The 64734-nt window shown below is 45.7% G+C and overlaps 1 protein-coding gene across 1 annotated transcript; it reads right to left on the bottom strand.

Moving 5' to 3' along the window:
• Positions 1 to 37117: 37117 nt before the first annotated feature.
• On the bottom strand, positions 37118 to 54347 carry LOC141922155 (E3 ubiquitin-protein ligase RBBP6-like). Its single transcript, XM_074821289.1, has 7 exons — positions 54182 to 54347; positions 51122 to 51221; positions 50419 to 50495; positions 43032 to 43070; positions 39028 to 39138; positions 37496 to 37537; positions 37118 to 37146 (listed from the first exon to the last, which is right to left on the bottom strand). The coding sequence occupies exons 1-7, from the start codon at positions 54345 to 54347 to the stop codon at positions 37118 to 37120; spliced, it is 564 nt and encodes a 187-aa protein (XP_074677390.1).
• Positions 54348 to 64734: the final 10387 nt, after the last annotated feature.

Raw genomic sequence — 64734 nt, 5'->3', positions numbered from 1 at the left:
TAAAGGCCACCTTAGGGATGGAGATGCAAGCATCGAGGACAAGCTGTTGGTATCTCAGTTAAACACACTTGCCACGTAGCATAAAACGACCACAGCCAGCTCATGTGTCTCGGTGCTGATAGCAGTCAGGAGGGCTGTCCCTCCCTGGGGCCAGGGGAAATGGTGCCCAGTAGCATGAACTCTCTGTTGTACAGGCTCAGCTCTAATGACTGAGGACCACTAGAGCTTAGTAGAAAGATTCAGCACAGTTGATAGCAAACATGAAGCAACCATACATACATGCAATTTTTCTAAATCTTGATCAAATTCTGTATATTGTCCTTAATGGCTCAGTGACATGAGTGGACTCAACTGTCTGGACAGAATAAAACAAGTATATACTCTAAAAAGATGTTTAAATACGTACTTGACATCTCTCAAAACTTCTTTATCGGCTGTTTTTTGACAACACAAGAATCCAGTCTTCATCTTCACATGGTAGCAGATGTTGTGGAAAGTTAGTACGCTTCCTCCCCTGCCAGCTAAGTCTGGTGAGGACTGCTTCCTGCTGGGAATGCCATTTGTATTCGAGTCTGACATCTGAATACTTAGGTGTGGCTGGCCTTCTGCCATTTTTCCTCTATAAATGAAAAAAAACCAGGAAGGGGCAGATTGATTAGGTATGGAGACGAAAGACATGTCTCTCGGGTCCAGTGTTCAGCACTGGACCTACTGCGGACCTTGAAGATGTTCACCTAGGTCTGTCTCTCTCAGGTTGGGTCTTGTGGGCTCAGGCTTTGAGATGACACAGAGCTGATGGGGAACTGGGTCTGCCGTGTTGTTTCCCACCACATCCGGTGTTAGGGAGATAGAAGAGTCTCCCTCCACCCTGATGGTCTGTGGTGGTGGGTTGACCTTGGCTGTCCACCAGATGCTCACCCTCCGAGGTGAGTCTCTGCTCCTGTGCGTGAAGCACCTCCTCCCCCTCCTTCCTTGCTGGCCTTCGTATCTGCACCAACATTTGTCCCACATTTTCTCACTCCTCTCTCACAGCTGCTGCACATCTTTTACCCTTTCTTAAATAGGTTTTCAGAGAGGTGCCACCAGCATTGCTGACACAGAATCATCTTGGCTGGAAAAGCCCTTGAAACTCCTCCAGTCCAACCATTAACCTCACACTGACCATTCCCAACTCCACCAGATCCCTCAGCGCTGGGTCAACCCGACTCTTCAACCCCTCCAGGGATGGGGACTCCACCCCTGCCCTGGGCAGCCCATTCCAATGCCCAACAACCCCTTCTGCAAAGAAATACTCCCTAAGAGTCAGTCTAACCCTGCCCTGGTGCAGCTTGAGGCCATTCCCTCTTGTCCTGGCACTTGTTCCTTGGGTCAAGAGACTCATCCCCCCTCTCTGCACCCTCCTTTCAGGGAGTTGTAGAGGGCGATGAGGTCTCCCCTCAGCCTCCTCTTCTCCAGACTAAACCCCCCGGTTCCCTCAGTCGCTCCCCATCAGACCTGTGCTCCAGACCCTGCACCAGTTCCGTTGCCCTTCTCTGGACACCCTCGAGTCATTCAATGGCCTTTTTGTAGTCAGGGGCCCAAAACTGAACACAGTAATTGAGGTGCGGCATGCTCAGCTTTGGCCAGCGGCAGGTCCGCTGGTGCCAGCTGGAGGCGGCTGTGTTCATCACAGGGCAGCCCCAGGTCTGTTCTCACAGAGGACCCCCCAGCAGACCCCCCCTGAGCAGCACCAGGCCACAGACACAACTGCATCTGTTCTCCCAGTACAAGGAATTAGGTACCTCTCACAGTGGGCACTAGCATGACATTATGCTCTTTCTGGAGGGCTGCCCCTGTTTTGTTTATGTCTGTACATAAACTGCACGCTTGTTGGAAACCACAGGTCCAACTGGTGACTCACCAAAAGAGCGGCTCAAAATTATTGAGGTCCAAAAGGACCTCACCTTCTGACTGTTCAGTTCATCAGACCTCTTTCTAGTTTTGAATGTGCTTACAGTTTGCCCTTTTAAAGGGGTGGTTCGAAAGTAAAGATACTCCTCCTACCTCTAGTGCTCCTGCACAATCGTAACAAAGTCTAAAAACTGTTGGTTGATTTTTTTTAGTCAAAATGATTTTGTCAAGGGTATAAGAACATGGAAACTGACACCACTGCCAAGTAATGCTCTTCCTTGGATTTGCTTTGCATGTAAAAACTAGAAGGTAGTTGTGGAATAATTAAAGTTATCTCACCTCCCTTTTCAGCCAGGCTCCTGCCACCTGCACCATGGGGGCAACCCCAGCTGTCCCTTGTGCATGCAGACCTTTGTCCCCTTTTGTGCTTCCTAAGTGGCACAAGGTTGTTTAGGTGGGAGGCAGGACTGCCCCCTCTTTATATATCATGTTGACTCATCAGAGTCTAATTACTTTAATTGTCACTAGGGGAAATGCTAGTAATGCAGTAGTTCATGGGCACTGAGGGGGGAGATGAGCAGCTAGGAGCTCTGGGATGATCAGTCCTGTACCTTAGCATAGTTATACTGGTTGCAGCAAAAAGGTGGCAAATTATGAGACCGTTTCAGGCACGCTGAATGAATTTGAGAGCAGTTAATAAAATGAGCCTTGCAAAAAAACCCCATTTAATTTAATGCAGTCATACGGTCACATAAAAAACCCAAGCCCTTATCTTGTCAGTTTGCTAAGGTTGCTTGACAGACAGCTGAACTCTCCTTTGTGTCTATGAGCGCAGTGAAACCGCTGGAAGACCTACTTTCAACAACAGGCCTATCTGCCTGTAAAGGCTGGGCCATCTGTGCTATCCCAAATCTAGCCCAAGGTTGCCTCTTCTGATAAAACTGCAGTCTTCTGTGCTGGTGAAAACATAAGATCTTAATGTTTTAGTAAGCAGTAATCTTGGCCCAGTTTTCCTACAATGAAAATAGACTCTGTTCCAAATATAACTATAATGGAACTATCTTTAATTTAAGATAAAATGGATTTTGAGTAAGCTGAACATCAATTATATGAGCAACATTTAAAGTCTGAAGGCCTTTTATTGATAAACTGCCTACACTTGTCTCTACTTGTGCCGGAGAAGACTTATCTTACCTGCAGGAGAGCAGCTAATTTTATAAGTCTATTTGTATAGTAGTTTCTGGGCTAATCTGTCTGGACATCAATCATTGCCGTTTGAAAGGATGCTTTGGTAAGGTAGAGGTGGGCATTCAGAACTGCAATGGGAACTTTTCACTTGAAGTGTCACCATACGCTGAGCAGATGTTTGCTAGCATGCTGAGCAGGGTACCAAATACCCAACCGCAGAGTCAACACCACAGAGAGACATTACAAAATCCCTTGAATAACCAGCAGCATGACATGAGTGCAGAATTCTTCAGAGGACAACATGACTCTGACCTTGATATATCACTGCATCTATAAGGTATCTAGATCAGTATTTTGCTTGATCAGATTTTTTTTCTCAGCTCAATGTTGCAGTGTTACTGATGTAATGTTATGAGCAACTGGGAAGAGTGAGGTGGAGTCTGACCTCAGGCATTATCAGCAGAATAGTTAAATTCTTCTTAGTTTCATTTGGGTTTGTTGGGGTTTTTTTTGCAAAAAACAGCATAAAAACCTAACTGTGAACTTGCACTGAAATTTCAGAAACGGTCTTCAGAAAACAAACTTTCCATTTAGGAATGCAAGAGATTCAATCTTTCAGACTGAATTTGACTGGCAGACAATAAGCACAGGATCAGAAACTATTTTCATAAATACAGGATCACACTACTTTCATAGAGTTGTTCTTAAGAACAGACAGTACACTGAAGTTACATTTACTTTACCAACTGAGTTTTGATTAGATTGTACACATCTTTGCAAAGAAGCCAGATAAATAAATCAGCTACAAGAAGAATTAGACATATCCATGGCAGACAGTCCCTCAATGGCCTCCAATTCAGGAAGGCCTGAGCCCACTGACTGCCCAAATCTGCCAGAGAAAAATAGTGGGTTTTGGTATTGTCCCTTGCAAAGGCACTGGTTACTGGCAGCTATGAGTAGAGGCTGGACCTCCAGTCTAGCGGGACCTCTGGTGTAAATCAGCATGGCCCTTCATAGCTGCAGTGTGCTTGTGCTTCTTGCAGGGACAGGCTGGGATGCTGTAAGTGTAAGACATGGATCTGTGGGTGTGCTGTTCCTCCTGATGGCTGCCCCTTCAGGAAAAGGTGTATTAGTGGGCATATGCCATTTATAAAAGTAAAAAAATTCTATTATTTCAGATATTAGGTTAATACTGAAAATAGCATTTTACACTTTCAGAGCTACTAGAATTTATTGCAAAAGAAATTGCAGAATAGGCATTCACTTAAAACTTGAACAGCTATTTATCAGTTGTTCTATGAACTCTGCGTTAGCTGTCTCTCTTCCCAAAGGAGCATAACTGTTTCAAGGACTCCATCACAGCAGCTCCCTGGGAGCACAAAATGACAAGTTCTGGACATGCTGGTGTGAAGGGGCTGTGGGAAGGCCCATAACATAGCTTCTCCCTCCAACACGAGTTTGGGGCAGCCGTGGCTCTGCCTGGGTGACTCATGGAAACCTCCGAGAGTGGTGATTTGGATCTCAGCTAACAGTCTGCTGAGAGAATATGAACTGCTAACAGTGGAAATAATACCCTGTATGCTACAGTTAGGCTTCTGATTTGCTTTTCTTTTTTGGAGGCCTTTTTTTCACTGTTTTTCATTTTTTTTACTTGCAGTGAAATAAAGAGTTTGGTATTTTACAAACCAACCTTTCAATTTCTGATCTAGCAATAAACTCTACCATAGCAATACAGGGGCATGATCCTTTACAGCTAATACAATTGTCAGCTGTTTGCAGCTGCTCCTTATCCTAAAAAAATGGATTTTTTAAAATATTGCTTTAGGCCTTGTTTAAAAAATTACTTATTTCATTCATGTGACATACAGCCATGAAACTTTTTAAGTCAGAGCATGTGCAGGACAAAGAAACAACCATGATGAATGTTAATCAAATCAATTTCTATGCAAACTACAATTATTTAAATGAAGTTTTCTGAAATTCATTGCCAATGGCTTACAAATATCTACTTGAGATCAGAAATGAGCAGGAGATTCAGTGAGAATATGTACTGACTGATGTATTCAGAAACGTTCATTAATATGATAAAGTGTCTCAAATCATCATCATATCAACTCTGGGTATAATACATTATTTTTGCCTTAGCTAAATATAAAGTTTATGAACTCTTTGGGAATTTTAGAAACGTAATTTGTTTTCCCAAATCTTTCTAAAATATTTTATTGCCACTGATTTCAGCATCAATTTCTGTTCAAGCCTAACAGAAAAACCTTTTCTTCAGAGATATTTAGTCTTAGAAAATTTTGTCAGGAGGCAAAGTACTGGATCTTGAGATTTAACCTTTTATTAAATGCAAAATGAAACTACTTTCTTAAAAGCTACCATGAAATATCTTTGCCCACCATTTTGATGCACAGAAAATGAAACTCTTGGGACGGTCACTTTCCTGTGTATTCCTCAGAGACTTGTAAAGTACAAAGTCACACTTTCCCTACATACACAGGGGCGCTAAACAAAACCACAAAACAACAAAATGTGCTACAAAGTTCCATTGATTTAAACCGACTTGAACTACAGCAACACCATACCTGGGGTCTTCAAGCAATTTCAGTAAACCTATTTGTATGTCTTAAGAGATATTGGCTCTATAAAAAGCTAAGCAACAGTCATTCCTGCCAGTCTTCCTGCAAAGCTTTTAACACCAGAGGCATTTGCAGTACAAATAGAAAAAACAATACTATAGAAGTGGTAGTAAAATTTTGAATGGCAAAATTCAGAAGTGCATTTTAATTGATTTTTTTAAAATCCAGGCAGCTATTCAAAGTATTTTATCTCTATAAAGAATAAGCATTGAAATTACTTAAGGAGGAAGAGTTAGATAGAAGCAGCTTTCAGAAGAATTTTCTAAAGGAAGTTGGCTCAAACTCTTTAAAAAAATTGCCTATTTTCTTTTTTTCTGAATACTTGAACCTGCCAGAGAAACCACAATTAACTGAGCTATTATTTCTCTTATTTTTGATGTGTACGAAGTTCAGCCTTGCGACCTGCAAGCTGAAACAGTACCGTATGTACTACAAATGTGCATATCAGACTTTGGATATAAATACATTCACAGACATAAGTAAACCTTTTTTTTTTTTTTTTTCCCCTCTTTAGTCACATGTGTTTACAGGGGTGTAGACTGGCCAGAGAAGGGATGTGGGCATGCAAAAAGGGCAGCACAGCCTAGCACTGTCAGCCCAGGGCGTGCAGCCCTCTTTCTCAGGAACATGCATAGGAAATTAAAACCATTTGAGTAAATAAGGATAATGAGATTCAGGCAATCTGTAAGTTAATTGCCAACCGCTTTACTAGGGATTTGTAACCTACCTTCTGTGAAAAGAGCCCTGTGTGTTAATTGGAGACCAAGCCAACAGCGCTCTGTGTGTGCCGGCATTTGTAGGCATGGTAGCTGCAGTGCATTAACATGCATGGGCAAACTCCAAGTACGGTAGTTTCTGCAAAATATTCTAACTTTTTGACTTTTTACTGGTTTTACTTTAAGCCTCGAAGCTTTTGTCCCCCATTTATAAAACATATTTTCATTAATTTATTTCCAAATTTCTAAATAAAGTCCCTTGAAAAGCTGGGAAAAGGTAGGCAAGCGTTTCCCTGTGTTTTCCTTGGCTGTTGGAGGAAAACAGCTGCTGAATTTAATTCCTTAGCAATGGCAGAGTAAGCAATTCATGGATGAGGAAGCAAGCCACTACACCGAATTAAATCTATCTCAATAAAAGGGCTGAGCTACTGCTACCAACTCACTTACCAGCAGCAGGTCTGGCTCGGTGCTGCAGGGCTGCTGAGGAGGTGGCAGAGAGGGTGGAAGGGAAGCAGGAGCCAGGAAAGAGAAGAGCGTGGTGTGGAGGAACACAGCCCCGACGGCTCGCTCAGCTCACCGGGCAGGGCAGTCCCACCCGTGTCATCACGTCTGCTGCAAAACAGCGGTGAGCTGGGAGCCGGGTGCCCCGCGCTCAGACACCCGGGGGAGTCTCCACCCTCTCTCTGTGCGCAGGAGAAGCCAGAGGGCTTCGTGGGGAGGGCAGGGCCAGGACAAGCCACAACTTTCTCTTTTTTTTTTTTTTGAGCTGAACAAGTCGTAAGCGAGCTGCAGCACAGCACCTCGTCGGGAGCCGCCCCAAACCAACCGCTTTGGTAGTGGTGACATCTGGGTGAAGTATAGCATCTCCACCTGCCAGAAGCTCGCAGCGATGGCCAAGTCTGGCAGAGCTGGTAGGGTGTGGTGAATGCCAGCGTGGCATGTTGGACGAGGCACAGCTGGTTGTGAAGCCTTCTGCCCCAGTGGCCTGCAGATGGGTACTACCTTGGTATGCTTTTCTTCAGTTCAAAATACCTGCAGTAACGCAAAGGCTGTACTGAGTCCATCGGAGCGGGTTTTCACAGGGCAATATGTGGGCATGTAATTGATGCTGTGGAGAGAAACAAAGCTGAGGCAGCCTTTGTTATATGTGGTGGGGGCACTGGTCCTTGGCACATGCTGTCCCCCCGGCTGGGCCCACTGGCCAGCACAGGCCACAGGTGCGGCACCGGCAACGGGCACATTGCTTTGCCCATTTTCTCCCTGGCACAGTTCTGCTTGCCAGGACAGCTGTAGCTTCTGAGTCCAGTAACCCCAAAGGTGAGGTTGGCCAGGCTCTGGGGGATGCTGAAGGAACTCCTTCAGTTCAGCTGGGCTGTCTCAGACTCGGCCAGCACTTTGACAAGACCACAAGCCCATGTGGTTGCAATCATTCTCCTTGGTAGAGGGATGTAGAAGAGCACACATTGCAGATGGTTTCCAGTTAAAAGGATGAGCTTTATGCTCTCATTTTCCTAGCAAGACTCATAACTAACTAGTAAAGACTAAGGCTGCCTATAAGAGCTGTCTAGGTTAGAACATCACAAGGCCAGCTTTTTTTAGCTGGCTGTAACCTGGGATGGGTAAGTATCTCATCGTTCAGGAATCATGCTCCTGGGATCTTGTAACTCTGTACTGTATTTATACAAGACTTACAAGCATCCTAGCAGCTAGTGAAGACCACTGCATAGTCCCAGTAGCATTTGAGAAGGTGCACATATGACCAAATAGATGCAAAAATACTGTTATCACATTCAGGGAGCCTATCTGCAGTCTGGCCCAGAAACCTCAGCAGATTGTTCATAGTATCAGATCTGGGCTATTCCCAGGGAAGTCAGGAAAAACCTGAGTGTTTGCGCAGGATGCAGTCAGAGGCGGCTATAGCTCTCAGCACGACTGGCACTCATGCTGAAACAAAACAAAACAAATAACAAAAAAAAAAAAAAGGAGGTGAAAAACTCTAGTTGTTTTGTTCTCACAGATATTTGCACTACTGTTAAAACCCAGTATGATTTTTCTTTCAGTTGTGGGCAAAGGTATCCTTGAGATCCCTTCTGAGTGGGTCAATACACAGTTGTTCCTGTCTTCGGACATGGAGTAGACTATCTAAAGAAAATCCACAGCTCATGCTTGCATTACAGTCTGAAACACTGAGTGAAAGGCATTCAGCCTCTCTTTCTGCAGTTTTGGGAGTTGGCCAGCAGTAATTTCACTTCACTGTGAAGTTTTCTATCTTAGAGCACATGTACTAGTGAGGCTGCTGGGACTGTGTTATCAACTCTGCTAGCTGCTGAGTTGCTTGATAGTCTTGTATAAAGATAGTACAGATCTATTTACATTAAAATTAGTAATAAAAGAAAGACAATGTAGGAACATGATTCCTCAGTGGTAAGACTACAGATCGCTAGAGCTGCTACAACCCCTGCCCATGAAATTACCCCTAACCACTCTATTGGTTGTGACAGCACTTGGGGAAGCTGAGTGTGTTGCAGAACTGTGTCTCCAGCAGACTGTGGTTCCCTCGTGCTCACCCAGTGGAGTGCATTCCCACCACCCCAGGAGGAAAACAGCCCTCCAGGAATTGTGCACAGCTGAGGAGAGAAAAGAGGGCCTGACACACATGTAATCCCCTTCGCTAGCCCCACTGGAAATAGTGAATAATAGGAGCACCAGGAGAAGTTACTCTATCTGTTGTTCTCTATAAAAATGCTGGTCCTTTATCAGAGCAGCCTCTCCCACAAGCTCCTTCTAACAGCCCCACTCTGAGTCTGCTTTGACTCCCAGCTGCCTGATTTCTTGGAGACAGCAAGTCCCAGGGCGGGAGTTGAAGCATCCAAGCACTGCACCGACTGTGAAATGTCACAAACACAAATGAGTAGAGGGGCAAAGACAACTTGATAGACACACTCAGAGTTTTCACATGCATTCATTGCTGTTCTAATAGGTACCAGGGACTGACATGTTTTCTTCCCACTGTTAAATTGCTGTGACCTTGTGCCTCTGCAGAAATGTCCTGTCATGGGGGAGTTGTCTGTGGGCAAACAGCAGCAGCAGCAGCAGAAGGGCATTTCTGGAGAACTCTCTCCTCCGTATTCTGGACTATTAAACAGAGAAGCAAGCGGCCTCTTCAGCATCCTTCTTCCCTGATGCCCTCTAGTGACTGACCCTCTGCTCTCCCGGCTCATTCTGCAGAGAGGATTTATAAAATAGCTGCTTAGAGGCCAAGCCCAGGGGAAGAAAATGAGTAATAATATCGAGTTTGTCCATTAGTAACAGCGTGGGATGTGAAACTGGGTGGCCTGGTTCAGTTTTCTGTACTTCATGCCGACAAACCACCGCTGCTTTGCCCCAGGTGAAAAAAAACAAAAACAGAAAGGAATGGCAAAAGTGCTGCTTGAAAGTCTAGGGAACCACTCTGGAAAAGTAGGAAGACTGTTTCCAGAGGGGCTTGCATTAGCTGCACTGTTGCCACCATCCAGCATATTAACAGTCACAGTGTCACCGAAATCAGAAATAAAACTCCTTAACTCTGGGTTTCTCATTAACAAGCAGCCATTACTTTATTCAGCCAGGGGCATGAGGGAATCATTCCACCTAACATGTCCACCAGCTTATATCACACTGTTACATACATATGCATTAAATGTCCTGGAATGATAATGCATATTCATTTTATTTCTTGGAACTAATTATCGTATTTACATAGTCATTACGCATGCAGTCTGGGTCTCTGAGGGGCTTCCATGGGCGTTTTTGGTGGTCTCTGCTGGTCCCTAGTGGCTGTTGAAGAGGTGTCTCTTAGTGTCCTTTCCATGAACTCAGTCTTTCTTCCATACATGGCTTTGCCTTGGCTGATGTCTCTGTAGAGTTTCTCAGGTTCTTTTGGTTTCAGCTGGTGTCTGCTGGTTTCTCTGCCCTCCCTGGGATGGACCCATCAGAGCAGCAAAAATTATGTCCTTGGGTGCATTCTTGTCTGAGGTCCCTTACAACAACAGTGCATAGACTGCCCCAACAGAACTGAGCCTGAGCTGCTGCTCGTCCTCTCCAACTGTTTGCAAACACCTCACAGACTTAAATTTCTGGTGTTGGGGATGGGTCACTGTCAGACCTGGGGGTGCTTCGACCTGCATGGGAACATGGCCGGGACAAGGGGGGCAGCCAGGGGAGGGGGTGTCACTGCCTGGGGGGGAGCAGACACTTATTTGTCCCTGGCTTTGGGTGGCTGCAGAGGCAGGGCAGGGCGAAGCGGGGTGTACAGTGCGGAGTAGTGGGCCCAGGCTGGGCCACTGCTAGCGGGGCGATGGCAGTGGCACGGTGGGCCGGGCTGGCGGTGGCTCCTTCTCCCAACAGCGCGGCGGTGGGCGGGGAACGGCGTCGGCACCCGGGCGGCTCCGGGGGTGAGTTCAGCCGGGGGCCGGCACCCTCTCGGCAGGGGCTCGGCGGTGGGACCCGCCGGCAGAAAGCCCCGTCCCGTGCCCCGCACTCGCCAGAGGGGCTGCGGCAGCGCCCCCGGAGCTGCCGGGGGAACGCGCGGCCGGGCGGGCCCGGGGCTGCGGGGCCGGAGCCTTTCCCCGGGGAGGGAGCGAAGGGCCGCAAGGCCGCGGTCGGGGCGGCGGGCGAACCCACCCCCAGGCCCGCCTGGCCTTGCCGGGTGCCTCTGGCCGGCCGGTGTGAGGCTCTGGGGGCGGGAGGCCCGTCAGCGGGAATGCGGGTGGCAGGTCCGTGCGCCAGAGGTGCTGCCGCGGTCGCAGAGGCCTGTGCCCACATCACAGCCACCTCCTGTGGCGTAACAAGAGGTTTAGAGCATGTCAGGAGTCGCCGTCAAAGGCCCCAAGAGGCTGTAATATGGATTTGTACTTCCCACATGGAAAAAACCTACAGAGGCAAATTGAGTTGCAGAATCAGAATCATCTAGGTTGGAAAAGACCCTGGAGATCATCCAGTCCAACCATTAACCTAGGGGTTAGAATGGAGCTGGAATGGTTTCCACGGAGACTGGGGACACAAAGGGGGAAGGGAAGGCCTCCCGCTGGGTCACGAGGTTCCGAGTGGGCCCCCTTAGAAACTTTCTAAGCTCCTGGTAGAGCTTAGGTGCAGCTAGGCCCAATCTTAGTCTCAGGCTAGGACAACGGTTTATGGCTACTGGAATTAGCAACATGGATTTCATGAGTATTGACTCAGCATGCTGTGAGTCCCTTACCAAGGCTCAGCTGTGGATAAGGGGTCTCTCTGCCTTGGTTAAGGAAGGATCTTTTAGTCTCAGGTGAGGAATCTCAAACCCTGAGGCACGCCCCTGCTCAAGGGGAGAGTCACTGGGCCAGTTGTAACTTAGAACTTGAATTGGGCTCATCCAACGATCTGTTGTTGGTAAAAGGTGTCTCTGCTGGGAAGAGCAACCTGGAGAGGTGTCCCAGCTCAAGGGGCGATCACTGCCGTGCAGCCACGCTGCCAACAGGGAGAGCTCAGAGAAGGCTTCTTTTGGCTGTTGTATTTATGGGTGAAAGTGGTTGGCTCACAGTCCAGTTGCACGCAATGGGAAAGGTGTGCACGGCAGTCCTTGCAGCCACAACTGTCTTTGTTCCTTAAGAAATGAGTCTTGGAAAAACCACCTGCTATTCGTGTGTCAATCGCGTGATTGGTGATGCGAGCTCATACGCATCGAGGCTCACTGGGTCGCTCTGTTCCTTGGTGGGTTTCTAGAGGAGTTCTTGGCCCTGCTACAGCTCAGGCCTTTACCTCCTTTGGAGCCTGTACCAAGGTATTGCTGGTTTGGTTAAGGGGTGGAGTGCATCTGTCACACTCCAGCCTGTGACTACAGTCAATCCACTTTATCAACTCGCAGGCACCGTTACCTCTTGCCTCCCTGTTGTAAACAGGTGGCATATTGCAGAGCAGTGGTAAGAGTCCAATTATTTGATAAGCTATTGAGTTTAAGTGCCAAAACTAGTGTTATTTATATATTATGTTGGCACGCTTGCTGGCCTGTGCTAAGGAAATAGCTTTTAGTATAAAATATTAATCTTAATAACATTATTGGGGGATTCCTTGCAATGAGCAGGGAGTATTAGCTTTGTTATGTACCAGACCTTTACATGCAAAATGGTTATAAGAAATAAGTTATCAAAATCCCAATCAGATGAAGTGTTAGATTCCACGTTCCTGTTGCTGTTGATGACCATCCAAATAAGGTATCCCACCAGTGATGTTCTCCATCCTTTTTTACTCTTTCTAGGATGTGGTGGTTCTTCTCTGCGTCGTGGTGGACAGTAACCAGGGTTCTTTGCTGTTCTGGATTCGTGTTAGCAGTTGACTTGAGTCATCATGTTGCAAGAGTTTTCTTACCAACATAAGGTTCATCCCAGTGGGGGTAAGTAGTACATCTTGATATGATGTGTAGTTTGATTGTAGCCACCGGTAGGTTGTGACAGGAGCTGAATAGTTAGTTGCATCCCATGATTTTGGTAATAGAACAAATAGAAACATCTGAGTGATTATTTGCCTCTACAGTGGTGTTGTCTATAAATGTAGAATTATAAAGCATTCTCACACAAATACATCCATTTCCAACATATGCCAGTACAGTCTCGGGGGTTTCATCAGGATGTATTTCCAAATGACACACATTTTGTTCAGTGTCAAGACAAATGTCTTGGGCCTTAGTGGTATTACTTTCACAAATAAATCTTTGTTGTTCCCCTAGAACACGTGCACTGACACCAGTAGTTTGCCATTTGTCCCTATTTGGTTGGGCCCACACTCTGTGTTCCGATGGACTGAGTACAGTTCCATGGTGATTTAATCCCAGCTCAATGCTCTGGTATGTGGTGCGTACCGCAGCGTTGCGTATTGTCAAAACCAAAGCTGTGGCTCTGCTGTTGGTGGGGTCATAAGTGGGATTGACTCGATGCTGCCAAGAGTGGAATTCTCTTTCAAATTCAGAGGCATTATCCCAGATCTCTTTTTGAATTCCAGTGGTAAGGTGCCCTCTTCACCTTCTCTTACAATTGCTGCCACAGTAGATTGTACCCACAGTGGAGCCTGAATGCAACTGAGAGCGAGAGCCATAAATTTGGGCATGACCTAGTGCATTCCCACTTAGGAGGATGAATTACTTACCACATGGAAGGAACCTACACAAGCAAATTGAGTTAGAATTGAGCTAGAATGATTTCCACAGAGACTGGAGATGAAAAGGGTAAGGGAAGGCCTCCCACTGAGTCACAAGGTTCTGAGTGGGTCCCTGTGATTTCTAAACTGCTGGTGGAGCCTAGGTGTGGCTGGATCCAATTGCATTCTCAGACTTAGACAACGGTTTACATCTAATGGAATTAGCTATAAAACATTTATAATAATACTGAGTAGCTCCGTGGATGAGTAGTGTTTCATTAGTATTAATTCCATGTGCTATCAGTCACTTGGTGAGGATCTCTCGGCCTCAGGTAAGGGGAGACCCCTCTGCCTAGAGAGGTGTCCCTGCTGAAGGGGAGAGTCACCTGGCGTGCAGTCCAGCTGCAGTTAGTTCCATCCTGATGGTCATATTTATAGTGTGAAGTAGCTGGCTGCTAGACAATAGTATAGACAAGGTAGATGTCTCTGGTTTAGCACTGGTATCAGTTCTGTATTTGGGTTATCTTGCATTTTGGGTTACAAAATCACCTATTGAAATATATTCCTGAGGCACCTCGATTCCACTGTATCTGAGCCAGGATCTTGGGCAGATTCCAGAGAAGAGAGCATCCTTGAAAGGAGAAAAAAACCTCTTGAGTATCTTCCTTAGAGGAGTCTGGGGCTGCTACCTGGGATCTCATGTCCCTAAATCAAAGGACAGAAGAGACCAGGAGCTGCCTGGAAGTAGCCCTGGGTGGATCCTGGAGGTGAGATCTTTCCCCAAAAGCTAAAAAATATTTCAAGTGTCTTCCTTGGAGGAGTCTAAGGCTGCTACCTGGGATCTCAGGTCCCTGAAGCAGGGCTCAAGACAGTCTGGGACATGTCTGTGAGGAATCTTGGGCAGATCCCAGAGAAGAGAGTGTTGTTTCAGGGAGAAAAAACCTCTTGGGTCTCTTCCTTGGAGGAGTCTGTGGTTGCAACCCAGGATTAGGCCTGCCTAAAGCCGAGGTCAAAGGGCTCCAGGACATGCCTGAGACGAATCTTGGGTGGATCCGGGAGCAAAAATCATCCTTTAAAGGAGAAAACACATCCTGGGTATCTTCCTTGGAGGAGTCTGGGGGCTGCTACCCAGGATTAGGCCTGCCTAAAGCCGAGGTCAAAGGGCTCCAGGACATGCCTGAGAGGAGTCTTGGGTGGATCTGGGGCAAAAATCTTGCTTTACAGGAGAAAAGACAACACAGGTATCTTCCTTGGAGGAGTCTAAGGCTGCTACCTGGGATCTCAGGTCCCTGAAGCAGGGCTCAAGACAGTCTGGGACATGTCTGTGAGGAATCTTGGGCAGATCCCAGAGAAGAGAGCATTGCTTCAGGGAGAAAAATCCTCTTGGGTCTCTTCCTTGGAGGAGTCTGTGGTTGCAACCCAGGATTAGTCCTGCCTAAAGCAGAGGTCAAAGGGCCCCAGGACATGCCTGAGAGGGATCTTGGGTGGATCCTGAAGCAAAAATCGTCATTTAAAGGAGAAAAAACATTCTGGTATAGTCCTTGGAGGAATCTGGGGCTGCTACCTGGGATCTTGTGTCCCTAAATCAAAGGACAGAAGAGACTAGGAGATGCCTGGGAGTAGCCCTGGGTGGATCCTGGAGGTGAGATCTTTCCCCAAAAGCTAAACGATATTTCAGGTGTCTTCCTTGGAGGAGTCTGGGGCTGCTACCTGGGATCTCAGGTCCCTGATTCAGGGCTCAAGACAGTCTGGGACATGTCTGGGAGGATTCTTGGCAGATCCCAGAGAAGAGAGCGTCCTTTGAGGGAGAAAAAACCTCTTGGGTCTCTTCCTTGGAGGAGTCTGGGGCTGCTACCCAGGATTAGGCTTGCCTAAAGCAGAGGTCAAAGGGCTCCAGGACATGCCTGAGAGGAGTCTTGGGTGGATCTGGGGCAAAAATCTTCCTTTACAGGAGAAAAGGCAACACAGGTATCTTCCTTGGAGGAGTCTGGGGCTGCTACCTGAGATCTCAGGTCCCTAAAGCAGAGTCAGAAGATAATGGGAGATGCCTGGGAGGAGTGTCGTGTGCATCTTTCAGGTATGAGCTTTCCCCAAAAGCTAAAAATTATTTCAGGTGTCTTTTTTGGAGGAATCTAAGGCTGCTACCTGGCATCTCAGGTCCCTGAAGCAGAGGTGAAGACAATCTGGGATGTGTGTGTGAGAAATCTCAGGCAGATCCCAGAGAAGAGAGTGTCCTCTAAGGGAGAAAAATCCTCTTGTTTATCTTTATTTCATATATTTCGTCCTGTTCTTTGTCCTCTCAGAAAAATTCTTCCCCGAGAGGAGGTTATTGCTTGTGTAATGCACTTGCTGAAGTTGCAGCATTTTTCTTCCTATCCTTTATTTTCTGTTTTTGTTTCTCCTTTTTCTCCAGTTCTTTCCTATTATTGTATACCTTACATGTGTTTTCTCACAACTGAAATACTTGACATTCCACACATGCTGTCTAGTTTTTGTAACTTTCTTCTTATATCTGGTGCTGACTGCCCCACGAACGAAGTAGTAAAAATAATTTTATTAGCCTCACCCTCAGGATCCCTATCTGTCCACTTCTGTGCTGTTTCACACAGTCTTTCATAGAAGGCAGAGGGGTCCTCACTTTTACCTTGCACCACCTGATATAGTTTTTAGGTCTGGGTACACTGTGTTTTATTCCATTTAATATCAGCTGTTGATACTGTTTATTCATCAGTCTACCTGCCTCTGTATTTAGATTCCAGTCTGGCTCTTGTGCTCACATAAAACGACCTGGAGCATCCCTTGTATTTAACCTCTTATTCTCCTCCTGAGCTTTTTCCAGCACCATTCCCTTTTCCTCCAACAGAGGATTGTTTAGCAACACCTGCACATCATTCCAATCTGGATTATAATTTTCAACTATCATACATTTTCTCCAGATTTTCTCAATATGACCCAGCAGACTCTTTCCAGTTCATTAAATCTGAGATTGAAAAGGGAACTTTCACATATACGGGTGTTCCATCTGGTCCTACTGCCTGGAGCAGCGGAGCCTGAATCTCAGGATACTGTTGTGCCTGAGTTCGGCCTGCAATGGGGCTAAATCCTTCACCTCCAATTTTCCTTACTTTCAGCACTATCCTGATCTTCACCTAGGGAAACCAACAATTGTTCATCCTCTTGTTCATCCTCCATTTTCAAACATTTTTTTCCAATATTACAAGCAGAGCAACACTGAGGCCATTCCTTTCTATCCTCCATCATCATTAATACATTCGAATCTGATATCAACAGTTTACATTTCTTCCTTGTTTCATGATCATTTATTAAAGTAAAGAACAAATCCACATATGGGATTTCATCCCATTTATCCAGCCTTCTGCAAAAGAACATGAGTTGCAAAATGGTGTTATAATTCAAAGCCCCATTTCTGGCCATTTTTCCTCATCCTCCATTTCTGGCCAGTGCATCAAGATACTATAGGGGGTGGTTGGTTTTTTTCTGCACACATTGGCTGCTGCTACTCTGACAGTGAGATGTCTTGACTGTTTGTTTTCCTTTGTTCAGCTGAAACAACTGAGTATTTCTGCAGGTCAGACTTTTTCTAATGAAGCCTTTAAAACAAAATCTGCTGCCCTTTTTGGGGAAACATTTTTTATTCAAGCTATCATCTCATTTAAAAGTGTGACAGTTTCACGCCTGGTAATTTTTCTAGGAGTAATTCCTTATCACTGAGAACCTAAATATGATCGTTCCTGAGTCTTGGATGTCTGGTTTCTTGTCATGGGGTAAGAGAATTAGAGTGAGTGACTCCAGCTGGCGAAACATCTGCTGTAGTTAGGAGCTCCTTGCTGGCTTTTGGCTAAGCTCAGCTCTAAATAGTTCTGTAGTTTGAAGAACCCATTCTGGTCATTTAGAATTGAAATAATTTTTGAAACATAAGAAATCAAAATCCAAAGAGACATAATCTGGTATACTTTTCTTTCCAATGAAGTCTATCCCTTATGTAAACAGTTTAGGTGAGAAGCATGTTCTGTTGGAGTTGGGACTTCAAAAATCACACTGAAGAAGTGGCAAATCTCAACAATATTATGTACATAGTCAGCCTCAAAAATACTGAGCTCAGGATTCTGACTCTGTGTTGCAGCTGTTAAGCATCTTTCTGAAATCAGGCCTGCAGAGCCAGCATGCCTGGAGCAGGAGAAGGAAAGGCGGCAGCACATGCAGTTGCACAGAGAATGAAACTGGTGAGTTTGGAGAAAGAATAGAGAGAAAGATGGTCAACAAGTTGAAGGGGGAGAGTAGCAAAGTGCTGATTTTGCAAACTAAGAAGGTGTGCTATTTGCCAGCCACGCATGTTATCTACAAATCTGGGAAAATATGGAAATTGAAGGGAAAATAGTAATGTTCTGTATATTAACAGGTCACAAAGAGGTAGTTGAAAGTGCTGACAGAATACCTATTTTAAAACTGTGATTTTTAAGAATATTAATATTATCGTACAGATTGGTGGAGCATGTAGCATGTTTATCTGCTTGCCACTTGCCTAAGGTAACATACTCTTCAAAACAATAACCACATATTTCTCTTGAGTTTCTGTTGTCAAAATGTGTTTGAGCATTATTACAGTTTAGAACAGAAAACCAAACAACAGCAAGATGTATTTTCTGTTCTGTTTAGGGGAAGCAGAAAGGAAAATAACCGTATCCATGTCTTCCTGCAGATGTGCCACTAGAATAGAGAATGATTTGGGGCACAAGAGATACCGATGAAAATGGTATTCTCTAGTGCCATCTATTGCTAGAAGAGCAGAACTAAAATGAGTATTTTTGTTACGTGTGTGTGTCTAAATGGAGCAGAAAACGAAGGGTACCTGTTCATCTTGTTCCAAGGTCATTTTAGCTATGTGGATTTAAGTCTGACCTTGTTTTTATGCATATGAAATGGACTACATTTTCAAAAAATGAATTTATCGCACAGTTGCATCAGAGAGGGTGTGGTAAGTTTCTGTTCCAGAAGGCTTGCAACTATTGGCGTGTGGTTAAATGTCGGTGGCTGTATTTTGGCTAAATTTATTAATCCTGATTATCACACACACACATCTTTCTATTTATGACACTAAAGTTCATGTAATGCACTAGCAGACTGATCCTAATAACCCTAAAGCTGCTTTAGATTTAGCAAAACACTGAAAACTAGCTTTATGTGGTGCTTGAGTTTTATGTCAAATGTGAAGAGAATAAAATGTTTTTTAACGTGCATCCAAAAATTGTATGAAAAGTAACTTGCTAATGATGAAAATCCTTTGAAGACAAAGACTTAATCTGGATCTGGAGCATCTTAATACTTGGTACCGTTTATCAGGTCTTTCAGTTAGCAAGCATGAAACCTGATTTCTCCACCTGCCCCTTGAAGGATGGTATTTGTTTTATTATAGAAGTCTAACTAATGCTAATGGTAAGAATAATGAAAGATTTATAGGGGCAGCCTGAGATCAGTTTTAAGTTTTAATTGTGGTTCTCAGCATTACAGATCCTTCTTATTGTTGTTCATCTCTACCAGAGAAACACCCTATCCTAAAAAAAATGCACATGTTTGGCTTGTAATATATAAGGGAAAGAAAACAGGTCTCCTCTGCATTGTTTTGCTCTCAAAGCATCTGGATGGCAAGGTAAGAGCAGGAAAAGATGGAGCAGCTTGGGAGTAATTTGTTCTTCCTCAGGTCCAGGCAGGTACCTCTCAGGAGTTTACTGCTGCTTCACAAAACTAATGTTCTTTGGCTGAAGCTGTCCTCTGTCCTCAGAGACAGACAAGTCTCCTGTTACCCCCGCTGAGCTTCTCAAGGACTAGATTGCTGCAAAGCGTCAGGGAATCAGAGGAAGCAGCTCTCGAGTCTACAGGCATCTGTAGATCGAGAGAAGGTTCAGAAGGAGAAATCAAGGATGACCTACCCATCTCCTGACCGGAGAAATGATGGGGAGAAATCTGACTTCATCATCCTAGGTAAGTTCAGGGCTGAAATCTAATTTAACCAAATGGAAAGTATTTATTGATTAAAAAAAAAAAAAAAAAAAAAAAAGAAGAAAATCCCTTCAAATGATATCTAACTTCCTTTTCTCCTAGTTGCATCTTGGACCTGAATTTGAGGTCACTTGTATTCTTTGTCCCTTTCTCCACTGGTCCAGGATATACTTTCTCTTCCAAAACCTGTTTTAACATATTTTTTTCCCCTGTATATTTGGGTTTAGCCCCTCTGTCTTTGTCCTTCTGAAGGCTGTGACAGCCAAAACCAGCATAAACCCTTTAGCAACTACCTTTTGCAATATGAGGAACAGGAAGGATGTAGCTGCCTAATGGTTTACTTCCTGGATGGATGTTGAATGCTCTCTCTTCTGCTGAAATTCTCCATTCTGAATCTCTTCTGCAGTCTCTGTTCCAGTACATTTAATCTTCTATTGTGTGTTTGTAGCTACCTGCTCTCTTGCTGTTCCTTAGCACTGGTCCACCTGTTTTGCTGTTTTCTTGTTCGTTCACCTGCCTGTCATCTGTCCACGGAATCAGAGCATCTGAGCAAAGCCAACAAAGTGTCAATTCTTGGCGCAAAGTTTAGACCCCCTTTATAATTTTCCCTGCAGATACTGTTGGTGTAAAAAGAAAAATAATTTTCAACAATTAAATTATATGTCTTTATAGGAGTCTGTGTGCCCTCTTCTAATGAAGTTTCAGGTAAAATATTCTGTACAAAATGTATGAGCAAAGGCATGTGGAATGGTGTCCAGCAGAGGGCACTTCAGCTTGAAAATGAGAATAGTGCTGAAAGCTGTAGTCTAAATACCTTTAAACTGGCTATCTTTGTTTAAAAATTGAACATTAAAAAAATATATTAATGAGGATCATTTAGGCAAGGGGTCTTTGCATTGTGATTGGTACTTTGTTGGCACTGTCTTCTACAAGCTATCTGCGGCCAAACACCACTGTACCATGTAAGAATCTGGGAACTGAAGGAGAAAAAACACTCCCCATATAGTTTCAGGTGTGACTTTACCAAAAGAAATGATACCTTTGTTGTGACCTTGTGTCATCTAAAATTGAACATAATAGCATATGTTAAAGCCATCTTTTAAAAACGTTTTTCCCCAAAATGGGTGCTTCTGAATTCTTTTTTGTTGTAATTTTTATTTATTCTTCTAATTAAAAAGGAACTGAAATTAGAGAACGCTGCAACATATAAATTGTTTTTTGAGAATGATGGTGTAAATGACTTAACACCAAATAGTAATTTATTTCCCCTTTCAATTCAGTGCCGACATTATCTTGTAATGCAATACTTACTTATGATTCTATCTGCCATTAATGCATTTAACAGTATATGATGACAAATTTTATTAAGATAAGAGGGGCCTTATGCTCTTCCATTTGCCCTGGTGTAAATCAGAAGTTACTGCCTTGAATTAAAAAGATTTATTCTTGTGTAAGAACTTAATGGTGTAAATCAGGAAAGTCAAGCCTCACATGTGGTGATGCACCAAATTCTGTTACAGGACATTTAAATTCTGTCTCCCACTGAACAGCAGGGTACTGTTTTATCCTTCCTGTTGAATGCAGAATCACTTTTCCATTTATGAATTGAGCCTGAGCAGAGCGCTCTCAGGATTGGCTGCTCCTCTCTTACTCCACACACAGAAGATATTAAGGCACCTGTTCTCACTTGTAAGGCTAACAACAAAGAAACCAAAATACTTTCCTGCAAACAAATTGGTCTGTGATTAGTGGAACTAATGAAGTTTCACTGCCTGCAGATTCCTGTCCTTCATCCTTGGTTCCCTCATGAAACCCTCCCACCAGAAGGATTACCGGTTGCTCTCTGCTGGTATTCCCTACGCTCTTCCCCTTGTCCCTTTTCCCCTACAGTCATGCCAGCTCCTCTTCTCCTCCATCCTCTGAACCTTCCTGCAATACCTTCCGCAGGTTCCTCCTGCCCCCGTAACCCCCAGCAGCACTTCTGCCTGGCCCTGGGTGACTCGGGGGCTGAGTGGCAGCTGGCCAGCTGGCCAAGGGTTATTAGCCTGAGATTTCTCTTCTCAGGGGTGATGCTAATTCCAGTCTCTTGGTTTACTATCTGACTCTGAGACTTTCTCAGCGCTCAGGGGAATTTAATACCTTCAAGACAACTGCCCCCTGTTAAATTTCATAGAAATGGATCAACAGATATTAACGTGTGTCTTTATTCTCTCCTCCTCATCCCAGTGATTGGTCTTTGTTAGACGAGTTTCTATTTGGTTTTGCTAAACTGCTGATCTTTCTCCTACCTTGCTCTCTCTTGTTTCGCAGATCCAGTGCCGTGGTTACCACTCTTGTACTGATATTATTAACTGGACAGAAGCCAGCACAGAGCAGGAAAGGAGTGCTTAGCCCCTTGGTATTCTGAAGGCCATGTATGCAGCTTCCATTAATAAACTTCTAGATCTTGCACTTGAGGACAGTATGCAGTGTTTGCCTTTAAGCATGGCAAAAAGAAAAGAGGAAGATAAATACTGAAAATCTTCAGCTTTTAATACTCAAAAATCCTATCCAAGCGTATTTATGCTCCCTTAGGTGCTGCCCTGTATTGGGTATCTGAATGCCAATACTCTCAACTGGGGCCTTCAAGCTCCTTTGTTGCATTGAGTCTTTTCTGTGTTTTGTAAAAATGAAAGCATGGACAGTCTTTGTCATCAACATATATTTAACGAAAGTGTCTGCAAGTTTTCAGATTGTCCCGTTGGCTCAGTGAAGAGCACTGGTGATAGAGACAGCTGGGAGCAGAACAATTACACTGTGCTTGGCAAGATGGCTTTTTGCTCAGCCTCACAGCACCAAATCTCCCAGTGAATATAAAGTTGTTTTCTCTACACGTTACTTTCCCAAAGGTGTGTTTAAAAAAACAAACAAAAAAAACCCAACCCCAGTCATTTTTATCTCAGTAAAGAAATTAAAAAAATATATATATATTTTTAGATTGTAATGGTTATCATATAAATATAGTGAGCAGAAATTTTTTGCAAACAAATAAAGCACAGTCAGTGAAGCCTATGCTGGCAAAGAATATACACATGGCTCTTTAGGGACTAATGAACAAATTAAATTATTTTTGTTAATGAGGGACTACTGATAAGCCATAAGCACTTACAGATACATGTTTTACTGCTGTGTTGTACCAAGGTCCTGGCTGAAGCCCTAAGCTAAGGAGCTGACCGGTATTGTAAGAGACAACGAGGAGAAATAATAAACAGAACCTCCCCAAAAGAAGCAAATCTTTCTTTAAACTGCAATTTGTAAAATTGTAAGTTGACTTCAATCTTATGATAAATAGAACCCTTACCTAAAAGGCAACTTGCAACTTGCTTCTTAATTCTCCGAATACTTGGTACTGCTTACTTTGCTTTGGAAGCAACATCCAATACGTATGCAAGATTTCTTTATCATTGTTTTGTTGTTTGGGGTTTTTGTAATGAACTGTGAAGGCTCTTGCCTTTTCCACTTTCATAGCTGAGAGACGATAGGACTGGTAAAAATGTGATATTTAAGTATTTTACGATTTAGAAATACTGCACTTTTATTTATGTACCTCATTCTGTAAAGGTAATTAGGGAAACAAACCCAAACAAGAAAAAGGTGTATGAATTTCTCTAAACTGTTTAATGAGGCCTAATATAAATCTGAATTTCAAATCACATTAGGATTGTTGTATGCCTGTTGCATTTAAGGTGACGAATTAATTTGGTAAGAGATGAATCCCCTTGCGTTCTAGTCAGTCCCCAGAGATGAGAAGGGCTGGGGGGGCTGGACTTACCTCTTCATAGGTTTGTCAGTTATTGCCATGACTGTCGGCCTGACACCAGATGCACGAACAGCCCTTGTGCTGTAGGTCCGGTGGCATTCAAGAGAAGCCGTCAGGGTCACGAATAGCACAGTTTATTCTTATCTACAGATTCTTTGAGATTGCCTACGATAAATGCACAGACTGCAGGTTGGCTGTAGAGCACTACACACAAAAACCGACTGCAATCACACACAATTCCCGGGTAATCACTCGGTGCAGCCAAGGGCCCAAACCTCACCAAAAGGTGTCCCTTCTGGGGGGGGGGGGGCGGGGGGGAGAGGAGCACAGACCCGTTGGTCTGTCCCTCCGATTTGGTGTCGGATTTTCATCCCTCCGAGTTCGATACAAACTTGGGGTGGTATTTATCTAAGTGTGTGTGTGAGTGGGTGGGACTGTGGTCAAGCCATTGTTTCTTCAGTAACAACACTGCACATTTCTTGGTGCAAGGTGTGTGCTGTTTTTGTGGGAAAAGAGGAAGAATGAGAGATAATGTCTACAGAGTTGTTCAAAACAGTCCTTGAGAGAAGAGGAAGAGCAGGAGATAAATCTGTATGGTTGTGTCAAATATTCCTCGAGAGAAGTGGAAGAACGGGACCGCGCAGCCTCCACCTCACTTCGCATTCCTCCTTGGTGCCACGGCAACACAAATCACCGGATCTTCATCCTGTCCTGTGTTTGTTCTGGGCACCATGTGTTAAGGAAATGTGCGTTTTGCAGTTTTTTCGTTGTTTTGCTTTTCCCACGCTTTCAACAATGCCCGAATTTTAAATGGCAGTTCTGGCTTGCCACTCAGTTGGCCCTTTATTTTGTGTCACAAATTAACAAACCATGTGGTTTTATATCACTGTTTCATTAGAGCAGTGCTACACTTAGAGACAGGAAAATTTCGTTACAGTAGTTTTGTTTGAAGGCAACTCCCACTTGTGGGGGGAAATAAAGACACTTTCAGGCCATATTTAGGCGTTTAAATTATGGATAAATATAAAGCAGTGAAAACTGCCTTCTGGTTTTCTATGCTTCCTAACAACACAGTTCAGAGCAAAGTGCAGTTTATGCTCATTAGCATCAATGTACCAGCGTCCAGGTGCTACATTGCTCTTCAGCAGCCGTTGTTGAGAATGCATGACTAATGCTGTATACAATAGAGAATTTATTTACAGGTGAAACAGTTCTTGAAAATGTGTGGTGTTTGTGACACTCTGTAAAACAGTGTCTGCTATCTGTACCTGAAGAAAGAGGATCTACTAAAATCATGAAAGGACAAAAAGCAGCCATGTGCTGTTTGCTGAAGGGGATTAGCATCCCATAATGCCTTTTTTTTTTTTTTTTTTTTTGTTCTGTGGCTTCTTCTGTATCTCTAAGTCATACCATCTTGTGGGTCTAAATAAATAAGGTAATACATAGAGTTTGTTGCACTGATTTAATATTTTGGGATTGGATTCATAGTCTGGGGAAAGCTGAAAATATAACTTGGCTTGGCCACAATGCCAGGATTCTGAGGACCACAACAAGAAGAATACCATGGTCTTTATATTAAATGGTCAAAATCCCAGTGTGCTTTGATCAGATCTGAAGAGAACGAGCACTACAGCAGCGGTCACCTTCCCTTCCCCTGCCCGGGCATTTTGGAGGAACACCTTCCCTCCCAAGGCCATTCCTGCCTGTGAAAGGAGATGGAACAATTCCTATGGCAGGCACCTGGCTATTTATCACTGTGTCAGAAATCAAGCTGTTTCAAGACGTTTAGATTTTGTTTCCTGTTGTCATCTCTAGTGACAAAGTACCGTATATTGTTACTATTTTTTGCACTTTTGACTAGCTTTGTCTTACTGTCCTTTACAAGTCATGTCTACTGATGACTTCTCTTTTGCTAATACGTTTATAGCGATGTTCAGTGTCTGCACAACTCATAGCTAAGCTTAACTAAGAAAAGGTCCTGGTTTTGCATAATCTCTTAGCCCTGAAATGTTTCACATTAGTGAAGTGAAACCTAATTTGTGACCCTGAGTAGATGGACTGGGCTTTGCATCCTGGGTTTAAGTTGTGAGGAAAACCGAACTTGAAGAGTTGTGTCATTCTAATCTTGGTTTTTGTGTTGGGATACAGCTGGGCAGGAGAGGTTCCAGAGCACCCATGCACCTATTACCATGAGGGTCCTGCTTGTGTCACAGTAAGGGTAGTGTCACAGCTGTGATCTGGTGGAGTTTTGACTGATAACAGTCCTGGTTGACACTTGTCCTGTATGTTACTTTTTATGATTACACTGTCTTATGTTTCTTGTCTCTTCCAGTGGTGTAAAAAACTGTCATATATTGTTCATTCTTCTCTCGCCAGATAAAACCAGTGTAGTTGGGTATGTTTAGCTATCCTCTGGGTTGTGATCTGTCTCCTGCATCCTGTGAGAGTGCATAATGCTTCCTGCTCAGCATCAGCGAGAGAACACATACCTTCAGGACCAGTCTCCCGTTATTCTCTCTCAGTACAGTGTCAGACATGGGCTTCCTTGCTGACATTCATGGTAGAAATCATTGCAGCTATGACTAGGTGTGTCCTCCTGAAGAAGGTGTCCGGGCTCCCACTGTAGTCTATCGAAGTCCATTTGGCTGAGGGGTGTGGTTTAGGGCATGATTGATCTTGCCTAATAAAAGCCTTTCCTGTAGGATGTGTCAAGCCAGCCTTGAATGCACGGATTGCACGGACTGTGCAGGAAGTCCGAGGCAAATAGACGTGGTGTTACAGCCGTATTGTAGACAGAACCTCTGTGTAGATGAATGCTGCTCTTAGTGTTCTGTGTGTGAGTGGACACTGCTCAGGAGAGTCCTCTGCCTTGCCTTCGTTTGCTGTGTTCCACCCAGACTAGGAAACGAACAGGCCCAGTCTGCAGAACAGCTTCCTGCAAAGAGGTAGGGAGCAGCTGTCTGGGCAGTGTCTGGAGTGTGAACTGCTTCAGCTGTGGCTTCTGTGGGAACAGGGGGATCATCTGGAGTCATCCTCCTGTGCCGGCATACAGGCTGGCTGGCTATCAAAACTTTGAGCTGTTACTGCTGTGTCAGCACGTCCTCCTGTAAATATGCAGCAGACTTGTTCCAAAACTGAAATAAAGCCTCTGGCCTGCTGAGCTTGGGGTAGCTGCTCCTAACTGCCTGTCAAGTAAAAATATATAACAGATGAGTCATTTGTATACTGTGAGTTTGCCCTTGATGAACAGGAATATGGCATAAGGGTGGTGGGGAATTCTGGTTAAAAAGGCCAAACTGGAGGGAAAGGCATGACTAGTACTGGCAATGGTGTCCAGGTCATGTGGACACACAGCAAAAATCATAGGCATGTGCCTGGAAAACACTCGTAGTTGCTGCACAGCAAGTGAATTGATAAGCTGCAAAGCGTTATTCATTTACAGCACATCAGAGTCCATCTATAATTTAGTCACACACCATGAGTAAACCAACAAGAACTCTTTCCTTTTTGTGTCTTCTTGTCAATGGTGTGTTGATGCTGTTGCTTTTAAAATCCTATAGCTTTTGGGGAGACTTTCCCAGCCTAGTACTACAGTGAGGAGGCTTTGACAGCTGAATTGGGCTCTGGTCTCCATCTGTTCCACCACTCCTGCATATATTGGCATTCTGCCTACAGTGATGTCTTACTGACCACTTCTTGTTTTGCACCCAGCAGATATGAAGGTGACCCAGAAAAGCTTCAATTTTGTCCATACGTTCAGTTTGTCCTTTTACTTTGTGTCTGCTGCAGATGGCACCAATGGAGTGAAGGTAAAACATAGCTATTTGGCTCAGCTTCTGTGAGACCCCTATGCAGCCAAGGACGTGGACACTGCTGTAAGCACAGAGAGCAGAAAATGGGCTAGTACATCTGTTTGCCTACTTGTGAGGTCCTGGTAGCTATAGGTAGTTGCAGAGGTTTGGGTTTTGTGGTTTTTTTTCTTGGTGTGTGGGAACAGTTTCCATACGTTACAGAAACCCAGTGCCCCTTACCTTGAGTGACAAGCATTCTCCTTCTCATCAGCTCTTCAATGATGCCATCAAATCACCAGTTGCTTACAAACAGAATTCAGGAGATGATATGGAGGTGACGCGAGAGCTGGAGGTAAGAAGGGCTCTACATACTGCAGTCCTCCCAAGTGACTAGCAGCTCTGCTATTTTTTCCCAGAGGGAAAGCAGAGCCTGTGGCAAAGGGTGAAATTGCCTTATGCTGGTGACACCAAGGAGTTTGTGTGCTGCTTGTGTCTACGTTGGAAGGGCTGAGGTGGTGACCCTCTGAAGAGCCCACACTGCCCTAGACCGAATTTGAAATAACCACAGCAGAGTGTAGCTATTGCTTTCATGCTTCTCAGCAGTTCCTTGTCCTGCTGCTTTCCAGAGATTTGTCCTGCAGAAGGAGAGTGAGAATTTGTCAGATAAAGAGGAGAGCTGCCCCGAAGAGAAGCCCCCATCTGCCTAAACCCTGGACCCTGAGTCTGTTTTGCCCTTTGGATTTCTGGGGCTTGTTAGAGCTGGCCTTCACAGACAAAAGTGAATTTTCTCATGTCCTGAGAGCTCTGGTGATGGGCAGCTGGGCCTCCCCTTCTTGTGGGAGACTGTCTGGGCGTGACCTTCCTTGACTCAGCCCTAGCCACTGCACATCACAGTCAAGGAAAGGGTGAGAGCATCCCTATGGCTGTAGCTGCTGCATGCTGCTTCAAGGCAAAGCTTACCAGAGACCTAAGCTACTCTTGGACCTGCAGGGAAGGCTCCTGCCAAGATGCTTTAATGGTACCTACTGCAGAAAATAAACACTAAATTTTTTTTTTTTATAAAGCTTTGAGCTTGCATCCTTCCTGCCCTTTGGTTAGAAGGCAGTCCAGTTACTATACAGTGCAAGTCTGTTACGAACCAGCCAGATCCAGTGGACTTCTGAACACGGGGGATTTCCCCTTTCAGGTCCACTAGAGCTGAATCCGGTGGACTCTCACACCCAGGAGGCTTCTCCTGTCCCAGCCTGATGGATGTGGCTCCTGCTGTTCCCACGTGTGTGTTCAAAAGGTTTACACTGCATTCCAAAGAGCTGGATACACAAACATACGTGCAGACTTACACAGTTGATGTAACAGCAAAACAGATTGACACAGGCAGAGCGATGCCTTTACCAGCACCCATGTATTCATAACCACCACTTACATAAACATGCCGGTCCTTTTCTGCCTTTCCAGATGATCAGGATTGGATCTTTACTAGCGAAACACAAACACACCTTCACTCCCGAGATTCACAAGCACAGCACGTGCAGATATTCCTCAACTAACGGTGTGGAAATTAAGTCCGTGTAATATCCAAGCCTGCATGTCAAGCTCCTTACCCCGTCATCAGTGCAAACCGTGGGTCTTTCCAGATCTGTGTCTCCTGTGCCATGACAGAGTCCACTTTCCAGTTCACTGGTGCATTGTGCACACACACAAGGATCCCACCAGTAGCTGGCCTAAGACACTTTGTGTTTCCAACTTCTGTGCCCGAGATCTCTAGTCCCCTATGACCAGACGTCCCTTTTTGCACTGCACCGTCCCCCTCCCCTCTGACCAGGCTCGGGTTCAGCCCTTCTGAGTGACTCTTTCCCTTTGTGCCCGACCTGGCTGCCTGCAGCCTCATTTTGCAGGTGCCGGGCATGGAATCCTTGCCTTGCACAGGAGACTGAATTGGACTGCGGTGTGGTGAGCTGTGAAAACTGGCAACTTTATTTCAAGAACTAAGTCACCTTCAGCATTTGTGTGCACTCAGAGGAGCGTGGTCAGGACCGAACAGGCCTTTGACACTGAGGCCGCCTTTGCATCAGCGGGCAGTGCCCCAGTAGATGGTCATGGTATGCTGCAGCTTGAACTTTGAGCCTTTTCCCCCCTTAGGATCTGCAGGATCTTTAATCTGCAGATTAAAGAATTCCACCAGCTTCTGGCGTGTTGGTATTGGCCTTGGCCTCTGAAAGGGGGTTGAGGTGAAGACTGGCCGTGGTGTTAGAGTAGCAGTTACTGCTGGGCACAGCCTCATCTGTACCAGGATCCAAGGACCCAAGGAAAGTGTGTCTAAATTGAGGGGGAGCAAAAGGGCGGGGGGCCTGGAGAGTGAAGAAGACGGCTACCTCCTGGAACCCTCGCTGGCAGGATCGACGCAGGAACCCAGACCGGTGATCTCTATTCCTCTATTCCCTCCACCTCCCTCCTTTCCTTTTTCCCCTTTTCCTTCACTACCATTAAGCAATGCAAGGCATACTGTATTGCTTGCCACAACTCGTTATATACTCAGCCAATTATCGCGTGTCCAATTAGCACATTGTGGGAAGTTAATAAATGTTTGAACTTTGAGACTTGTCTCATCGTTGTCCAATCTGTTGGTGATTTGCGAATCTGAGTCACTTGTCTCCCCCATCTGAGTGGGACGGGACAGTGTGACATAGTACATAGATCACTATGTGTTTCTCCTAAAGGTCATTAATTCTTAATTCAAGTCCGAAAGTGGTCAGGGCCATGGGAAAGGAGGCGGGGACGAGGGGTTGTGGAGAACACCAGAAGAAGAAGAGAGAAGGAGGCACTAAACATCTAAGTGTAACCACTCCAAACATAAATTCAAGAACAAACTTCATCTCTGTTACAGAGCGGAGATGGAGCCAAGGAGTAACATTCCCTAATATAGTGCTGCCCAGACACTCACGGGCACAGGATTTCTTAAAACAAGTGCATTTATTGGGTATTTAGGGGCAGAGACTATATGCAGATGCAGCAAGGGAAGCAGGGACCTGGCTCGTGTTCGGGTCATCATGGGGCAGAGGAGGAAGCACAGCACGTTCTCCAGCAGGTGCTCCCCGGGGATGCAGGAGTGCCTTGCCAGCAGGTCCCCCACGGTGCCCAGCTCTGGTGGAAGACGTGCCGAGGGGTGGTCTCAGGGGCACCAGCAGCAGGCGGTTGGTGATGTTGTTCTTAGTGGTGCTCAACTGTCAGTAGGCGCCGCCCCATCCGTAGGCTGGATGCATCCCTGTCAGAAAAGAGTTCTTGGGAAGGGTTTGGCAGATGCAGCGGGGGTCCCCACCTTATCTAGAGGCTTGCCTTGACCCAAGGTGTCACAGGGGTCTGCTTTGCCCTCCCAGTCATCCTCCTCTACCTGCTCCTTGGCACTGCTGGCGCTTCCCCACTGGCTGCCGCTGTCACAGTCAGCGCTCCTCTGCCTGGGCAGCCAGTAGAGACCAAAGATCACGAGCAGGGTTTCGGCACAGACCCAAAACCACCAGTGCTGACAAGCAGAGAGGAGCAAGCCTTCCGGAGCGAGGCTGTGCGGTTCCTGGCTCCTCTGCTTCATCTCCTCCATCAGCCATGTCATCTCCTGCCGCTGTTGTTCCTCATGCTGCTGCAGGAGGTCTTGTGTGGCCATGTCCATCGGCTCATCCACTCTCAGTGCGTACTGCAGGATGCTCAGCACCGTCAGGATGTGGGTGATGCCCACAGCCATGGTCTGGAGGAGGAGGGAGAGAAGGGGCTCAGTGGGGCTGGGTGGGAGCGAGATGGCGGCTGGGGCAGCAGGGGAGAACATGCAGGGCCCCGGGGGTGGGTGAGAGAGGGGGCGAGAGAATTTGGAGACACTAAGGGGGAGGGTGGTGAGCGCTGCAGGGACGGGAACATCTCCCCACAGCCCCCGGGCACTGGCCGTGGCTGGCAGCCCCAGCACCCCTGCACCCAGCCCCGAGGGCAGCACCTGCCCTGACCCAGGTGCCCCCTGCAGCGGCTGCACCCTCGCCCCGGCTGTAAAACCCCCCCTCAGAGGCCAGAGCTTCTGCCCCGGCCCTCGTCCGGCCCAGCCTTCCCCCTGCCTGCCTCACTCACCGCTGGCCCAAGCCGTACTGCAGTGGGTGCTGCTGTCTGGCACCCTTGGTGACATCCCTCGGTGACTTCTCCTCTGTGATGTCACAGGCACCAGAGCCCCACGCGGACACCCACCCCTTGGGCCACGGCCACTGCCCCTGGCTCTGCAGCCCCTGCAGTGGGCAAAGCACAACCCCCCTGGCAGGACAGAGCTCCCGGGGCCCCTAAACCTCCCCAGACAGAGCAGCGGGGCAGCACGAGGGCGTCCCTGGCTTCCACAGGGAGCTCCATGTCCACGGCTGAGCCCCGGGGTCAGGCTCCCGGCTCCCCCCATGGCACCAGCACCACCAGCAGCAGCAGGGAGGAGCCTTTGGGGAGAAGTTATTTCTCACGCTGTCCCACGTGTGCGTGTAGCACACGCACCTACACCTCTGCTACTCCAACCTGCGTTGGATTGTTATACCCCTGCATTGCACCCAGAGACTCATGACTGCCCGGCCTGTCGGGAAATCAGATACCCCCTGATGAGGAGAGTGACGGAGGCGTATCTGTCAGTGGCCGTATTGCCACTGTCTAGCAAGGAAGAAAAGTAATGTGTGTAAAAATAAAAGATCTTTTCCCCATGGCAGCAACTTCCCTTCTTTTTAACATTGTTTAGGCAGGGATAAACCAGCATGAAATGAACAAATAATTAAAGAAATGTTCAAGTCTTAGAGCAGGGGAGGGGCTTCTCAATCATTTTTTCATTTACAGAAAGATTTTCCCAATAGAACACTGGAATTTCAAAGAATTCTGCTCTTGTAAAGGCATTTCTGTCTTCTCTAGCTTAATTTTTAAGTCTTTATATGGGCAATCTCTGGGTTTGGAAAGGGATCTCTAAGTGAACTTGGGATGCTAGCGCTCATTATCTTTAATCATCATCCCGAGTGAACTTTATTACGGTGCCGGCACAGCGTTGCCTCCTGTGCGTCCCCCTCTGTGACAGGCACCTGGCAGGCAGAGATGATTCTGCCTGCGCAGGCAAGTTGCCGGCTTGGGCAGCCCTCAGAGGTCGGCGTCACTGACTGAGCCGAAGGGCTGGTGTGGACAAGGAAGGACACTTGGAAATTCATTCTGAATTAGGTATTAAAGTGATGTGGTTAATCTGGATTGAGCCCCTGATTGGACAGTCTCATAGAAAATTGTAATGACCTTAATTTGGCTTGATTTACTTTGGAAGTGATTTAGGAATTAAACCCCGTTCAATTTTCATTGTAGCTTTCACACAGGGATTTTTTCCAGTTTAACTAAAGCACTTGTTATTTACTCAGTGTGTGAACCTGAATTAAGTATCACGACTTACTCTGTACAGAGGATATGTAAGTAAAGCCAGAAGAACTGGTTAGAATTGCTTTCTTCATTGGTACTGATTTCAGTTGTCTGCAGACACAACACCCCCAAACACACACATGTACATACACGCCTAGAGATCAGTAAAGATGTCTGGTTGCTTTTGGACTGACAATTTTGCAAAAGGAATTCTCCATAATTTACAAAAAAATTCAATAAAAAGCATTTCCAAATTTGGTGAACAGTTTATGTATTGCGTGCAGACGTTCTTCCTTTCTTTTATTGTGATTAGGAATGTCATGCCCCAGGAGGGCTGACAGAACCTAGAGCAGCCTGAAGTGCTGCCACGGCCTAGTGAAGCCCAGGAGAGTTCTGAGACAGAGCAACACCAGTCCCAAAACGTGACCCTATGATGAGCTTAAATACCACATATGTTCCCAATAGTTTGTAAGGGGCTGTGATTCCCATCTGTGCTGTGAACAGCCTCGACACCCCAGGGAGGCGCTAGTCCTTGCTGAGCAGCACTTGCACAGCCCAAGGGCGTTTCTGCCTCTCGGGCGGCCCCGCCAGCGAGCAGGCTGGGTGGGGGTGCACAGCGGGGACATCCGACCCCAACCGACCAAAGGAATATCCCACACCATACGACGCTGTGCTCAGCCAGAAAACTGCGGGGTGGAGGTGTGGGAGACATCAGCCTGTCAGCCTTGCACAGCCTCTGAAAAGCAGCTAGGCTTTGATGAGAAACAGGCCTTGGGAGAAAGATAAGAAACTGGCGAGTTGTGCCAAGGTGGCAGAGGAAAACAACGGACAGCTGCAACACTGAGCTGTGGAAAAGTACTGAACTGTGAGAAGTTACCGCCACGTGAACAGTACATGAACAAGAAGTTGATTGGTCTGCACAGCGCATGTTAGAGTGGTCTTATGCTGATAGGAGAAAAGGTTGATAACTGTCTAATTGCTGATTTGCTAATTATGAAGTAAGAGCTTTGGCGAGGGCATAAGTATGTACTATTGGAAAAATAAACAGCTTTGCTTGATATAACTCTCAGAGTTGTGCAGGTCCGATATCCTCCCGCAACAGTACTGCTCCAATCAGCTTTTGAGTTCTTGCTGGGTGAAATGGGCAGTGGGGTAAGGACGGAGTTGGAAGGACATCACTTGAATAAACTTTAAATGGATCAAGTCAGTATTTTTAATTGCCAGTAAAACAAAGAAAAGAGCCTGTAAGACAGCATGCAAGTCAGTAGAGGACCCAGCTCTTCATCTGGCAAAATACAGCCCTGAAAGACTAATACTCAAGAACTCATCTGGACCTAACAGATGTATGACATTCCTTGTCAGCCAGGTCAGAATCCTGAGACATTGAAAGAAGATCTACTGGATATACTGAAAGAAGATATCACTGGAAGAGACAAGAAATATAAGGCAGCGTGATCATAAAATGTAACATACAGGACAAGTGTCAGCTGGGACTGTTATTTGTCAAACTCCACCAGATCACAGCTGTGACACTACCCTTACCGTGACACAAGCAGGACCCTCATGGTAATAGGTGCATGGGTGCTCTGGAACCTCTCCTGCCCAGCCGTGTCCCAGAAGTCTGTACACACAAAAAACAAGCTTAGAACGACACAACTTCCCAAGCCCTGTTTTGCTCACAACTTAAAGCCAGGATGCAAAGCCCAGTCCACCTACTCAGGGTCACAAATTAGGTTTCACTTCACTAATGTGAAACATTTCAGGGCTAAGAGATTATGCAAAACTAGGGCCTTTTCTTAGGTAGGCTTAGCTATGAGTTGTGCAGACACTGAACATCGCTATAAACGTATTAGCAAAAGGGAAGTCATCAGTAGACATGACTTGTAAAGGACAGTAAGACAAAGCTAGTCAAAAGTGCAAAAAATGGTAACAATATACGGTACTTTATCGCTAGAGATGACAACAGGAAACAACATCTAAACGTCTTGAAACAGCTTGATTTCTGACACAGTGATAAATAGCCAGGTGCCTGCCATGGGAAGTGTTCCATCTCCTTTCACAGGCAGGAATGGCCTTGGGAGGGAAGGTGTTCCTCCGAAATGCCCGGGCAGGGGAAGGGAAGGTGACCGCTGCTGTAGTGCTCGTTCTCTTCAGATCTGATCAAAGCACACTGGGATTTTGACCATTTAATGTAAAGAGCTGTGAATCACGGTATTCTTGTCGTTGTGGTCCTCAGAATCCTGACGTTGTAGTCAACCCAAGTTATATTTTCACCTTTCCCAGACTATTAACCCGATCCCAGAATACTGTCAGTGCAACAAACTCTGTATTACCTTATTCATTTAGACCCACAAGATGATACGGCTTAGAGACACAGAATCAATCCACAGCACAAAAAAACAGGCATGAGATGCTAATCCCCTTCAGCAAACAGCAGATTAAAAAAACCCCCACACAGTTCATGGTCGCTTTTTGTCCCTTCATGATTTTAGTAGATCCTCTTTCTTCAATTACAGCTAGCAGACACTCTGTTCTACAAAGTGTCCCAAACACCCTACATTTTGGTGGAAGGGTTGCTGAGGGGATCAGGGATGAAGGACAGAAATCTACAGGCAGTGAAGCTTCATTAGTTCCACTAATCACAGACCAATTTGTTTATAGGAAAGTATTGTGGTTGGTTTGGTTTTTGCCTTACAAGGGTGAACAGGTGTCCTAATATCTTCTGTGTGTGGAGTAACAGAGGAGCAGCCACTACTGAGAGCACTCTGCTCAGGCTCAATTCATAAATGGAAAAGTGATTCTGCATTCAACAGGAAGGATAAAACAGTACCCTGCTGTTCAGTGGGAGACAGAATTTAAGTATCCTGTAATATAGTTTGCTACATCACCACATGTGAGGCTTGACTTTCCTAATTTAAACCAGTAAGTTCTTACAGAAGAATAAATCTTTTCAACTCAAGGCTTCTGATTTACACCAGGGCAAATGGAAGTGCAGGAGGCCCTTCTTATCTTAATAAAATGTGTCAGCTACTGTTAAATGCATTAATGGCAGATACAATAATATGTTAGTATTGTATTGCAAGATAACAATACCAGCACTGGATTGAAAGGGGAAATCAATTACTGTCTGTTGTTGTCATTTACACCACCATTCTCAAAAATCAGTTAATCAGTTGCACTGTTCTCCAATTCCAGCTGCTTTTTAATTAAAAGAATTAATCAAATCACAACTAAAAAGATATCAGAAGCATCTACTTTGGGGAAAGAACTTTTCAAAGGATGGCTTTAACATACGCTATTGCATTCAATTTTAGGTGATACAAGGTCACACAGAAGGTATAATTTCTTTCAGTAAAGTCACACCTGAAACTATATGAGGTGTGTTTTTTCTCCTTCCGTTCCCAGATTCGTCCATGGTACAGTGGTGTTTGGCCGCAGATAGCTTGTAGAAGACGGTGCCAACAAAGCACCAATCACAATGCAAATGCCCCTTGCCTAAATGATTCTCATTAACATTTAAAAAAAAAATATTCTGTTTTTAAACAAAGATAGCCAGTTTAAAGGTATTTAGACTACAGCTTTCAGCACTATTCTCATTTTCAAGCTGAAGTGCCCTCTGCTGGACACCATTCCACATGCCTTTGCTCATACATTTCGTACAGAACTTTTTCTAAACGTCAAACTTCGTTAGAAGAGGGCAGACTCCTATAACAATATATCATTTAACTGTTGAAAATGATTTTCCTTTTTACATCAACAGGATCTGCATTAGGGGAAATTATAAAGGGCATTTAAACTTTGCGCCAAGAATCGAAACTTTGTTGGCTTTGCTCAGGTGCTCTGATTCTGTGGATAGATGACAGGCAGGTGAATGAAGAAGAGAACAGCAAAACAGGTGGACCAGTGCTACAAACACAAAATAGAAGATTAAATGTGTTGGAACAGAGACTGCAGAAGAGATTCAGCACGGAGATTCAAGAAGAGAGAGCATACAAAATCCATCCAGGAAGTAAACCATTAGGCAGCTACATCCTTCCTGTTCCTCATATTGCAAAATGTAGTTGCTAAAGGGTTTATGCTGGTTTTGGCTGTCACAGCCTTCAGAAGGACAAAGACAGAGGGGCTAAACCCAAATATACAGGGGAAAAAAAAAATGTTAAAACAGGTTTTGGAAGAGAAAGTATATCCTGGACCAGCGGAGAAAGGGACAAAGAATACAAGTGACCTCAAATTCAGGTCCAAGATGCAACTAGGAGAAAAGGAAGTTAGATATCATTTGAAGGGATTTTCTTCTTTTTTTTTTTTTTTTTTTTTTTTTAATCAATAAATACTTTCCATTTGGTTAAATTAGATTTCAGCCCTGAACTTACCTAGGATGATGAAGTCAGATTTCTCCCCATCATTTCTCCGGTCAGGAGATGGGTAGGTCATCCTTGATTTCTCCTTCTGAACCTTCTCTCAATCTACAGATGCCTGTAGACTCGAGAGCTGCTTCCTCTGATTCCCTGACGCTTTGCAGCAATCTAGTCCTTGAGAAGCTCAGCGGGGGTAACAGGAGACTTGTCTGTCTTTGAGGACAGAGGACAGCTTCAGCCAAAGAACATTAGTTTTGTGAAGCAGCAGTAAACTCCTGAGAGGTACCTGCCTGGACCTGAGGAAGAACAAATTACTCCCAAGCTGCTCCATCTTTTCCTGCTCTTACCTTGCCATCCAGATGCTTTGAGAGCAAAACAATGCAGAGGAGACCTGTTTTCTTTCCCTTATATATTACAAGCCAAACATGTGCATTTTTTTTTAGGATAGGGCATTTCTCTGGTAGAGATGAACAACAATAAGAAGGATCTGTAATGCTGAGAACCACAATTAAAACTTAAAACTGATCTCAGGCTGCCCCTATAAATCTTTCATTATTCTTACCATTAGCATTAGTTAGACTTCTATAATAAAACAAATACCATCCTTCAAGGGGCAGGTGGAGAAATCAGGTTTCATGCTTGCTAACTGAAAGACCTGATAAACGGTACCAAGTATTAAGATACATCCTGATCATCAAGTCTTTGTCTTCAAAGGATTTTCATCATTAGCAAGTTACTTTTCATACAATTTTTGGATACATGTTAAAAATATTTTATTCCCTTCACATTTAACATAAAGCTCAAACACTACAGAAAACTAATTTTCAGTGATTTGTTAAATCTAAAGCAGTTTTAGGATATTAGGATCAGTCTTCTAGTGCACTACATGAACTTTAATGTCATCAGTGAGAGGGGGGAGGGATAGTCAGACTTAATAGGCTTAGCCAAAATACAGCCACTGGCATTCAACCACATGCCGATAGTTGCAAGCTTTCTGGATCTCTGATGCTACTGCACCATCTCCAATGCTACTGTACGATAAATCAATTTTATAAAAATGTAGCCATAAAACCAAGGTCAAACAGATATGATACAAGTGACTGTTCTTCTAAAATTGAAAGAAACACTTAAGTGATATTTCTCATTAGCTACATCATTTAAGGTTCATCTTAATTTAGTACATGGACTGCAAGATTAGAGGATCAATCTTGTCTCTGTTGGTGTAAATGGCCGTGTTTGCTGTGGCTTTAGTCAGCCAGGGTTATTTCTGACTTCAATGATTTACATAACATCAGACAGATTTTTTTTCCTTTGTTGCCACAGCAATTCACCTTGAATACTTCAACCATATTGAGTAATTAGGCAATCAGATTATTCCTTACATTTCCTTGGCCCAGTGCAGGTATCTCTTGGAATGCCTCTAGAATGATCCAAAAGGGTAGTATCCCAGAAGAACAAACACAGGACAATCCTCATGAATTTTTTTCTTTACAGACTGACCACCAATTTGAGTGTACTGACATTCCAGAAACATTGGTTATTGTCTAGCTGATTTCCAGTGATGTATTTCTATAAGAAATGTGTAATTCAGGGTTTTTATAAAACTGAAATACATTTTAAAAATAGGGTTTCTTAATAAAACACACACTTATTTTAGTGGAATTATATAACTGACTTCTTTAAATATAATCACTGGAATATTAAGCCATGAATGAAAAATCCAAAGCCCTGCCGGTAACACCAGTTCAGGGCCAAAGCAAGCGCACAGACCCAGATTTGCTGGTGGGCTGGACAGGCTGCAAGGCACTCAGGAAAGCCAGCAAGAGAATTCCCTTCCACCACCTTCTGTGTGCCTGCAAAGGACAAGTGTTTGGATTGTTTTGCTGGATGTGGCAAGAATGCTTGTTCAGGGCCAAAGCGCGCGCAGAGCCCCAGGTTTGCTGTTGGGCTGGAGAGGCTGCAAAGCGCTCAGGAAAGCCAGGCAGAGAATACCCTACTCTCACGGACACAGGATTTCTTAAAACAAGCCCATTTATTGGATTTTGAGATGCAGAGGCTATACGGAGATGCAGAGGCTGCGTGGGAAGCGGTGACCTGGCTTCTGCTCGTCACGGGGCAGAGGAGGAAGCACAGCCACGTTCTCCGGCAGGTGCTCCCCGGGGATGCAGGAGTGCCTCGCTGGCAGATCCTCCACAGTGCCCAGCTCTGGTGGAAGACGTGCCTGAGGGGTGGTCTCAGGGGCACGAGCAGCAGGCCGTTGGTGATGTTGTTCTTGGGGGTGCTCAGGTGTTCATAGGCGCTTGCCCCATCCCTAGGCTGCATGCATCCCTGTCAGAAAGGAGTTCTTGGGAAGGGCTTGGCAGATGCAGTGGGGGTCCCCACTCAAGGGTTGACTTGAGCCAAGGTGTCATTGGGGTCTGCTTTGCCCTCGCAGTCATCCTCCTCTCCCTCCTCCTCAGCACTGCTGGAGCTTCCCCGCTGGCTGCCGCTGTCACAGTCAGCGCTCCTCCGCCTGCGCAGCCAGTAGAGCTCAAGGAGCAGGAGCAGGGTTTCGGCAGAGGCCCAAAACCACCAGCGCTGGCAGACAGCAAGGCGCATGCCTTCCGAAGTGAGGCCGCATGACTCCTGGCTCCTCTGCTCCACCTGCTCCAATGAAATTCCTAGGAAAGCCACCAGTTTGCAGTCCAGGTTAACATCTCCCTGTGCACCCACAGGAGATAAACAAAAGAGGAGCTGAAGACAATTTCTCTCCCATATCTCCTCCCAAGTGCTTTGAGGTAACGGTTACACTCAGAACAGGGAGACACAGAAAACCTAGGCACTAGACCTCTTCAGGTTCTGGCCTCCTCACAGCTGTCAGGAGGTGAAGGGTGTCACTGCAGAGAAGCTTCAGTGAAAGAGACACCTGCTCCTCAGCAACTGCTGCCAAATTGTAACTCTCAGTCAACTGTAATCTCTGCCGTAGCTGAGCTAGTACCCTACATACAGAACTCCTCTCCCTGCTAATCCCTGGAATCATCCCATCCACCTGGAGAGGGCAGTGGAGATCCTCCTGATTCCTCTAGACAGCCTGCTCCTCCATTAAGGACATGTAAAGCAGTTACCTGGAAAAGGAACGCCTGCGCTCCTTTGGAGTCTTTTTAGACTCCATCCGCTCCTGAACCATCTGTAAACTCATCGAGTCTGGACTTTTTCTTTTCCCTGTTAAAATAAGTTTGACCTTTATTACAATTACAGCTTGACCTTTATTACAAAAAGACACCAAGAAACAAAACATGGCCAGTATGACAAAATGCATACTGCTTGCAGATGCATTGCAAGATGCAAAGGTGGACGTGCTATTTAAGCAAAACCAGTTTAGAATTCCTACAAGTCTTAGGGGAAGTTTCAGGATGACATTTGTCTTGTCTTAGTTTTGCATGTTCACCATCTGCACCCAGAAAGTCTATTGGAGCAAACACTCTGTCAGTTTTGCTGATGTCAGATGCACTCGAGTGTAACTGCCGTCCGACAGGCCATCGAAACACAAACATGAAAAACAGCCCAACTTCATTGAGTCAAACCCCCACTCTTCTTTAAGTCTCGTTGTGCTCTGTCAAACTCCTCCCTAGACAAGGGAGGCCAAAGGCACCCTGCTGTGTCAGAAATCGCAGCAGGACCAGGGGAGCGACGGTCCCCCTGTCCTCGGCTCTGGTGAGGCCGCACCTCGAATACCGTGTTCAGTTTTGGGCCCCTCACTACAAGACAGACACTGAGGGGCTGGAGTGTGTCCAGACAAGAGCAACGAAGGTGGTGAAGGGTCTAGAGAACAAGTCCTGTGAGGAGCGGCTGAGGGAACTGGGGGTGTTTAGCCTGGGGAAGAGGAGGCTGCGGGGAGACCTCCTCACTCTCTACAACTCCCTGAAAGGACGTTGTAGCAAGGTGGGTGTTGGTCTCTTTTCCCAAGTAACAAGCGATAGGAGGAGAAGCAACGGCCTCAAGTTGCACCAGGGGAGGTTTAGATCAGCTATTGAGGAACATTTCTCCGCTGAAAGGGTTGTCAAGCATTGGAACAGGCTGCCCAAGGAGGTGGTTGAGTCACCATCCACGGGTAGATGTGGCGCTGAGGGACATGGTTTAGTGGTGGACTTGGCAGTGTTGGGTTAACGGTTGGACTCAATGATCTTAGAGGTTTTTTTCCAACCTCAGTGATTCTATGATTCTCCAGAGGAGGTTCTTGTGTCATTGGGATGGCATTTGAATGAGCCATTGGAACTGCTGCTGGTCCTCAAGCTGGTCACGTGTCTGCAGGAGCTGGGGGATATCCTGGAGGAGGGAGAGTGCACCCAGTAGATGGAGGCTGCCCAGGTGGAAACTGAGGAAGAAATGGTTGTGGTGGTACCCCCAGGGGAAGAGGAAGGGTGGGGGGTGGTGGAGGATACAAGGGAGGTGGAGGCACAAGCACAGAGAGCGGTGTTGATGCTGGTAGTGCTGGGGCCTGAGTCCTCTGGGTACGTTCACTGTGCGGGCGTCCTCGATTTGAGCTTCTAAAGAAACCCCAAAACACCAATCACTGCTTGTTACACTCTGCCCTGATTTTAAAGAGGAAAGTGAATGGAGGAGGAGCGTGGTGGCGAGCACTTCTTGTTCTCAACTTAAGCATTTTTCTCCCCGCTTTTTGTTCATTTGAGACTACGCTCATTTCTTGGTCCTCAGACTTGCCTTCCACATCCTCACCCCCAACAAATCCCTCACTCTTCCCTTCTTATGGTCAGTTTGGCAACTGTGGCCGGAGGCTGCCCGTGCTAAAAGAGACACGTGCCAAGCGCTCTTCTGCCACACCTTGACACGCTTAATACTTCACATTTCTGATCTTCAAAGTACTGCACAGACATTAACTCATCCTCTCTCAAACTTCTTTTAACATCTTCCGCACGCGCTTCCTAGGTTGTTGCCTCATGGTGACGTCTTTGGCCCGTTCTTGGCCCTGAATTGTTATTTTTTGCTTACTGAACTTGAGGTTTTAGACAACCTGTGGGATGGACCCCGGTTTTTGTTTTGACTTATCTTTAAGATTTTATACACACAATTCACCCTTACAATCTATCTAGAACACATAGATACCAAAGGGAAGGACTAACGACGCTGCAATAAACCAAAAGAGACTCCTCTCTCTCCAACCGAGAGAAAGCAGCTTGGCTACTTGAGATGAGTAAATAGTAAAATAACAGCCTTGCCTTTTCCAATAGTTTGCTCAATCAGTATTAACTAAGTTGTTAAAAAAAGAATATTGGAGGATGATTTCTATTGGGAAATCAGTTTCTTCAGCCCTATTCAGTAACCAAGAGGATGCCTTTCCATCTGATCCTTTAATTATGTTTCATTTTTACATGTAATTATGATTGCCTCAGAAAGACTTCATTCTTCAGAGTCCTCTTTTCAATCACGTACTGGAGTTTTATTTTAAATAATCTTCCTGAGAGCACAGATCCCCTTTGTGAAGGACAATTCAAATAAAGCCATTTAAAAATTAATTACCACATGTATTCTCCACAACGATCTGTGCATACTTATTCCCTTATAAATCAGCTGTTGTGTCCGTTATGTGTCACGGCCTCGTTTAACAGGTTACAAGCAGCAATATATTGAATTTCTGTAGCATACTTACACTTCCCAGTCTGGTCTGCCACTTGCCGAGCGAATTTTGCCGGCTCTCACTGGATGACCTTTTGGCATGGGGAGAGAAAAAAAATCCCTTTCAGTTTACCTGAAGATAATTTTTTAAGAGAAATTTGTAAGTTACGGTTACTTACCAGCTGTGGGTATCGATCGTCCTTGGTACCCCAGAAGACTCGGCAATGCTGGCTGTCTCAGTCCAGGAACCAGATAGCCCTTGTGAATCAGTGCAAACAGTTGGAAAATAAGCTCTACTAAAACACGAGAATCACTGCATATGGTGGAAGAAAACCTACCTTCTCTTCCCGCAAACCGTGGATTGACAGGGGGGAAGATTGAGCACGTCCCATGGCAGCCACCAGCGCACCAGGAGGGTTCAGAGCCATGAGTGCTGGTGGATGTGCTGGTGGCTGCTGCTGCTGCTGCCTCTGTTTATGGATCACCTGTGCATACCCAGTCCCATTTTTGAAGTTGTTCACAGCCTAGAGGCAGAAAAACATTTACAAAGAGCTAACATGAACCTTCTGTAGCTCTATGAACAAAAGCCTCCACGGAGTAAAATTACGTGTGTATTCCCGTATATACTATCCATCCTAAAATAAACCAACATACGGATATATTCAGATTAGATGTAAGGAAGAAATTCTTCCCTGTGAGGGTGGTGAGACACTGGCACAGGTTGCCCAGAGAAGCTGTGGCTGCCCCCTCCCTGGAAGGGTTCAAGGCCAGGTTGGACGGGGCTTTGGGCAACCTGGGCTAGTGGAAAGTGTCCCTGCCTGTGGCAGGGGGTTGGGACTGGATGGGCTTTAAGGTCCCTTCCAAGCCAAACCCTTCTGTGATATATGAACACATCCCATTAAACACTGACATTAACGATTGGTAACTCAGAGTATCTGTATGTACAGTACTTCAGTGTTAACACTGAATTTGAAACTGAGGCAATCCTGTTAAACAAAAGTGTGACCTGAATTTGCCAGCTTGTCTCTCAAGAGTTGTCAGCTTCTGTAACAACAGGTAACGTATTTGCAAAGTAAATTTAGCCTTATTCCATTTAGCCTTGTTTAAGGAGGTGTAAATTAATATTTTCTTCCCTTTCAGCTAATTGACTGACTAGACTTTTCTTACAAACAGTTTATCTAAAAGTCACTGCATTACCTGCCGTAGGCACTTGCTGGCAACTAAAGTGTCGGGAGAAACACCTGCCTGATGACATGTTGGGCATGTATGTTCCTCGCGTTCCAGTAATGCCATTCTAATACCTGGGTATAATCAGAATCATCAAAATAGGTTTTAGCTAAACTAAGGACATTGTTTGGGTTCTAATCAATTATAAAGGCCTGTAGATGGTTAATGGGTGAATATGGTCACGAACTGAGAGCATGAAGCTATAAATGTTCAGCAGTGTAAAAAATTTCTAGTATGCAGGAAATAGCTGCCCAGTTTTGATATTTCACTGTTGTAACATTTGAAGATGTAGAGTTGGCCGTGTCTTGATGTTTTGACTAGTCTTTTCTCCACTGTCCAGCACAGTGAGAAGTCACCAACCTCAAGGTTCATGAATAAGACACATCTCCAAAAACCATTAGTAGGTTCAAGTTCTGACAGTTTTAACCAACTCTCCCGTGGAGAAGAATGTGGATTAAATGCCTAATGAGCCATTTGCTGCAGACCACAGTAAGTCACCAGCGTTGGCTCTATAGTTTTGTATGAGAGAAAGGACTGTGCACAAACTAAATGCATTTGATAACTAATACTGTAAGCAGCTGCAGCATTACGCACTCTTCTCGTACTCATCCTTCTGCATGGAAAGAGGATTTAACTAGATGCAGAAAAAGGGAAAAAAGCCTTCTGCCTTTGGTTTTTCCTTTCTACAAGAAGAGTCCTTTCCTATTCGGGGTATACTGAAGTATTAAACAGAGCTGGTAACAAAGGAACGTTATGATCTTTCTGCTGTCAGAAAGAAGATCAGGTGTGATGTTTTGAATTAGCAAACATGGGAGTAACACTTACATTCGTCACAGTAACTGTTTCCACAGCAGGGAATAATAACTGCATCGGTCATGATTTCTTTACAAATGCAACATAAGAGCTCCTCTGGAATAGGGTCGTCTGAGGAAAAGGACGAAGAGGATGGCTCCGCTGGTAAAAAGGGAGGCTTTTCCTTCTTTCCTCTGGCATAAGCTTCCCTGGAGGGGGGATGGGGAAGGAAAAAGAAAAAAAGTTAAAGATGGGTAAAGGAGAACTTTCCCAAGCTTTGGATTTTATCCAATGAAGACAGTAGGTGGCATTCTCACTCCACATTAGCCTTCAAAAATACAGGCATTTAGTTTAAACTACTTTTCTCTAGCCAGAGCACTAGAAAAGGAAGGGGGGAACAATTTTCCTTCTGCAGAACTCTTCCATTCATTGGATCAACTAAGAAATTAGCTCAGCCTAGAGAAATCATTTTCTGACAGCTAGAAACCAGGTGAAATGAATCCCACCCCTCCTTTGCCAGAGGGTAAATGTAAATTGCAGGCTCAGGATAAAGTCAGTCTCTGTGTAATTATGTTTTATAAATGGAAGAAGTCTATGTTACAGCTTCCGTAAAAGGAGATCCATGACGGAAAAACAGAGCTGCTACCGAGTGCATTTTAAAACAGACACTCTTGTCAGCACACAGCAGGATTTTCTTAGTTTACAGCAGCAGGAAAACATCCCTCTGCTTCACACATGGGATCTGATAAATGTCAGAGGGAGAGGGAATCTCAGTCCAACAGCTATTTGTTAAATTCTGCAAGAAGCCTTAGCAAGATAAAACAGAAGCAAAAGGAGCTTTCAAAAAGAATGACGCCACTGTAAACACGACTCAAATGTTTTGCAGAAATATGGATTCTTACCATACCACAAGCTTAACCAATGTCCAGGGGTGTGAACAGCAGGACTGTCCTATTTTAATATTAGAAATCATCACAGGTTTTAAGGTTAAGACACAATGACAGTGCTTCTTCCCCCGTAATTACAGATGCTGGCCAGCTTGGTGGCATTGCCACTCAGACACTGACACGTGGCTTCTCTCCTTCACTTTTTGGTCAGACCAACTAATTCCATACTCACGCATTAATAATTGGTATTGCATATCTTCCAGTCTTTGTTAGCATAGCGCCCTTTGTATTGGGATCTTCCACCTCCACCATGAAACTCCTGGGAATTCCTGTGCACTTTTTAAGTCTGGGAACAGACTGAAAATTACTGTCCTGTTAAGAAAAGAAATGCAGACATAGCTCATCTTAAGACCCACACTTAAAATGACATTTCAACCACTATTTTAAGCAGGAAAAGCCTTTAATCCTCTCCGTTTACCTAGCCTAAGGGTTGCTCAACTGAAATACTCTTTTTCCTAAATGAATATAGCCAGGATGCTCCAAAGGCTCGAGCAGTGTTCTGAACTCAGTTGACATTCTTTGGCTCAACTTCAGGGTCCTTAAGGGTGAAATATCCCTCAGCTCCCCATCCCCTCAGAGGAGAGGCACAAACCCCCTCCTCCTCCAAAGCGCAGTTCAGAGGGAGAGCTTAATGCAGGGCTTTGGATCGGCCACTGGGGAAACTGATATTCACCACCTACAGATGAAGGTTGAATTCAGAGCTGATGCACGTACGTTCAGTGAGTAACGTTAAATGGCATGAATACTCAACCAGAGGCTTGTGTAATTATAACACGCAAATATTCAATAGATGGGGTCAAGAGAAACGTCTTCTTGTTCTACAAAATACTAAAAACTGCAAACTCTCATTAAAAAGAGTTAAGACGAGAAAAATTTGCAGTAACATTGAAATATATAAAAATATACATTAAAGTTCATAGAGAAAGATCTATGGACATGTATAAGGACTATGACCTCGAAGAAAGAAAATTTCCCATTGAAAATTCCAGCTTTCCCTGGAATTTTGAAGGGCTTTGCACCACTGCCGTAGAACCTCTGTATTTCAGCCCAAGAGAAACAATTCCTAATAGGGGTATTCATGTAATTGCTGTGTAACTGCCAAGGTAAAACAAGTAAAAACCAAGTGACACCAGAAGCCCCCCACAATCTTACCCCATTTGTTGGGCAGTTCTTTATATAGTGCCCAGGTTTTCCACAGCGAAAGCAAGTATAGGATGGTGGAGGTGGACCCAAGGGTTTCTTCACGTAACTAAAAGGTTTTGGGGAAAAAAAGAAAATGGTATGTATGTGTCTCTCTTGTTCCAACAACCATCTCTACAATGTTTCCATAGTCTTCAAAGAACAGGTAGGACTATGCCAACACTTACTTGATTGGATAGTACTGACGGCAAGACTGGATCATCATAGCTCGTATTTTATCTTCCTCGGAAGCGTTGGCTTCAGCCAGATTGCCGGTCTGTTTAACAGGTAGTTATTGGACACGCACGTTAGAAACACATTTAAGCTCCTCCAGCCAAAGACTCACCCAACCCTGTAAAAAGCAGCCCAGCAGTAGCTGAGGTTGCATGAAAGCAGCTGCTTCTATGAGCTAGAGTTGTCCCAGAGATGTTCTGGGGAGCCCTGACACCATCACATGGTGTCTCTGTGCCCGTTAACCTGCTTGGAAGGAGCATTCTTGGGCACTCAAAACCTGAGGCTCTGTTTGTACCTTACATAAAGACTTGTGTAACCAGTCCAAATGTCTTCCAAGAAGACTGAAGCTCTGCGTAGAAAAAATTACATTATCCAGTATTTTTAAATGGATTCTTGAGCTCCAGAGTATTTGAAGGAGAAAATCTCCGCTGTACATTTAATTGAGAGAGAGGTATGCAAGTATCAGTGTTTACATTTTGCAGCGTTAAAAGGACATACAACTTAAGAGTCAGGGAAGTTGCTTTTGCTCACCAAAATTCAGCTTCAGGCACAGAAGCATTAAGAGGAATCAAGCTTTTTATAATTCCTCAGCAAGACAAAAGATTCTTTTCAGCAGAAATTGGACCATCGTGTGCTGTAGGCAGCCCAAACTGCATGTCCCCTGCCTACTCACCTCTTCACGTTAAGTGATTTAACTATGGTCAGCACAACCTGCAGGTTTTTTCCTGTTTGCTGTGTCCTTCTAACACACAACTTGTAATAGAAACCTTACACAGAACTAGACCTTCAAATCATCGAAGCCAGCTGATTTTTTGTAAGTAGCATTTGTTCAAATGTTCTCATTACACACTAGTCCAGATCCCAGCAGAGTCTAAGGGAGGGATGTAAAGGATACGGACCTCCAAGCACCCATCATTCAGAGCAACCACTCATGGTTTTGATTTTATATGCATTCATTCGAAAAAGCAACCCACTAGTTTCAACAGTTTATTAAATGGTTGTTTTATAGACACAACAAGAACATAATCCAGATCGACATCTATGAAACCCCTTCCATTACCATTTACAGAAAACTTTACAGATACTTGACCAATTTGTTTAAACCCAGACAGTTTACAAGATACATCCAAACCGCACAAACCATTACTAGGCACAGACCATAATTCAAATACGGAATTTCCTACAAGGTAATAATAAAGCAGAAAAATTTTCAACACGTTGCCTCCGTGCCAAGCCCGTCTGCACTGAGGAGGTTGGAGCATAACAGTTTGGAGCTGCTTTACATTACGTTCCTGCATTTTTCTGAAATACGTACATTTTCTCAAAAGCTTAAATGTGTACAGCACTTGGACAGTTTTTCACATTTTAGAGTCAAACTTCACATGAGTTTACAGAACCAAGGACATGTTCAGGGACAGCACTAATGGAGACCAATTTCTTCTGGTGACTACCTTCTAAGGTAACTGTTGGGTTTTTTTCCCCAAATGCACACAATTTAATTCTGCAGTGAGAGAGGGAAGAAGAGAGTGGGAAGAGAGTTCTCGAACTCCAGCTTTCATTTTCAGAAGAAAGAACTAGCCCCTCTGCATGAGGCCCTGCCTTCTCTATTCTTTAAGACCAGTAATTTGACAGGCTCACACTACGCCTTTTCACAAAGTGCAACCACTAGTGCTTTCCCAGACAAAGTTACACATTGTTGAGCAAAAAATGCAAGCAGTTCCATAGCAAACCATGGCATTACAACAGCTTCAGAAGGCCACCTCTGCTAATACACTGCACTAACACATTGGTATATTCCTGCAAACAATTAGGCACATTTACACCATTTACAGTCTGCGTTCAAACCAATTAGGTTGTGTTGTCCACTCTCCATAGACTACAAGTTATGAAACTGTGCAGCAATCAGAGAGTGGCTCTATAACTGCAGTGACTAGAAACTCAACAGTAGCCACGCAATTGTCCGTGTTACACAAACGCTTCTATTTTGGCCGGTGCAACCCCCCCCTGAAATGTCCATAACTTGCAGCCAGTTGAATTCTTCTGTGAGAATTGTGTCAGTCTCCAACACAAAATTAACGAAAGCTCTGAGAAACAGTAAACAGCTCCTGAAGTGCTGCTTCTTTATGTCTTGAAGATGAGCAATAGTGCAACATTACGTTGAGGGACTCCCCTTCTATCCTCCCAAACTGGGAACTACTCTTTACGGGATACTATGGAAATATACACACATTTTAAAGTTAAAACCAATACTGTAAATTATTAAAAATTAAGTTTTGTTCACATTACAACAGTCATCCAGTTATACATCACCATACAAGATTTAAAAATATGAAGCAAGTGGGGTTTTTTGTTGGGGGGGGGTGTGGTGGTGGTTTAAGTCTTTGACAAGAATATACACATACCTTAATGAGCTGGGCCAGAGGAGTGGGTGCAGAAGAGTCCTCAATCTGTTCACAAAAAATTAAACACATATTCAAGTTGTACAATCAAAACATAGCAAAAGTTAACCTCTACTGTAGCCTGAAAGTCTGCACTATATCCTCCGAGTGTCACGGAAAGAGACATGTCCAACCTAATGTAATTGTATTGGTTCAAAACAAAGTCCACACCTATGACAGCTTCAGAGGGCCTACGTGGTTCATGAGAAGCAGCTAAACTCGGTGCGCTGGGTTTTGGATATTTGCATTTGCAGACAAACTATGGAACTAAACCGTTTCATCAGATAAAACGGAAAGATCAAAGGCAGAACTTAGGAATGCCACTTCAGGTAGCAACAACATTTAAACTCACAGCAATCCGTTAGAGACCTTTAAGTACTCAGAGGAGGCCAAACAATATCACTTCAGTTATACAGCTTTAGGAACAAATACCCAAGTATTTCAGGACACAAAAAGGAATCTTAGCTGCACAGAACTGTCCTCAAAACGTATGGGATACGTTGATCTTGGGATTTGTTGGAACCACCAAGTCAAAAGTAAGAAACAGTACCAAGTGGAACAACAATGGTTTCTCAGTGCGTTTTGATAACATCTTCTAAAACTGTTAGGCAAAGAAAGTATTTAAAAGCAAAAGCTAAGTGATACAATGTGAAAATGGCAAAAAATACACTCCAAACAATTTTAATTGCAAGAAACAAAGAGCACACGACAGCCTATACAAACATACTAGCTCTAGACAGACAGATGTAGAACACAGCACCAATTGAATTGTGCAAACCTTGAACCCACCTGATCTAAAACCAATCCTACATTATCTGTACAACACAAAGTCATTCAGGAAATACTCCAGCATATTCAATATGAAACACAATGCATCACTAGGCACAAATACCAATATTCACATTAGAACTGTGCAAATGATGGCATTACTCAGTTTTCACTGTGCTGTGAATCAAATACATGGTCTCTACAACATGTACTATGTCTTACTGCAGAACAGATTAAGTTAATGTTTGGGAGATTAATACGAGGCTGCGTTGTTTAGAATTAAGTACAATGTGTAGAAAAAAAGTGTGAGATTGTGTTTTTACATACCGCTTTTGGTGTTCCACTTGCTGGCTCGGTTCGAGTTCTAGAGGAAGAAATAAAGGTGATGAGAACTTAGAACAAAGCACTTGTACCCAACCAAAAGCAGTGAAAACAGATTATAAAACCTAAACATCAAGGCATTATGTTCTGATAGACTAGTGAATGTGGAAATGTATTTGTATACATAAACTGTTCTCTCTTGGCACATTCAGTGCAACTTAAAAAAAAAAAAAAAATCCCATTTCTAGTTTGTCAGCAATTACTGTAAGACTTACAGCTCTAGAACACAACAGTGCCAGAGGAAGTCCTCAGATATTTTGACTCTGCTGTGTAAGCATCAAAATGATGAAGTCTGTGCTACAGCTTTGTGCTCTTAAATAATCAACCATCCAAATAGCGACCCTTGGTCTTTCCTCTGTAGCCAGTATGCCAGAAAGCCAGATCTGAGGCATAAGAATACCTGCCATATCCCACCCCGCCTCCCCCAAATGCAAGACACAGTCAAACACTGACAGACTCTCCTGAGATGGGAACACGCGTATCTCTCTTTACTGTAAAAGCAATAAAAGGAAGAAAGATACACTCCGAATGCCTCTGTAAACTAATCTCCATAAAAAAAGTTAACACACTGCAACCCCTCACAGACTACAATGCTTTATGGGTACTTACATAACTCGTGTTTTGCTGGTAGGTTTAACTCCACTAACAGGGACTCTTCTAACAATCACCGAGGAGTTCTTAGGAATCAGGGTGTTATCATCTGTGTATTCTGAAAACAACACCAATACAGAAGAAAACATTAGTCAGTTCGTAAGAATGTATATTAATATGTAATTACATAGCACCTGAGAGAACCCCTTCGCAGACATAAAAGCAAAATTTTATATGTGATGTGGCACTTCTGTCATCTCAACACACTAACAGAACCTGTCAAGAAGTCTTCAGGTTTGAGAATCAAACACCAGCAGCAAAACCTTTTCCATTCTTTTCAAACAGCTTGGATGCCAGCAGCAAAATGGTCTCAAAGGTCACTAAAAGAGAGTCTGCTCATGCATGAGGTTCTTTCCTGACCTAGCTCAAGTTGCTTTTGCTTCTGTTAGGCTACAAACCCGAGAGATCTTTGGAGAGAAACAAACCACAGCAAAGTCTCACCTGCATAAACCAGAGTCTAAAGTCTGACCAGCTTGCCCTGAAACAAAGCAGGCGCTCGGCTGAAGCATGAAAACTCTGCGCCTCTGCTTTCCGAGCTGTTCACTAAAAACGATTCCCCTGTGCTGCGAGTGCTGGGGACTGACAGAACACAGAAGAGAGCCGCCAGCTCTCTGTTTCTCGGGGCTTCATCCATCGACAGCCACACTGTCAGCTGCTCAGTGCTGTACATGCGAATGCAAACGGAACTGGCAGTGCTAGAATTTGGATCACAGAAACCTGAGGGGTTTTTTGAGCTTGCTTTCACACGGAGGGCAGAACTGGCTCCAACTAAAGTGGTATCTCCTCTCTTAAGCTAATCATCTAGTTTGAATAAGCCAAAGGGACGTGAATTCTTTCCATTCACTTTTTGCAGAGCAGAGAGACTCAAATGAAATTAATTACGAAGACAAGTCTTCTGAAAAGCCTTTTGAAACCAGTGTGTGCCTGAAGGTCTCCATGCTTTGCCTTGGCTTACACCGTGTTCGTCTTTTGAAGAGGAGGATCTACCTGAGGCACTTTGACTGAGTAAGCCTCAAATGTAAAGATCTCTCCATGAGTGAGCCTCAAATGTAAAGACGTCTCCATGAGAATGGTTTATATATTGTACTTACACAAGCTGGATATGACTAAATGTTTTAAAGCACCATCAGCAGCCATGCCCTGTAATCTGCCTACAGTTTTACCTATTAAAAGCCCTTACCTTTGGAGGCAGAACCAGAACAATGGCCCAAAAGCCAAAGTTGCTGTGAAAGTACTAATGACAAAACCCAAAGCTTTTACAGAAGTCATACCCTGAAACCAACGCCTAGAGCTCTGCTCAAATGGGGAATCTCACCATTACACAGCCACCTGTCAGGAAAGGCCTGAGACGGGACTTTTTGATGTCGGAGGAGCTCAAACAGCACTGAGGCTGACAAGCAACGGGGAGATGATGGCAGCTGCAGCTCTGGAAGCCCAAAGCAGCTGTTTCCACCTGCTGAACGGAGTCATGCAGAGTGTTCTTTCTGGTCCAGATCACAAACCACTGGACTGAGATTTCAGAGGCACAGGATAAGTAACAGTGGCTCCACAAAAAGGCAGGAGTTTGCTACGCCTGTGCCCAGCTGAGGGTTGTGGTAGGTCTGCAGAAGATTGCAGGTGGCAGCACCTCTCCTCGAGGGAGGCTGTGTATATGAGGACAGCAACCAGTGCACTTATTTGCCAATTCTGCAAGCCTGCAGAGGTCAGCTGGAACATGCACAACAGGTGTATGATGCAAAAAGAGGAATGGGTCCTCTTTTTGTATTTTATGACAATTCATTGACCATTAGAAGAGAAGCATTGACATCTGCCTTCTGAACAGACTGTCCTTGCATGCAGATATATATAGATAGAGAGAGGGATGCTTGTTTTCAATCTGCTTGTGAAGTGCACAGGGAGGAGACCTCCAGCCATCTAATACCAGACTGATAGAAAAATGAATTCCCCTTAAAAGTCAATCAGTACACATTTAAATGGATCAACTGAAAACTGAAGAGTGACAATAACCTGGTGAAGTAAAGGCTTTATTTGCACAGGACACTTATCACGGCACATATTTGTATGTGGGACTTGAAGTATCCCACCAGCTGGGTCACTGAGGCAGAGAATTTGTGGAGGAGGGTTTACAAACAGCGGAGTATGCTGCCGAGGTAGTTCTGTGAAGGGACCTGACACCTGTTGGCTTTCATACATTCATTTTTCCTTCACGTCAATTAATTGAGTTCATTTTGGTGATGAAATCTGTGTCAATGATGAAATCTGGTGAGTCAAACAATGTAGACTTAAAAGTTAACTGTTTTGTTTTTAAATAGGAAAGGACTAAAGCTGGAGCATTATTCCTGAAGACCCGGAAATTTCTGTTTGCTCGCTTTGAATTTAACAGCTGCCAGCTTAGTCTAACAGCTCTCAGACAAAACTGGCATCCGCCAGCAGGAGCTTGTTCCCCGCAGGCAGCAACATCCCATGTAGCTGCGGGGCCCTGGCAACTACCAGTGTCACTCTGCCTCGCCACGTCTCCACATCTGCAGATTGAGCAGCGACATCACGCTCAACAGGGCTACTTTTCACGCTTGTCCAAGCAGAGCTCCAACAGAAACGTTCAACAAAGCTGGAGCCAACACCATTGTTGATTCCTACTCCCTTCTCGCACAAAACTTGTTTTACTGCCAGTGATGGCCAGTAAGTGGCTACTGGGCTTTTGCAAGCACTAGACGTTGCACATCGACCACGTAGTCTTCTACGCCCAGCTCCGTGTCTAACAACAGATCGGAACGGCTCTGTGAGGTCCCCACACAAGCCACAGCTACCGATGGTGGCCGAATCGCACTGTCCCTTCCCACCCCACTGAATCGCTGGCGCCGCTTGCCCTCCCGGTTCCCCGCACGCCGGCGGGACGGGCCCCAGGCTGACTCACGCCACGTGGGGACAAGCCACAGAGAGCAGAGTGTGGCTCCCGCAGGCCACGGCCGCCGCCAGCCGGGCAGTGCCCGAGGCCCCGTGCCTGCCGCCCCCACGCACCTTCTCTGGTCTGGGCGTTCATTATCTGCAGCTCGCAGTTGGCCACCTTCAGCTTCTGGCGGCCCATGATCTGACGCTTGAGGTCGCCCAGGGTGATGTTGAGGCCGCTGAAGGTGACCGTGTCGTAGTGCAGCAGGGAAGAGAACTTATAATGCACGCACGGCATGGCTGCTGTTCCACTCGCTGGCTCGGTTCGAGTTCTAGAAGAAGAAATAAAGGTGATGAGAACTTAGAACAAAGCACTTGTACCCAACCAAAAGCAGTGAAAACAGATTATAAAACCTAAACATCAAAACACTATGTTCTGATATGTTCATTATGTTCTGACGGTAAGGACTTTGTGAGTCCCAGCCGGGAATGGCCTAACAGGCCCATGTGGGCCTAGGACTCAAAAGATGGTGCAAGTCCATCACAGAGAACGGGATTTTGCCATCTACGTGCCAGTACAGGCATCCAGAAGGTAACTGCTGCCTTTATGATACTCTTCAGCAAAAATGTTTATTTTGTTTGGTGCTTCCAAGCTTACGCCAAGCGAATACGGCCAGTGGGTTCCTCTCTCTCCGAGGGCCATCTATTCAGAAGATGAAAAGCCAGGAAAACAATCCCCCGTCTCCGCAAAAGGAGGCTGGTGCTGTGTGAGGAGCCAGGGCTCTGACACGTGTACATTGACCCTCCCGCTCCGAGGGGGAGCCGCTGCCCACGGCTGGCCCACCCGCCGCCCCGCGCTCCGCCTCAGGGACTTCACCTCGAGGAACTGCTCTGGCTTCCACAGTTATTAACCTCAGCTACTACTGCCGTGCTTGTCAGAAACCATGCCGGGACACAACTACTGAACAAAACTGACCCGAGTCAGCAGGCGACATTTTGATGGGGCTTTGGAGCCCAACAATAATTAATTGGTCTCTTCCAAGCCCACCAAACCCTTAAGCACACGTACCGTTTTACTCAGGTGATAACCACGGGAGGGAGAGGCCACAGTCTCTCCAAATCACCTCGTATCTTTGCTGAAAAATCTGCAGGACCCCTTCAGCCCTGGCCATCTGACCTCAGTGAGACCACCGCTCACCTTGTCCCACGGACACACCGCTCACATTCACCTGGGTTTTGTTTCAAAAGCTTCACACTACTTCCTTTACTCTTTGTCTCACCTGACTGTTGAACCTTTGTCTAACCTCACTGTTTGGCTGCTCTGAAACTCACAACCTGCAGCTCTGAAGCCGGACAACAACAAGGGGAAGGCCTGAGGCCAGCGGCCCCGCTCCCAGCACATGTCGTCACCGCGGCGCAGGGGCCCGGGATGCGCAGAGGAGCCGGGTTCAAGGTGCCGACCTGCGCCCGACGGCTCCCCCCGGCCAAACCCCTCACCCAGAACCACCGCTCTGCCCGCGCCGAGCACCGGGAAACACCTTCAGGGCTTCCAGCTCTTTGCCGTGCTCAATTCTGCGTCCTTATTCTTTCAGAATTGAAAGGCCGGGGGCTGTGAAACGAGCACGGCCACCCAGTTCACCCAGTTCACGCGCAAGGGGTGACCCCGACTGCACCGCGGCCCCCATGTACCCCCTGCTGCCACCCCCCAGGACCGCGTGGGAGGGACAGTGACCAGACCGGCCCCCGGACCCCACCCCCCTCCCCGGAGCCTGCCCAGACCGGCCCTGGGCCCTCTGAAGCCCCCCCTTGAGCCCCTGCCAGCCCCCAGAGCCCACCCAGACTGGCCCTGGGCCCTCCGGAGTCCTCCCGGAGTGATCCTGGGCCCTCTGCAGCCCCCCTGAGCACCCTGCCCGGAGCCCCCCAAGCCCATCCCCGGGCCCCCCAGAGCTCCCCCCCGGCCCCACTCACCGCAGCAGCTGGGTCGCCGGGTCCTGATGCTGCTTGCCTCCTCCTCCTCCTCCCTGATTGCCTCCTCCTTCTCCTTACGGATCACCTCCTCCTCCTCCTCACTGATCGCCTCCTCCTCCTCACTATTCACCTCCTCCTCCTCCTCACTACTCGTCTCCTCCTCCTCCTCACTACACACCACCTCCTCACTAGTCGCCTCCTCCTCCTCAAATGATCGCCGCTGCCCTGGCACTGCTGGTCGCATCCCGGGCGTTACTAGGACACAGCGGGGGCGGGGCTTCGCTCGGCCAATGGTGGCAGTGCTGCCCTGGTTGCTAGGAAACCGGGCAGGGGCGGGGCTTGGCTCAGCCAATAGCAGCAGTGTTGCTGCCCAGGTTGCTAGGAGACAGATTGGGGTGGTGCCCTGGTTGCTAGGAAACCGGGTGGGGGCGGGGCTTCGTTCAGCCAATAGCAGCAGTGTTGCTGCCCAGGTTGCTAGAAGCTGGATGGGGGCGGGGCTTCGCTCGGTCAATGGTGGCAGCGCTGCCCGGCCTTTATTCTGTCTTTGCTGACTGAACAATCGCAGTGATGGACAAGGAGCCTGCTGAGGTCCTGACCAGACCGACCCTGACAAAGTCTGGCACTCCCACACAGTGAGAGAGCTGTAAACGTCATTCACAGTAAAAGCTGTGGGGAAAGTCACGAATCATCTCCCATTCTGCAAGCCAAATTCTTGACTGTTTTCTCACTACTGCTGATCTAACTGTAAATTGCTTCAAAATAACACTTAAAATTCTTAACTTTTCACACCAGGAATTTCTTCGTGCCGTAAGAGAAGCATTGTGCTGAGAAGGCACTATGAACATACCGCAATATTTACATATATGCATTTTGTCTTCCCTTAGATGAAGTTATTTCGTAATTTGAAACCTTAGTGGAAGGATTTTTACTTTTATCCTGATCAGACATTTAAGTGCCAGCCCTCTGCTACAGCTGCAGCAGAAGTATTCAAGCTGTTTCAGCACCAAATTAAACTTTCACTTTCCACTTGGCCGTTATTTTTTCCTTCCTCTTAATTTTTATATTTAAACAAACAGTTGAAGTATTTGCTTACCTGGGGAAAAACAGTGCTATCCTTCTCCTGTTATGATAAGCTACTGATCTGAAGGGCAGAACGATGAGACCCCCACGAAGTTATTTAGAAGAGTGGGAAGAATTTGAGAGTCATATGTTGGATGTTCTTTGGCTGGCCAAAACTGAGGAGGGGGAAGAAGACCTACAGGGAGCTCAAGGGAAGCACAAGAGAGCATCTGGGAGCCAGCAGCGTGATGGGGGCATAAGACAGCGCTGCACTGCCGTGTGTCAGGCACAGTGTTTTCAGGAACTGCAGAGGAGAGTTAATGCCACTGACGAGAGCACAGCTCGTCTGACGTGGTGGCCCTGCTGGTCCTTCACGTACCGGAAAGATGAACTGTCCCTGGAAGAACTGGCGAGGAGAGCTGCGGGGATCGCTGGGACATGGGAGATGGACATGCGTGCTGACGTCAGCAGTGCGGGATTTGCTTGGGCCAGAAAAGCAAGTGGGAGAAGAGTGGGGTGACTGCTGTAAATGCAGAAGAGGGAAACAACACTTAGGGAGAACACTTACTAAGACTGAAGGGTGTGGGCACCTGAAAAAATGTGTACTGCCTGGCCCTGAGTAACTTTAAGTTGCAAACTGGAAGAAAACTTCTTAATGCTTAGAAGATTTGGGTTCTGCAAGAGCCTTCCAAGGGAAATAAAGAAAGGAGGAAGCAACCAGCCAACCCCTGACTGCTCACTATGGAGTTCAGTCACCTTTTGATGGGCCTGGAGATCTCTTCCAGTCTCTCCTTCCTCCAAATTAACTGTCTCTGCGGGCATTGCCTTTCAAGATACATGTTCCCTCTTCACTTTTTAATTGCTCTGATGTCTTCTTGTTTGAAACACTGAACAGTTGCTGATCAAGTATTTTGATGGCAAAAAGCGCTATGCTGACAGGATCGTTTCACTTGTGAATTCTGCTTAGGTACCAACTCAGATAATGTGGTTTCATATAGCAAGAATCACACTTTTTAACCAGTTAACAAGCACGGGAAGGACTTTACCATGTTTGAACTCCTCTACCATCACCGCTGGCGTTGATGCAGATCCCTTGTGTGCAGAGTTCTGCTGTGGAGAGCCTGGGGCGAGGATCCCCATTACATGGTACTGGTCTGAGGGGTTCACCTGGGATGTTCAAACAATTGTGCTTAGCATCAGTTTAGGTTAGAAGAAAGTTTAAAGGCTCCTGAATTCAATGGTTACACACCCTACGGTCCTATAGTGGTATATTAAGATTGCTGTCTTTGGGTTGTTTCAGCAATACAGGATTTGGTCATTCCCTACCCAAGAAAAGCCAGTAACTGCCCATCTAAAACTCTGCCATGTAATTCAGGGTAGGACTGAATGTTGTCAATGTAAATCTTATATAAAGAACTACCTCTAGAAGTGTTACTTCTTTCTGCAAATTAAAATAATCAATAGCTCTTATCATTTTGAAAAAGAAGAACTTGTTCACAAGAGCAGAAGTCAAAGCATTTGGATAGAGCGGACATGTGCTTGCTGCCAGCGTTGCCCAGGAAACCCCACCAAGAAATCCCAGCAGGTTGGAGTAAATGCCATGTCCTAGAGCGGATACACTGGAGTTAGCCTGCAGTCTTTCAATACCCAAGGATATTCCTTCAAATTTGCAGCATCAACTTCACAATCTATAGAATACTCAGTACACTTCAGCCTCAAAGTCAGTTGTTATTACAGTGCAAGGAGGCCAAAACTGTTGGTCCTTAACAGTGATGAGAAAAAGGATCATTACCACACCACTTCCCAAAATACCGCTACTCTGAAATTTGCCTACAGCTACTGCTTCACTCCAACTTCCCTTAAGGAAAAAATTCTGCCATTCTTCTAGCACTTGCTCTAGCCACATGCGCAAACAATACTTTCTTATTCCTCATGGATCAAGCTTTTATACTTAGCCTGGCTTTTTTACCATCTGTAGTCAGGTTCCTGATAAGCAGTAAAGCACCTTGTCTTGCAGGCACTCCCCTCTTCTCCCCACTCTACCCCCATTAAAAAACACACCCACTCTACCCCATGGACAGACCTTGAATCTAAACTAAAAAACAGGTTTTGTTTGAAAACTGTCACTGAAATGGCTATCCAAAGCTGAAGTACTTCTAATGGTCTTATCTTTTCAGCATGAGGTGCCTCTGAAAAGCTTAAAGATTACAAACAATCACCTTACTCACGTTTTGCCCACAGTTTAATCGCACGGAGCGTGAGCCGGAAGTTCTCTTCACTTGGCACTAGATGTAGCATTTCACTGGTAACTCTAAGAAAAAAGGTGAAGGACAGAAGTTCCTAGTAACAGGTACAGGTCCTTTTTATGCTATGCTGGATCAATAGCTTACAGTTTATCGTTCAAATCTATGAAAACAAGTTTGGATTCCTCGCTTTGTAGTATGTTTATAGATTACACATAACATTCAGTACCCCTCCAGGTAACTGGTGCCCTCAACAGCTTTGTCACAGTTTATAGACTATCGCCAACCCTTTTTAATACGGCCTTTCTAGAGGATTCCGACAGCCAGGTTTCTTTCGACAGCCAGGAACAATCAAACCAGTCACTGTTAAACAGTGAGCAAGTTAGGCTTCGGGTATTTTAAATATCTTCCCTATCAAGTGCTCTGCCTATTCACCTGAAGCAGTCCCTGTGGCAAACTGGAACAATGCACACACCCTGATCCAAGAAACATGAAATGCAGGTCTATCGAAACACACAGCTCCTTGAAACATCTAAATTTAAGCCCACTCGCCACCTCCTCAGATCTCAAGTACACAGGAGATCAGCTTATGCACCTTGTACAGAAACTGGAGTTGTGTCATGAGCATTCTAGACCAACAAGGGGGAAGTCTCATGGATGGGAATGTCCCCAACAGCCACCTTGGTGTCCCCATGTCCCCTCCCATGCCCAGAGTGATCATTTGGGGACCTCCAGGAGACCCTGAGGGGTGTTTGGGGGGTGTCCCCATGGCCCCCCAGGGTGTCCCTGTGTCCCCCATCCTGGTCGATGCCATGGATGGACAAGTGGAGGCTGTTGGTGGCTTTCCTTGTCAGCCTGGTGTTGTCCCCTTCCTGAGAGGTGGGGGGGGACACACGGGTGACAACAGGCTCCCCAGATCTGAGGGGAGTGGTTGTGGGGGTCACTGGGACACACCCCCTTCCCAGGTGTCCTCGAGAGCTTGGGGGTGCAGGGATAGGGGTGTGGCATTGGTAGGACCCCCCCACAAAAACCCTGCAGGGGATGGTGGGGACAGCAGGGACACAGTCTGTGGGGCCACTGGGGGGTGTGGGGGGGTGACAGTGCTGAGACCCCCCAAAGCTCCTGCAGGGGATAGCAGGGATGTGGAGGAGGGGTTTGGGGGTCCCAGTGGGGGAACTGGGGGTGTAGGAGGAGGGGTGACATCACTGGGACCTCCCCCAGACCCCTGCAGGGGACAGTAGGGATGGAGGGGATCCCAAATGGGGAACTGAGGGTCTCTGGGGGGTTAAGGTGGAGTCCTCCCAATTTTGGGGGGGTCCTGGGGAGATTTTGGTGGTCCCAGAGGGGCTTAGGGGTCCCAGGGAGTTGAGGAGGGTCCCCCTGATTTTGGGGAGCCTTGGAGATTTTGGGGGTCCTAGGGGGAGCTTGAGGGGGTCCCCACTATTTTGGGCAGCCTCAAGGGGTTTCTGGGGGTCCCCAGCGATTTTGGGGGGCCTGGGGGGAAGTTGGTGGTCCCAAGGGGACAAGACTGCTAGAGAAGAAAAAAGAAGCTCTTCTCTTCATCACCAACCCTCTGCCCACCACCCACCGCCCCCCAAAAAGCACCCTCCTTCACTGTTCCCCTTTAATCCTTCATTCTGCAAAGCTGCGTGGCAGCGACGTTATGATGAAGTGATAAAGAGCTTACTTTGGAGCTGGAGGAGGAAAAAACCCACAGAGTCCTCTCAGGTCTCATTTCAAGGACCGAGAAACCTTAAAACATGGAGAGGGAATCTACTTGCTGCATCACGAGTTTGTCAGCAACCTGATGCTATTTCTTCGCCAAAAACTCCTGCAACTAACCTGTGGCATATTTTCTTAAGGTGTATGTCTTTAATAACCATTGCCTCTTTGTACCTGTCCTGATTTTTTCTTATCTTTCATTTCTTGAGCTTTCTGAGGCATACAATATGAGAAAGAAAACACAGAAGTGAGCTGTCTGCTGTATTGACCAACCAAGTTCATTTCCAGTGACCTGACATGGCTTGTAATATGCAACACACCTAATTAAAGACACACCAAGCCAGGTTTCCCTCTACCCTATGTTGGTTATTGTTTGAAATCATGTCTTAATATTTTTATTAAATGTAAAAAAAAGGTGACTTGTATTACTAGAAGTAAACTCAATATAAACTCAATTGAGTTAGAATTCAACAGCACAGGCAAAGTACTAATTAGAGAAAATCCCCGAGTCAGGAGCAGGGGCGGGAAGAACGTGATCTTCCCTCGCAGTACGTATATGAACTTCTAGAGGAAGGGAACCTTGGACCTCAAAAAAACCCCACAATACAAAAAATACCAAAAAAAAAAAAAAAAAAGTTAATTCTAAACAGTCACTCTCCCCATTTTTTTCCTCCAAATTTGTTTTGGTTTTTGACTCTCCATATGCTTATGTCAAAGCTGCTTTCAGCTGCTGACATACTACTACTGCAAACTGAAGAACTTGCCAACATGTAAAAGTTTCTGCTTACAAGACAGAACAGCCACTGCTTTGTTAGTGCAAGAACATACAGGAAGGGAACCTCCATTTCCACGGGCTTCTATCACATGTAACACCACAGCCCTTGATTGATTTCAGGGGGTGTGTGCTGCCCTCTACTGGTACGGGAACATTTTTCACTACTCCACAACTATTTTGGTGCAGTAAGATGCAGAAAGAGCAAGTCTTAATGGCTACAGCGCAGTATCAAACGGCAAGAAAACCCCGTTTAGCCTGAAGACAGTAAAGGTCAGCTTGACAATGCCAGCTTCATCTACTCAACGTCACTACTGATTCGGCAGTTTGTACAGGATGCAGAATACTTGTAGTGCAATCTTACATACAGGACCACTTGATCCACATTTCTAGCCCAGAGGTCCTAGCCAAATTTTCACATACCTCTGGCTCTAACCAAGGGCAGTGACTGCACTGCAGGAAAAGTCATTTCTAAAAGCTTCTGAAGTCAGCCTCTAGTAATAGGACTCAACGCCATTACTCCAGGAAAGACGCTGACAGCATTACTAAGAGAGAGCTATTCAGACTCCTGCCCAAGTGAATTCTGCGCACAGGAAACATCAGCTACCCCAGTTTTGTCTTCACAAGTTTTTCTTTCATTATTGTTTAAAGAACCATTTCACATTATTCCGCATATGTTCATTAGCATCGTTCCTCCTCTCAAAGTCCTTCATCCATTTAAGATTTCCTTACAAACAAGTCTGATCTTTTAGTTCCTAAGAAAAATTGATCGTCAAGAAATTTCTAGGAAAGCCACCGGTTTGCAGTCCAGCTTAACATCTCCCTGTGCACCCACAGGAGATAAACAAAAGAGGAGCTGAAGACAATTTCTCTCCCATATCTCCTCCCAAGTGCTTTGAGGTAACGGTTACAATCAGAACAGGGAGACACAGAAAATCCAGCAACTAGACCTCTTCAGGTTCTGGCCTCCTCACGGCTGTCAGGAGGTGAAGGGTGTCACTGCAGAGAGAAGCTTTAGTAAAAGAGACACCTGCTCCTCAGCAACTGCTGCCAAATTGTAACTCTCAGTCAACTGTAACCTCTCACCTAGTTGAGCTAGTAACCTACATATGGAACTCCTCTCCCTCCTAACCCCTGGAATCACCCAATTCATCTGGAGAGGGGCAGTGCAGATCCTCCTGATTCCTCTAGACAGCCAGCGTCTCCGTTACAGACATGTAAAGCAGTTACCTGGAAAACAAACGCCTGCGCTCCTTTGGAGTCTTTTTAGATTCCATCCGTTCCTGAGCAGAATCATCTGTAAACTCATCGAGTCTGGACTTTTTCTTTTCCCTGTTAAAATAAGTTTGACCTTTACTACAATTATAGCTTGACCTTTATTACAAAAAGACACCAAGAAACAAAACATGGCCAGTATGACAAAATGCATACTGCTTGCAGATGCATTGCAAGATGCAAAGGTGGACGTGCTATTTAAGCAAAACCAGTTTAGAATTCCTACAAGTCTTAGGGGAAGTTTCAGGATGACATTTGTCTTGTCTTAGTTTTGCATGTTCACCATCTGCACCCAGAAAGTCTATTGGAGCAAACACTCTGTCAGTTTTGCTGATGTCAGATGCACTCGAGTGTAACTGCCGTCCGACAGGCCATCGAAACACAAACATGAAAAACAGCCCAACTTCATTGAGTCAAACCCCCACTCTTCTTTAAGTCTCGTTGTGCTCTGTCAAACTCCTCCCTAGACAAGGGAGGCCAAAGGCACCCTGCTGTGTCAGAAATCGCAGCAGGACCAGGGGAGCGACGGTCCCCCTGTCCTCGGCTCTGGTGAGGCCGCACCTCGAATACCGTGTTCAGTTTTGGGCCCCTCACTACAAGACAGACACTGAGGGGCTGGAGTGTGTCCAGACAAGAGCAACGAAGGTGGTGAAGGGTCTAGAGAACAAGTCCTGTGAGGAGCGGCTGAGGGAACTGGGGGTGTTTAGCCTGGGGAAGAGGAGGCTGCGGGGAGACTTCCTCACTCTCTACAACTCCCTGAAAGGACGTTGTAGCAAGGTGGGTGTTGGTCTCTTTTCCCAAGTAACAAGCGATAGGAGGAGAAGCAACGGCCTCAAGTTGCACCAGGGGAGGTTTAGATCAGCTATTGAGGAACATTTCTCCGCTGAAAGGGTTGTCAAGCATTGGAACAGGCTGCCCAAGGAGGTGGTTGAGTCACCATCCACAGGTACATGTGCCTAAGTTGAGAACAAGAAGTGCTCGCCACCATGCTCCTCCTTCATTCGCTTTCCTCTACTAAAACACGAGAATCACTGCATAAGGTGAAAGAAAACTTACCTTCTCTTCCCACATACCGCGGATTGACAGGGGGGAAGATTGAGGAAGTCCCGTGGCAGCCACCAGCGCAGCAGGATGGGTAAGAGCCACGAGTGTTGGTGAAGGTGCTGGCGGCTGCTGCTGCTGTCTCTGCTTACAGAGCCTCTGTGCGTAGCCAGTTCCATTTTTGAAGCTGTTCACAGCCTAGAGGCAGAAAAACATTTACAAAGAGGTAACATGAACCTTCTGTAGCTCTATGAACAAAAGCCTCCACGGAGTAAAATTACGTGTGTATTCCCGTATATACTATCCATCCTAAAATAAACCAACATACGGATATATTCAGATTAGATGTAAGGAAGAAATTCTTCCCTGTGAGGGTGGTGAGACACTGGCACAGGTTGCCCAGAGAAGCTGTGGCTGCCCCCTCCCTGGAAGGGTTCAAGGCCAGGTTGGACGGGGCTTTGGGCAACCTGGGCTAGTGGAAAGTGTCCCTGCCTGTGGCAGGGGGTTGGGACTGGATGGGCTTTAAGGTCCCTTCCAAGCCAAACCCTTCTGTGATATATGAACACATCCCATTAAACACTGACATTAACGATTGGTAACTCAGA

The sequence above is a fragment of the Strix aluco genome, chromosome 4 (assembly GCF_031877795.1).
Source record: "Strix aluco isolate bStrAlu1 chromosome 4, bStrAlu1.hap1, whole genome shotgun sequence".
Lineage (NCBI taxonomy): Eukaryota > Metazoa > Chordata > Aves > Strigiformes > Strigidae > Strix > Strix aluco.
This window is presented reverse-complemented; position numbering and strand designations above follow the sequence as displayed.

Coding starts and splice junctions, on each gene's coding strand:
- LOC141922155 (XM_074821289.1), bottom strand. CDS start 54,347: ATGCCGTGCGTGCATTATAAGTTCTCTTCCCTGCTGCACTACGACACG. Junction 50,496..51,121: donor ACCAGCAAAACACGAGTTAT/GTAAGTACCCAT, acceptor TTCTTCCTCTAG/AACTCGAACCGAGCCAGCAA. Junction 37,538..39,027: donor CCGTGACGAGCAGAAGCCAG/GTCACCGCTTCC, acceptor TGCCCCTTGAAG/GATGGTATTTGTTTTATTAT.